At 24.9% G+C, this 72,089-nt stretch overlaps 2 protein-coding genes across 2 annotated transcripts; one reads left to right on the top strand and one right to left on the bottom strand.

Annotated features, from left to right (window-relative positions):
- Nucleotides 1–21,594: 21,594 nt before the first annotated feature.
- Nucleotides 21,595–23,013, bottom strand: HO173_012927 (uncharacterized protein; the record flags this gene model as incomplete). The annotated part of the gene is made up of 1 exon (XM_037314757.1): nt 21,595–23,013. The coding sequence occupies one exon, from the start codon at nt 23,011–23,013 to the stop codon at nt 21,595–21,597; it is 1,419 nt and encodes a 472-aa protein (XP_037158353.1).
- An 11,306-nt stretch (nt 23,014–34,319) lies between these two features.
- On the top strand, nt 34,320–36,002 carry HO173_012926 (uncharacterized protein; the record flags this gene model as incomplete). Its single annotated transcript, XM_037314756.1, has 1 exon — nt 34,320–36,002. The coding sequence occupies one exon, from the start codon at nt 34,320–34,322 to the stop codon at nt 36,000–36,002; it is 1,683 nt and encodes a 560-aa protein (XP_037158352.1).
- Between the last annotated feature and the right edge of the window lie 36,087 nt (nt 36,003–72,089).

Here is a 72,089-nt window from a genome sequence, read left to right as displayed (position 1 = left end):
AAGTATAAATAGAATTTATTTAAAATATAGCGATTTTAGAATATTTTCTAATAAACTTTTAATAGAAGTTAGTAAATTCTAGAAATATATATATATCTTTAATATATTTAAATTTCTTTTATTAAGTAATAGTCTGAACTTTCTTTATATCTATCTCTACTTCTTTTATTACAATAATTAATTCTAAGTATTTAACTCTATTAATATAAAAATCGCGATTATTAATATTTAAATAGAGGTTAGCTTATTAAAGTTTTTTTAATATCTTTTCTATATATTAAATATATTTATCTTTAATATTACTATAAATAAGAATATTATCTAAATAAGTAATATAGAATATATTTAAGTATTCGCGTAGAATATCGTTAATAAATACTTAAAAAGTAATAAAGATATTATATAATTCGAAAGACATTATTATATCGAGTAAGAAATGCAATTTTTTCTTTATAACTTTTTTTACTCTAATTCCGTTAAAAGCGACTATAATATCGAATTTACTATATATCTTCGTCGTATATAATTTAACGAAAATCTCTTTAATTAATAAAGAAGTATTTCGATTAGAGATAGTTAGTATATTAAGAACTTTATAATTTATATAGGTGAAGTCTAAATACGGCCTGTAGGCTTCCCACAAAACAAACATCCCCACCAGTTTTGCAGGTAGCGGTAAACCTCGGTATTCAACCCGTAAATATAGTCTAAATTCTCTATTAAACTTCTTTACTATTAAAACGAGTATTATATAAGATAAAGTACTTAATCTAATATAATCTTTCTCTAGTATTTTATTAATATACTTCTTTATAACTAATATCTAACCTCTAAAAAGTTTATAAATTCTCTTCGATAGTAGTATAGTTTCTTTTTTAATATTTATTTCGTAATAAATAAAGCGATAAGAAGAAGGTTTATTAATTTTAATAGAATTTTAAATATTAAGCTATTAATAATTAGTATATATAAAAGATTAAAAAGAATAAAATAGAGCTAAATTAAAAACTCTTAAATTTATATATATAGCTAATTATAAATTCGGGTTTACTACGCTTTTTAGTTAGATACCACGAATAAATAAATTAGCGTTTATAATTATTAAAAATCTATATATAGAAGTCTTCCACTCTAAAATAATTAGCTCTCTAAGAATATTATTACTTTATAATTTCGTAAATTATAAAGCTTAGTTTACGCTTTCTAACGATATAAAAATAATAAAGTTTAATTTACTATTAATAGATTAAATAGATATTTAAGTATAATAATTATACTAGACGAGTTTGAAATTAGATAATAATTCTTTTATCTATTTATATAATTATTCTTCTTCTACTATTCTATTAATTCTATTAATTCTATTAATTCTATTAATTCTATTAATTCTATTAATTCTATTAATTCTATTAATTCTATTAATTCTATTAATTCTATTAATTCTATTAATTCTATTAATTCTATTAATTCTATTAATTCTATTAATTCTATTAATTCTATTAATTCTATTAATTCTATTAATTTCACTAATATAAATATATTTATTCTTAATACCCTCGCACTTAGTTAAATAAGAGAAGAATCTATAATAGGCGAATACGGAGAATACTACGGAGAATATTATAAAGATAATTATTAATAGTAGTAATATAATAGACTTACTCTCTACGATCTTATACTAATCTAATACTTAATAAGAGAAGAAATTATTATAGTAGATAAATACGGAGAATATTATAAAGATAGTTATCAGTAGTAGTAATATAATAGATCTACTTTTCACGATCTTATATTAATCTACTTAGTTAATATAAGAGAAGTTACTATAGTAAACGAATATAAAGAATACTATAAAGAAATTAAGTCGTAATAAGATCTCTAGTATTAAGTATAATTTTATATTAAATTATTACTTAGTAAGCGAAGAATATTACTATAATTTAGTTTATTATCTCTATTATATTAAGAAGTAAGAGAAGAAATTATAATAGATAAATGCGGAGAATACTATGAATATATGGAGAATACTACGGAGAAATTAATCGATAATAAGATTTCTAGTATTAAGAATACGACTTAGCTCTCCAAAATCCCATATTATATACTCTCTATAGTTCTATATTAAATTATTATTTAGTAAGCGGAGAATATTATTATAACTTAATCTATTATCTTTATTATATTAAGAAGTAAGAGAAGAAATTATAATAGATAAATGTGAAGAATACTGCGAAGAAACTAAGTGGTAATAAGATTATTATCGTTAAGAACATAGCTTAGCTCTTTAAGATCTTATCTTATATGCTCTCCACGATTTTATATTAAATTATTATTTTAGAATAATACATATTTGGATAAATTGAAATCGTCCGATGTCTTACTCTAACAGCTATTTTATTACTTAAAAGATTTTACTACGATAGAAGATAATATGAGATTTATATCACTAATTAATATGTTATCTTTATTTCTTTTCAATATTTCGATACTTCTTACTATAAGAATATAGTCTTTCTCTATTTTTTATAAGTACTTATTACGAATTAATTCTCTATACTCGATATACCTTTCTAATTAGATCTTAGCGCGCCTCTCTACGTATATATATATCTATATATAGATTAAAAAGGCATAGTAAGCGATTAGAGTTCGATTTAACTTAGAAAAATTCAACTTTATAAATTTAATTCATAGATCTTTACTTCTATATTATAAAGAGTTAATTCTATAACTAATTTATAGTTTAAGATTTTTTTCTTAGCTTATAAAATAACTTCTTATAATTCTCTATAATAATAATAACGACGTTAGTAATAAACTTCGTATTCTCCTTAAGAAAATTAAAAAATTATTTAAAATTTTAAAATTATATAATAATAACTTAATTCTCTAATTTTATAATTATCTTAATAAAAATATAGACGAAGATCTTTATTATATTCTTTTTTTTAAATATAATCTTTATTATATAATTTAAATCTTTTTTTAAAACTTATTATTACTCTAAATAATAACGAGTTTACTATATATAAATAATTATATATATAATAATCTAAATTAAATATAATAATTCTAGATCTAAAGAATATATAAGAATTATACTATTCTAGTTATAATATTTCTAATATAATTAAATATTAAAATTCTTCTATATAATCTTTTAAAGTAAGTTTTATTAAGATTATATATATAATATTTAAAATAAAGATAGATTTATTATCGATTAGTTATAATCTATAGAGTTATAATATTATTACTTTAAATAACTTATTTACTTTAATAAAAGATATATTTATAAAACTTAATACTAAAACTTCGATATTCGATAAATAATTAATCTTAATCTATTTTATTAAAATAATAATTTTTCTATAAGAGTTTAATTAATATTTATTTTATAAAGAGGCTTTAATAGCGATAGTATACGCGAATAAAGAGATGAAAGCGAGTATTCTTTCTATTTCTAACTCTTTAATTCTTATATATAAGACTTTTAAGTCTTTAATAACGATTTAATTAAAGATATTTAGTTTTCTAATTCTTATAATAATTTAATAAAGACGTTCTCCTCTATATCGACGATTTTTAAAACTATATCGATCTATTCTTTTATTAATAGATCTATATTTTTATATTAAACACTATTATCGCTAGAACGATATCTAGTTTTTAAATATTTAAAATATCTATCTTCTTTTCGAATTCTATTTATTAATAACTTAAGATACTTATATTTTTATATATAGAAATTTTCGATAATAATATTATTATTATTTTTAGTAAAGAAAGAATTACGCTAATTATTTAAGGGGGTAAAATTTCTATAATTATTATTAGTTTTATTAATCTCTTTTTTACTCTTTAAAGCTAACGTATTATTAATAGCTCGAAGATCTATATTTAATACTTATAGAAAAATAACTAATTCTCGAAAAATATTAAAAGACTATTTTAAAATTCGATATTTTAGACGTATAAAGATTAATCGTTTTAAGTTAAATATTTTATAAATATCGATAAATTTTAAGAAAGCGATAGCTGTAGAGAATCGTACGTAGAAATCCTCGAATAAACCCTAATCCTAAGCTTTTTATTAAGATCTTTAATTTATTATACTAAGATTTTAATAGCGCTTTTTACGAAATTCTATAAGTTAGCTATAAAGATAAAAATTATAATTAACTCTTCTTTAATAATATCCGTGAATTATACTTCGATATAACTTAAATTAAATTTAATAATATATCTTCTAAAGATAAAACGCTTTTTCTTATATCGTACGAATAATTTAGCTTTAGAGATATTTAAAATCTTCTTATCGAAGTTCTTAAGTTCTTCTAAATAATAATATATCTATAACTTATCTATAACGATTTAACTTTAAATATTATCTAGATTTAGAATTAAGAGTTTTATAGCTAATATTAAACTAATAAAATTATAAAGAAATTTTTATCTAGAGTTTATTTCTTTTAATATATTAAAGATATTTATTTTCTTTAAATTCTTATTTAATCTAATTAAATTAGCCTTTATATAAATAAAAGATTTTTTTTTAAATAATCTTTTAAGTAGTAAGCTCCTTTAGCTATAACTACTAACTTCTTAATAATATACTCTCTTCTTAGTTATATATTTAATATAACTAATAAATAAATCGCTATCGCTCTAGAAGAAAGATAGATAGTATTATATTAGAAACTTAATAGTATATATAATAACTCTATATTATAGTATAAAGAGAATATTATTTATATAAGATTATTATAAATATAAACTTTATAATAAGATCGAAAGATCGAAAGATCTTAGTACGCTAAGTCTAATTAGGTTATAATATAAGTAAGATTATTTAAATCGTAATAGTTATATTTATCGCTAAATACGATCTTCTTATAATATCTATTCTATCGATAACTATTTATTCTCTATATCTTTATTTACTATATAAAGATATACTCTATTACTTTAATCTTATTATAGCGTTTAGTTAATTAAGCATCGAATAGTTACTTTATTAATTATTATTAAAATCGCTAGTAACTCTTAAATCGTCTTTATAAGAATTATAGATTTAATTATATCGAAGTTTTCATTATCGAAGAGTAATTCTATACTACGTTTAAAGTCTCGAAAGTATATAATAGTGAAGTAAATCTTAAAAAGTAATTAAGAGAATTATGGAATATAATAAACGTATATTTTTAATTTTAACTAGATCTAGTTATTAGTTAATAAAAAAAAAATTTAAATTTTTAAATTTCGATAATTAATAAGATCTTTAACTATAAAGATTTATTATTTTAAATATAATTACGAGTTAGTCTAGTAATAATAAAACTATATCTAATCTAATATTAATAATTTAAATATTACGCTTTAAAGAAAAGCTAAAAAATTATAACGAAGATTTAAAAAGAAAGTTTAAGAGATTAAAAAAGATTTTAGAAAGTAATATCGCGATATAGTAAAGAATACTTGAATAGAGATTTATAATTTAGAGAATAGATTTAAATTAAATAAGAAAGCTTTATATAAGTAGTAATATATATTTAATTTTAATTTTAAAAATAAGAAACTCGTAGATCTCGATATATAGAACTATTTAAATAACTTCTATTCTATATATTTAAAATTCTCTTAGCTTTAAAATAAATTACTTAGATTTAACTTAATAAAGATAAAATTTATATTATATATTAATAAAAAAGAATAATATAAAGCTATTGAATAATATATAATCTATTAAAGATTATAAAGATCTTATATTTATTACTTAAGATAATACGTATTTTATATTAATAAAATATTATTAATAGCGAGAATATCTTTAACTTTATTATAATATTTCATAATATCTCGATTTAATAGCTCTTATTATATATATTATAATAGAATTATATAAGCTTAAAAAAGTTATATTATAATAAAGCGAAGCTATTATATAAAGTCGACTTTTATAAACTATAATTTATAACGATTACTATTAAATTCATTAATTTAAAATATTTATTACTTTTATAAAGTATATATTTTTAGAATTACTTTAATAGATAAATAAAGAACGATATTAATACTTTAATCTTTTTTTAATAATTAAGACTTTTAATTAGTATTATTATATATTATAATTATAAAGATTTCTAAGTATAAATTAAATAACAATATTAATCTATTTATTTTACTTATTATTATTTAAATATATAAAATTAGAATGAATTATTAAGAAATAAGAAAAAGTAGAAAAATAGCGATTTTTAAATTATCGTTAACGAGGTTATAATTAAAGCGATTTTTTTTATCTTATATAATTTTAGATAATTAATTATAGAATTAGTAATTAAAATAGAAAATAAAGTTTATATTAATAAATAGCTAAATTTAAAATATTAAAAACTATATTTTTAATATTTAAAAGTATTAAAGTATAAGATCTTTCTCTCGAGTTTAATATAAAACGCGGTTTTTTTATCTATTAAAATTATTAATTATCAAATTTTATTATTTATAAAAAGAACTTTTTAATTAATAATCTTAAAATCATTTTCTATTTTTTCTATTATCTTTTTTTATTATCTTTTTTTTTTATCTTTTTTTATTATCTTTTTTTAATATATAAAGTATAAAGTATTAATAAAGAAGAACTTTATAAATAAATACTAGCTTTAATAAGTAATTAGTATATATAAAAGAATAAGATAGAGCTAAACTAGAAAATCTTAAATTTATATATACAGTTAATTATAAATTCGAATTCTATACGCTTTTTAACTAGATTAGCTAAGTTATCGCGAATATTAGAGAGTATAATAAGTAAGTAAACTAATTAGATCGTATACTATATTCAAATATAATCTAGTTAGTCTACTTACTTATTACACCTTCTAGTACGAGTAAAAAAATTAGCGTTCGCAATTATCAAAATCTCGCCCTTTTATATCTTCTTATTAAAAATTAGATATACGTTATTAATATATAAAAAAACTTTTTTATTTTTTATTAAAATTTTAATATCTTTTCTTTAAATTATAGAACGAAATGTGGGCTTTAAGGTAAAAAAAGAATTTCTAAATTTAGTCTTATAATTATCAAAGCGCAAGGAATTTAAATATCGCTTATCAAACTTTACTCGACAGTCGAACAGCCCTAATCAGGTACACATTATTTAATTTTAGAATAACTTTTTTATTTTCTATCAAAATTTTGAGATTTTGTTCTTCAATTATAGAATAAAATGTGGGCTTTCAGATAAAAAAATAATTATTAAATTTAGTCTTATAGATATCTAAAAGCAAGGAATTTAGATATTGCTTATCAAAGATCGCTTATTAAAATTTACTCGATAGCCCTAATAAAAAAAAATGGTTATGAATTTAATTTATAAGTCTTTACTCGTTATTATATAATATAAATATAATCTTTTTAAATTAATTTTAAAAGTTTTTATAGTATTATTATATAAATTAATAAAGAGTATAGATTTTTTAAATATAATTTTTACTTCTTTAAATTTAACTTTTAGATTTAAAAGATAATCGCGTTACTTTAATTTAAATTTAAATTTATATAAATATCTAAATTTATTACTATACTCGTTTAAAAAAGAAATTAAAAAATTAAAAACTTATTAAAAGTATTAAAATTAATAAGATTAAGCTCGTCTTCGCTTATTATTATAAGTTATTTAAATTAAGAAGTAAAAAGAAGTTCTATTAAAAAAAAAACCTTTAAATTAAAAAGAAAGCGAGAATTATAAAGAAGAAAGTAAACTTAAGAATCTCTTTATAAATATATAGATATTAAATTATAATAATAAATATAAATAAATTTATTAATTAGTTTTAATTATAGATATATATATATAGTTAAGATATTTAGAATTTTAATAAAGTTTTAAATAAATAGAGTATTAAGAAACTATTTATTAAGTGTATATAATTCATTAAATTTAATAAGAGCTTCTTTAAATAATAACTTATTTAAAATTTAAGTAATTATTTTATTTTATATTTTAAATTAATTAAAAGATTAAATTATAGTTAAAAAGAGAAATTATTATAATTATATTCTTACTTTAATTAAAATAATATCAATATTCTTTTTAAACTCTCTTAATAAGTTAATATTCTTTTTATTATTATTTTAACTAATTATCCCTTATTTAAATTATCTTTTATTATTTAATTTAAACTTAAAAATATAATAAGATAGCTATCTATTTTTATAAGAATTTAATCTTATATTTAACTTAAAATCTAATTATAATATTATAAGTAAAATCTTCTTTTTCTTTTATACTATTTTTTAGAATAACTTACTATAAGAAAGTAAAGATAATTTTAATATAAAGATAATTATTCTATAAAAGATAATATTAAATATTAAATAAATAGTAAATATATAATTATTTAAATTAAAGATTAAATTATATATTAAAGTAAATAGAAATAAAAGAAAAGAAAATTCGTTAATCTATTTAAATAGCTAAGATAAAGAGAAGAATAAAATCTATAGATAATAATAGTTATAATAGTATTTAAGTAAGTAGATTATTTAAAATAATAATAAAGTAAGATTAAATTTATTTAAATATATTATTTATAATAATAGATAATATTAAATATTTAATAGAGTAAAATTTAATTTACTTAACTATATTTCTTATAATAACTAATAATATTAAAATATTTAATTATTAAGAAATTATTATAATTTAACTTATATTAGTATATATAAAAGAATAAGATAGAGCTAAATTAGAAAATCTTAAATTTATATATATAGCTAATTATAAATTCGTTAGATCTACGCTTTTTAATTAGATATCGCGGGTAAATAAATTAGCGATAAAGCTAAGCTAAAAATCTTAAATTTATATATATAGTTAATTAGAAATTTAGAGTTACTACGATTTTCAATTAGATACTATAGATAAATAAATTAGCGTTCGTAACTATTAAAATCTCTTATTCTACTTTTAACCCTTTAATAACTTTACTATTTTCTATTAAAATTTTTAGATTTTTTTTTAAATTATAGAGAAAAGATTACGAGTTTCAATAATTAAAAAACTTTAAAATCTACTCTTATAAATGTTAAACGATAAGAAGTTTAAATATTACTTACTAAAGTTCGCTCGATAGCTCTAATCGAAAAAATAAGTATATTATTTAAATTTAGAATAGCTTTTTTATTTTCTATTAAAATCTTTCATTTTTTTTTAAATTATAAAGCATAATTTATAGACTTTAAAATTCTAGAAATTCTAGAATTTAATCTAATAAGTATCTGTTAATAAAGGTTTTAAATATCGCTTATTAAGATTCGCTTATTAAATTTACTCGATAGTTCTATTTAAAAAAATAGATTATGAATTTAATTAATAAATTAAACTCGTATATTATAATATATTATTACTTAAATTTATAAAGATAGTAGACTAAATCGTAGTAGTATTCTTCGCTTATTAAATATTATTTTAGCGTGAAATTATAGAGAGCTAAGTTATATTCTTAATAATAGAGATTTAAATATCGCTTAATTTCTCTATAATATTCTCCATAGTCTTCTCTATAATATTCTTTATTTTATATTACTTTTTCTTTTACTTAATTAAATAATTAACTAAGTAACTAGCTAACTAAATCTAGATCGAGCTTTTAATTAAATTATCTTCTCGTTAAAATATAAAAGATTAAATACTTTAAGTACTTATAGATTCGTATAAGTTATATAAGATTTAGTTATTACTATTATCTAATTAAGTCTCGTAAATAGATTTAATTAATTAAAGATATCTAAAGTAATTTTAAAATTAATAGATTTATTAAAAGAATCGATTAAATAAGATATTAAAAGATACTCGATAATAGCGAGTATATTAGAGAATCGGCTTAAAGCGTTATATTATTAGATATTAATATAGACTTTATATTATTATAAAATTAAGTAAAATTAAATTTTAAAATACTACTACTATTTATTATAAAACTCTTACAATTTAACTTATATATATATATAATATAAAAGTTAAATCGACGATAAGATTTAATTATATATATTATCGACTATAAACTTATTATTATTAAGTATAATATAAAGATTATTATTATATTTAAAATATAATAGAGCTAAGAGATTTTAAAGAAGATATATTATAAAAGATCGCGTTTTACGTAATTAAAAACGATATAAAGTAAAATTATAATAATAATAGTAATAGTAATCTAGTAAATATTATTATAGAAATAATTATTATAGCGTATTTAAGTAAATTACGTATTTTAGAGATTTTAAATAATTTACAGATAAAAGATATATTAATCGTTAAATCTTATTTATTTAACTATAATAAAATACGCTAACTTAATATTATTAAAAAAAATTAAGTTTTATCTTCTCTTTTATAACTTTATTTTAAAAATATATAATAACGAGAAGTAATATTAAGTAATCTCGATTAAATTATATCTTATATTTCGAAGATAAAATTCTCTCTCTCTTTCTCGTTATATATATATATATCTTAACTTTAATAATAATAACTATTCTTTTATATCGTAATCGCTATTATCTTCTTATCGTAATCGCTATTATCTTTCTATTATAATCGCTATTTTCTTCTTATCGTAATCGCTATTATTTTATCTTCGCTAAATCTAGTAATTTTATTAAGAGATAGAGTAATTAAGTAATCTTTTTACTAACGCGTTATAGAAGTAAAGATAATACTAACGCTTTAGTTATAATATATATTTTTGAAAGTTTAAATTTTTTTATATAGTTATTAATTAAAAGCTAAAGTCGAGATTAAAAAAGCTACGCGTTTTATATCTCTAGAAATTTAAATCTTCTCTTATAATTATCTATTAAAGATTAATATTTCATTAACTCGATAAATTCTAAGTACCTCTAAGCGACCTCTAAGCGACTTCTCTAAATATTGATGTTATATAATAGAAATAGAATCGAATAGAGTATAGAATACGATATCGATATTCTTTCTTAGAGTATAAGATATAAATACTTAAAAAGATATTTAGAATATATGTGGAATTGTATTTATAAGATATTAAGGGGTATTATAAGAATATTATAGAGGTAATAACCTCGAGCTAATCTAATTAATAGGCTTTACGAAGTAATAAGATATCCCGTTATCTCGATAGAAAAACCCTACTCCGACCTCACTTTACTTCGTTAAAACCTCGACCCGGAGCGAGGTAATATTAAATACTTAAAACCTCGCTCTAGCTCGCTCCATTACGTAGCGTTTTAATATATTTAAAGAAATTAAATTAGAGTATTAAATAATATAATAATATTTACTCTCTTATAAAAATCGATATATATAATAACTTTTTATCGTTAAAGTATTTACTATTATCGAGAATTAAACTATTAATTATACTCTCTATAATTTAAGTTTTCTTTATATTTATTAAAATTAATATAGATGAGATATTAGTATAAGTAAGATAGATTAAGAATAATAAGACTATTAAACTATATGAATAAAAAGAAGATATAATATAATAGAGAATATCTTCTACTAAGGCTCGCTAGTTATAAAGCTAAGTAGTATATTAAAAATACGCTTATAATACTATCTCTCTTCTTTATAAAATTATATTCTATAATTAATAATTAGAAAGATAGAAAGATAAGTATATATATACGCTTAACGTCTTAAAAATAGAAAAAATAGTAAAGAAATAATTATATTCGGGAATTTCAACATCGTAATTTTCTTTATAATAACGAAGTTTTAATTTTTTATATATATTATAAATTAGCCTTTTATTCTTAAAACTATATTTAATATATTTAATAGAATTCTCATAGAATTTAAGAAATAATTAATTTTTTTAATTAATTTTATTATAAGTACGTCGATAGATTTATTTAAGAATAAATAAGAGTATCTTATATATATTAGTTAGATATTCTAGAAGATTATCGATTATAAAATATAAGCGATATTATTATCTAATAGATATATACTAATTAATCTTCTCTTTAAGTCTCGCTATAACGTAGATAATTTTAAAAATATTAATAAGAAGATAATTATTATTATAAATAAGCTTATCTCGAATTCTTATTTTTTAATTATCGAATAATATTAAATAAGTACTTATAAAGATAGATAAATCTAATAATCTTAAGCTAAGTAACTATCTAATTTACTATTAAATTAATTATAACGAAATTAATTAATATCGATTTACTCTAAATACTTCGAAATCTTATAGAGTGAGTAAAGATGGAAATAAGGGTGGAATAGAGATCTTAGACGAGTTTTAGTCTTACGTCTTTTATTATTATTCTAATATCTTCTCTTAATTAATATAAAATCGTTAAAAAAGACTCTTAATAGATAAAAAGCGCTATATATATAATATATAAAGTCGCAGCGAATTTAAAGGCGAATATCTTATATATAAATAATTATATATATAATAGAGATAGTCTTAATATATAGATAATCGACGATATAAAGAAAGATATTTTAATATTAATATAGATGGATTTAAGTAAGAATTTAAGAAACTTATAATATATTAAATATAGATAAAAACGAAGTAGAGAGATCTCTAGAATTTCGATATTATAAAGATAGTAATAACTCGAGAAATATAATAGATCTCTATATTAAGAGTATAATATCTAAAATAATATTATTTCTTTATAAGAATCTATAATACTCGTTTCTTAATTAATTAGATCGCTATAAATATAATAAATACTTTAAATAGTATTCTTTTAAATAATAGAAAGTTTATTAAGAGTTCGTTATTCGATAATAGACTTTTTACGAGAAATAGAGCGGAGAAGAATATCTTTACGAGGACGTAGTAAGACGAGTTCTTATTTATTCGAGATATAATAAAGAATATAGATATTATAAAGTATATTCTTTAAATTAATATAGATTACTTATTTATAGAGACTTCTATATAATAGAAATATCTAGCGTTTTCTTTATTAAACTCGATCGCTTACTCTAGATAAAAAGAAAAAAATACTTATTAACTCTCTTTATCGAAGGATATATAAAAGAGCTTTATTATAATACTAAAAAAAATATAAATACGATACTAGTATAAGTAAGATAGATTAATAATAATAAGGCTATTAAACTATATAGATGAAAAGGAGATATAGTATAGTAGAGAATATCTTCTATTAAGGCTCGCTAGTTATAGAGCTAAGAGATATATTAAAATTACGCTCGTAATAATATTAATTAAAATAAGATAGCTAAAATTAAAGATTTAAGAAAATATAAGATTTTTAAATATATATTTATACTTTATATTATTAATCTCTTAGCTAATCTCTATATTTATCAAAATAATTAAAGTAAAATAATTAAAGATAAAAAGATTTCTTAGCGAATATTAAAAGAAAAAAAGAAATTATAGAACTTTAATTATATAATAACTAATATTATAGTTATTAAAGTTCTTTAAAATTTTAAAAAAGCTTATTCGAAGTTTAAAATTAATAAAACTTTTAAAATTAAGATTATCTATTAAAGATATCTTATAATATTTAATATATCTTATTTATTTAAAAAAAGTTAGATTTAAAAAAGTATTCGAAGATTATAAATTAATATATTATTAAAGCTTTAATATAAATACTCGAGAGAAAAATATTTAAAGAAAGATTTAAATATATTTAAAAGATATAAATTAATCTTTATTATTATTATAAATATAATTAGAATATTAAAGACTTATAGCTTTAAAATCTTTTAAATAAGTATTTCTAGAAAGATAAGTATAATTAATACTTCCTATTACTATATTTAACTTCTTTTTTACTCTATTAAATTACGAGCTTAATACTTTAAAACTAATTTATATTAAAGCTAGTACGCGTAATTAATTAATTAAAATTACTCTTATTATTTTATTACTATTATTATTATTTATTTTAATCTACTCTTCTCTTACTATTATATAAAACTCTTATCGAATAATCTCTTTTTATATAAATCTTTATTAAGAGTAATATTATTTATTTAATATTATTTTATATATATATCTAATTATTTAAGATTTAGTTTCTAATTAATAGTAATTATTTAACTTAATTTAACTTATATTATTATTTAAAGTATTTAAATAATAGCTTTATTATAAATAAATATTAAATAATAGAAGATAATTATTAATTAACGTTATTAGCTAATTTTATAATAGTATAATATTAATAAGCTTAAGAATATAAAGCTTTTATTAATATATATAATAGAATAAGATAGAGCTACGCTAAAAAATCTTAAATCTATATATATAATTAATTATAAATATAGAGTTACTACGCTTTTTAATTAAATATCGAGAATAAATAAATTAGCGTTCGTAGTTATTAAAATCTCTTACTCTACTTTTAATTAATTAATAACTTTACTATTTTCTATTAAAATTTATTTATTTATTATTTCAATTATAGATCGTAATTTATACTTTTTAATAATAAAAAACTTATAAAAAATAAAAATAAAAGAATACTCGCTAGCTCTTAAATACGCTGCGTAGCGGAGTGGGGTTCGGGGCGGGGTTTGGCCCTCGAAGGAAACCCCGCCCCGCCCCGTTTCGGGGTTCACCGGCCTATTACGCAGCCTGTACGCTGCGTAACAGAGTGAGGTTCGGGGCGGGGTTTAACCCCTAAAGGAAACCCTACCCCGCCCCATTTCGGAGTCCCCCGTATCATTACGTAGCGTACTCTTAAATTTAGAAAAAGAATTAAAAATAGCTATTTAATATATAATAAATAAAGTTTATTAAGATTATAAAATATAGAGTAAAGAAAGATATAGATAATATAATAAATAGATAATAGACTTTAATAATTAATCTCGTATAGTATATAAGTTTATAATAGAGATCGAAGTATAAGATTTATGAATTTACGATCTCATCGATATAATTTATCGTAATATCGATTACGTAATTTCTTAAAGTTACTATCTATTATTACTAGAAAACGTAGTTTATTAGAAAATATAGTTTTTTAAAATCCGATAAATCCGGCGCAACACCAAAATGCCTACTTCCCACTAAAATATAACCTAGCCTATACTAACGCATTAAAATCTATATTCTAAAGAGTATAAACTGTAGGGGGTATTCTATAGTATAGTTCTGAATTTAAATAATATGAATTAATCTATTATTAGCTAAGTAATAATTAACGAAAGAATTTAGAATCATCTATTTTAATTATAGCCTACTTTCTAATTAGTAGTAATAACTTTATAGTAATTATAGAAGCTTTATACCTATAGGTATCGTAGTTGATATATACTACTATCTATTATTCGAGTTTAAGACTAAGCGGTTAATAGGGTGGTAGATTAGCTAGAAACGAAAAAGCTCGCTTAGCTATTAGCGAGTAAATATTATATTTAATACTAATACCCACTTTATAGTAGCTATAATAAATTTAACTTATAGAAGTAGCTGTGTACCTATATAGACCGTAAGATATATATTATTATTATGCCTAGTTACCATAGAAATTTGATAATAAATATTTTAATATTACGTCGAATTTATCGAATTTTAAAAAACTATATTTTCTAGTAAACTACGTTTTCTAGTAATAATAGATAGTATCGTAATCGTATAGAAATACGCTATACTTAGTATGGGCTACCTTAACGCTAAGACTATCTCAATATTAATTTTCTTAATTATTCTATCTACTAACTCATATATATATTTATTTAAAGCTACTATAATCTATTTTAATCTTTTTAATTACTTTAATCTTAATTAACTTTTTAATTCTTTATATAGTAGCCTTAAATCACTTAATATTCTTATTTCTAAATATATTATATACTCGAGACTCTTTAGTATTTACCTACTTTAAAGCTCTTAAAGTTTCTTTAATTTTTATTTTCTTATATATAATAATCTAAGACCGGGTCTAATAAGAATAATAATATCTCTCTTCTAAACCATCGTATTGGTTTTACTTTTCGAGTCATTCGAGCTATTATAGCTCGTTAAATAATATCTAATTCTCGCTTAATAAGTAGATCTAAAAAAAAATTGCAACTTTTATAAACATCGAACGATAATAAGATATTTTCGATCTATCGAGCCGTTATATATATTAATAAAGAATTTATTTTTTAGAATCTATAAGCGCGTAAGAGTGACTATCTTTAAGGAAAATCTTATTATAGCGATATAGAAGCTAATTATAAAGCACGTTAAATTAAGTAATTAATCGAGTAACTTTAGACTTTATTCCGAGAGTAATAGAGACTAAGATCTATTGAATATGTTCTTAAATAACGATATATAAGTTAGATATCGTTATGATTATAGTAGATAGATAAGAAATAAATAAATTAAGAAATTGAGAAAATTGATATTAAGGTAGCCTTAGCGTTAAGGTAGCCCATACTAAGTATAGCGTATTTCTATACGATTATAGATTTTAGACGTAATAATCTCGTAAGTTAGAGGCTCGGTTAGATATAAGCCTCTTAATCATAAATACGCAATCTATTATAGATTCAATTTATTCTTCTTACATATTACGTCTTTTATTAAGTATTCGTAATCTGATATTGTAATAGCTAGGTGCTCTTTTATTCTAGGTGCAGAGCTGCGAGGCTAAGTAACAGTAGACTACCCTATCATTGACTATCGTGAAAGGTAAAGACAATTAAAGCAAATGAATTATATTAGTCGATATCTAATAGGTCGCCAGCTAAAGGGAGATAACGGCAAAGATTGTATTGGATGACAAGGTGGGCTTGGTGTGATATGCAAGGATGCCCAAGGGTCCGTGCACACATTCTCTCAAGGACGATTAGTCGCCACAGCTGGACTAGGGGCTAGTGAGGGCACAGCACACTTATGGCAGAATAGCCGAGATTGCCATGTTGGAAGAGCCTTGAATAGGCGGTGTCCCCCCCGTTTCTTACTTCTCATTCTTGTTCCTCTCGTCGTAAGAAGAGGTTTTTTGGTCTTTTCCCACCCACCCGCGCCTTGTTTTTTAGCGTTTTCTTGTACTTAGACTCCAGGTCTTCTACCTTACGTAGAGGGAGTTTTCCTAGGGCTGAGCTGCATAGTGGACCGCTGTCTGCGTGCGGCTGGGCCTTAGGACCCAGCCAATCATCATTTAGAATCATTGTGCGTGTAGTTTTCATGGGACGTTACGCGAGACAGCACTAGTTATTCAAAAGCTTCGATAGGACCTCGTATGTTCCATGTGCAGCATACGCGCTAGACAGTAAGCAAGACGTTGATCTCTTTCCTGAGAGAGCACTAAACGACAACTGGCACAAAATCTTTTGGTGCATAAGTCCGTTACCTGGCATTTTCTGCGTGACAGTGTTGCGCTAGCAAAGCACCTTTATCAGCCTATTTGCCTCGAATTGCCTTACTCTACAGCCGCAATCTAGCTTGCGCAAACCTCTTCCTCGCCTTTTTTACTGCCCCTCTGACAACTTTAGTATTTTTTGATTCTGAAAATTCAAGACACTAGATCAAGTTCTAGTAGGAGGACAATGACGGCATGGTCCAGTCAAACCAAGATCACAGTCCCCATCAAGATACATCAATGGCAGGCTCTTCACCTAGCACCAACCCAGAGGAAGCTCCAAACCATCCGCTGACGACCTGTATACAAACAGGGAGCGAAGGCGCTTCAAGCGAGTGTGCAAATGCCGGCAGACTTCAGGAACTCTTAAGTTATGACGTATACTTGCATGACAATGTGCAGAGGGAATCAACTTTTCAATGGTTGAAGAGATTCTGTGATACAGCGAAGATTAGCGGCTGTAACAAGAGAATCTGTGTTGAAAACCGTGAGAAAATGGAAGAAGTTTCACCGCGATGCGATGAGTTACCCCTATACAGGGAATGGGTGATCCGATTGGTGTCGTGTCTAGCCACCTGCCATCCTGAGTCAAATTAAACTTCGTGGCAGAGCAATGATGCAGCGTTTCCATTTGTTCTGCTTGATAGACTCGAGTTCGTCGGCAGTGCAAGAGACCTTTTAAAGGAATTCCGTGTGACTGAACTGACCATCTGGATGCTGGAAATTTGTGATATGTTCCACCCGGCCGAATACCCATTCATGCCTCACCCTCTCCAGTTACAACACCCAGGGTACAGTCCTGGAATACTTGAGAGCCTCAAAAGGGCCAATGAGCTTGAAATATGTTCCTCCAGGCTCTGGAATCTTGCAGTGACCAGCAGATACGAAGGGTTTGACCTGTCATCGCTAGCATTTCTAGCATGCGAATCTATCAACAAAGCTCAATTTCGCCAAGTAGGCCACAACGACTGCACGAGCGAAGCCTGTCATTTCACAGACGATAATAGCACCTCGGTGGAACAGCTACATGTGTGTTATAACCAACAAGAATGCAGTACATTGAAATTTCCTTCCTTGGAGCTCGTTGAAAGTCATAAATACTCAGCGTGGCGTCTCCACAACGAGACTGGCGGAGCCGAAATATCAACAAGCATCTATAGAGGAAACGACTATGCAGCTATCTCGCACGTGTGGTCAGACGGTACAGGGATGGGTACTGGCAGACCAGGCGAGGTCAATGCATGCCTCGTCAACTACTTTCGCTTAGTCTCAGAAAGGCTTGAGTGCAATGGTATTTGGTGGGATATAATTTCGATTCCTACAGAACGGAGTGCTCGCACAAGGGCATTGAATTATATGCACAAAAACTTTCAAAACGCCAAATGCACCATTGTCCACGACAGATCTCTTTTACAATTTCCATGGGCTGATGACGGAAGTCCTTGCCTTGCGTTGTTGCTATCTCCATGGTTTACACGTGCTTGGACAGCACTTGAGTTGATAATGTCCAAATCTGTCAAGGTACTCTATAAAGACGGCGATAACGACGTTACACCTGTGATCAAGGACCTCGACAAAGATATTTTAGCCCAAGACAGATCTATAGCGCGTCAGGGACACTACGTGGCCTCCTCCATTCTCAGGCGATACCGAGAGACCAAGGTTGATACACTTGCAAATCTTTACAACGTTTTAGGAACACGAGCGACAACTTATGCTCGTGACCAAATGTTCATCGCAAAATTGCTTGCTGGCCTAGAAATATCACAAGATTCGACCTCGCAAGCACAGAGTACTCGTGATATACTAAGTAAGTTCAAGTATATCGATTTTACGTTTCTCTTACATGGTCATGCCACTCAGTCTGAAAGTGGCCCCTGGTCTTGGTGTCCGTCTACTCTTTTCTACGCTCAGACAGCCGAACATTCAGATGAGATCAAGACCGGATACACTGAAAGTCAGGTTTGCCAAGAAGGCTCTGTCTGTTGTATGGGTAGACTGCGAACTTTGAAGAAACAAGAGACTACGGTGATTCAGTCGTACGCATTTCATACATCCATCAGACAGAAAGTCCATGTCGCTTCGCAGCAGTGGGAAAGGTGCCTTCTTATGGAAGGGGAACAGGGTGGCGGGCGACTAGTACTCTTGATACAACCCTTCGCTATCTCAAACAGAGGGGATGACCAACCTATCCTAGACTGTACCTACATCGGTCCTGTCTATCGTCCTAAACTAATAGATCAGTGGAGTCAATATCTGAGTTACGTCAGATTTGGCTCCCAGCCGCAGGAACCCCATGGAACGGCGCAATGTTTGCTAGATTCTTTGATGGAAGCCGAAAAAGAATGGCAAAACGAGGCTTTTACCTCTTCTGGAACTCCACCACCACCACCTCAAAAGCCTCGGCAAGCCCCAGTCAACTCGCCTCGACATCTTGATGTTGAACCATCATCACTAAACGAGTCCACCCTAGACACAACCGGGGACGTAGAAATGGACAGCGACTCCAGTGGCTCCGATGACTTCAGCGGGTTTAGCGAGTGAAGCGACGAGGGATCACCCTAACATCACACTCTCGAGACCTCCAGGCAAGCTGAAAGCCTCATGTAGGTAAACATTGCCACCGTGATCCGTTTTCTGTCACGCTTTTCTTTTTCCGCAGCCGTGCCTTCCGTATCGCTGACATACTTCTGCATTTTAGTACCCATACCCACTGCTCAGTGTAGGAAATGGTATGAAGGACTGATTTTTTAGGTAGCTATGAGAGTGCTGAGCGAAGGCTACTTATACCCCTATTTGCCACCTGATTGCTACCATAAAGGGTAGCTACAACACAGGTCCTGCAGCAAATCTCAACACCCAGCCTGGCAGCCACTCATACAAGGCACATAAATCCACGTTGTCCATTCATCCATAGAAGCTGTGGCGCCTGGAGCGCACCTGTAACATTTTGTATCTAACTCTTTCTCGGTATCTTCTGTAGGAGGAGGATGATGATCTGAGAGGAATTGAGATGAACACGCGTATCGCAGGAGCTGAGTAGCTGAGGAGGAAGGGCGTCGTGAATAATGGGGGTGCACTTCGCAGTCGTCTCGGGGTTAGTCTTGTTGTTGTCGTAATGTCATTATCAACTGTATCTCGCCCTCGCCCGTGCAGCGATCATCCGTACGAGAAAGCCAACTGTATACATGTCCCGCGGATTATGCTGCCTGGCGATACGAATGCGGGCCATCATCCGTCGGCATACCAAGCCATAATAGCAGAGGCAATCAATCTATGCATTTTGAATTCCGTCACAGCCAGACTATCACTTCTGTTGAAATACCGAATTAATTGTCATATAAAAGACCACATCGTTATAAGGCCCCTTTGCATATAAAATATCGTTTAAAATGACGGTTTTCAGATGTAGGCCATAATTAGACTGTAAGATAGGGGCTTTAGTAGGCTGCCACGCGGGTTCCAGAACTCGTCGTACACCCTAGCGCCTAATTTTGACTAAGGTGTACGACGAATTCTGGAACCCGCGTGGTTACTAAGTAATAATACTTAATTATACTAGGCCCCGTGGTCCCCAGAGTCAAAATCAGAAGTACCCATTCAAGTCCATTGGGAATCTATTGAGTAAACCCTCACAGTAGCAAGGCAAGTAGAATAATGAGTAGTCGGAGTAGGTACAGGCCATTTACGGTACACTACGCCCCCAAATCAGGTATTATCCCCTTACGGGGGTATTTTCTGATCCACCAATCTAACAAGAGCGTCTCTCCGAGCTCTCTGATTGGCGACAGCGAGCTTAGTAAGGCCATGGACTAGCGCCTCGGCCCATACATACGATACCAGAGTGTTATAAGGCCCCTTTACATATAAAATACGGTTCTAAACGATGATCAGATGGACGCTTCGGCTATATGGTAGTATCTTATATGCCAGTTAATTCGGTACGTGCTCAGTTGCAAATATACTGTCGAGCTAGCACCTCAGAATATATAAGAAGTAACAGTGTAGAGCCAGTGAAGTCGTCTGACAATCAGTCTGGAAGCACCAAAAAACTCGCCAGCTCGTAGTCACTCAATCATGTTTCATCATAACACAAGTAATGGACCAGGTCGATGCTATAGGGGAGAGAGGGAAAAAGAAAGAAAGATCCAGAATGACATGGAGACCGTGTTTACTGGCTTGCCCAGCCTATAAATGCAATTGTGTGAAATCGCTCCCACATTGCGACAAACAATCCTATGACGCCGCTGCAACAGTTTTCATTCGTCCGGGTAATTTTGTGTCCTCTTTAATCTTCGCCGCCATGTAGATACCTTCTGGAATGAATTCGCTCCAGTATTCTTCCCTCCCTTGATGAATACAAGTAGTCTTCCATTCCGCGCTTAGAAAATTTCCTGATGTCATTTCCTCTGCTGAAAATCGTTCTGCCTCGTTCATTGCTTTTCGCGTTGCTTCTTCCCACCTACTGCGGCTAGGACCCGATTGTAGGATCGGGTCAATCCATTTCATGGCTCCTTCATAGAGATTCGTCCGGTCGTCTTGCTGTGTGTCTGCATCCCGGTAGATCGTGTCTGGGTTGAGCGCCATTATGGTGTTGAGCAAGGCTCTTCGCGAGCTGAGCTGAGTCTGATATCGCTCCAGCTGGATATGCGCGCAGGTTTTCATCCAGTCTTTTGCTTCAAGTCGTGGGGGAACCAAGTAAGCATGCGAAAAGATGCAAAATGCGATCCAAAAGGAAATAAAATATGCGTTCCAGTCTTTTGTCGACGCTGCCCCGAGTGCGAGGGCCCACTGACCCAGAATCGAGATCCTGAGGAACTTCCGTAGAAGACCAAAATACCCCCCAGGCATCTTTGGCCCTCGGAGTTCTAGTGCCCGATTGAGCAGCGAATTAACAATGGTGCTTTCTCCGTAGAAGACGATCCAATTCGTTGCGTTCAGGTGCTCGGCCGTGACAATCAAGCGATTATAAGGGCTGTTGTGCTCTATGAGTAGTCCCCTGGGTCTGCTTCCGTGGATTAAAAGGACGACACTACCAGTTAATGGGACAATCACGAGGAAAGCAAGTGCCAGGTAACACTGTAAAATGCAGCTCATGATGATTGTGCCAAGCAACGCAATCCATCCAAATACAGATACCGCCAAGTAACCGCGCGAATACATCCACCAAGGATCCAAGAAGAGGTGGTATAACCAGAACTCTGATGGTTCACGCGGCTTTTGTCCTTCCAGGCGGCAAACGTGGACAATCTCGAGGTTCTGAACTCTCAAATTCTTTCCAGCCATGTTTTTGTGGCTATTCTCGATAGTGCGAGGTCTTTTTGAGGAGAGGCAGAGGCGAATAGTCTCAGGGCTAATGACCGTATATTGATCTCCAAAGCGGCCGTCTAACCCAATCCAGCCCACGCTGCTGCCAAAAGCATCCAGACAGCAGCTTTGTTGCAGATGGTTGTTGGATAGTAGAAGGCGGCTGCCAGCCGGCGTTACCGGCCAGCTCCATAGTGGCACGGCACCGGAGAGCTCGAGGATATGGAGCTTCTGTGGTACGTCGATGAACTCAATCAGAGCAGACAAGGGAAGGATGCCCGCCAGCTCTCGAACCCAGGAAGTTCTTTCGAGGATAGCGGCGAGCCCTGAAACAGCTGCTTTAAACATGATGAACAAAGTCTATCGGGATTACAGGATACAAAGCGGAGGAAGATGCAGATGGTACGATAGATGGATGGTGGGCTTATAGCTCGGCCGAGGTGAGAACAAGTTCGGACGGGTTAAGTATATTCTGAACAGGTGTAACTCGCAGAGGTATACGTTTAGTTTTAAGTTCACTATTTTAGTACCTACGTGTCACGGTGTAAAGCCTCCGGAGCTTCCATGAGATTCTAGCCTAGCCGAGTATTAGCCGACAGTCACTTAAGGGCTATCGTACTATCTATTCTTCTTATCTTCTTATCTTTTATCTTATATCTAGTTAAGATTAAGTATATATAATATATTAAGTTTTATTTCTTAATATTATAAAAGATTTAATTATCGATTTAATACTTCTATATATTAAAAAATCTTATTTTAAAGAATATTAAAATTCTTTCTTTAGATTTTAAAATCTTTATAAAATTTCTATATATTAAAAGTCTTAGTCTTGATAATATAGTTAAAGATATTCTTATTTAGATATTATACGATAGAGCTAAGTAATATATTAGAAATATACTCGTAATATTATCTCTCTCTCTTAAATAGCTATAATCTCTATAATTAAAAAATCGAAGATATACGTTTATTAATTATAAGATATAATATACGTATACTCTCTTTTAATATATATATCTCTATTAAATTTAATTAGCTTTCGCGCGATTACTAGTAATATAAGATATAAATCTTATATATAACTTTTTAAGAAATATTACTAAGACTTTTAATAATAGTAAGATAAGTTTTTTTAAATCTCTTTTAATAAAGTTTAAAAGATTAAATAATTTTAAATTATTAGATAATAAGATTATTATAAAGACGTAGTTTGTTAGTACTTAGCTAGTAAATATAAACTATAAAAGACGTAGAGTTATTATAAAATTTAATAGTATATTTAATAATAGAATTAATCTCTAAGAAATATTAAAACTTCGAGATATATAAAGTAGACTTATATTCGCTAAGCCCTTAAATATATAAGATATATTATTAAAATTAAACTCTAAAAGAAACTCTAATATAAAATATATAATATCGACGCCTTAATATAAGTAGTACTAAGATCTATAATAGTATTAAATCTAATAATTATCTTCTCTTCTTAGCTCTAATTTCTAAACGTCTAAATAAATAAAATATTTATTAAAAAATCTTTAAATCTATTAAGAAAATAAGGGAAAAGAGTTAATCTATTACGATATCGTTTTAATAAGATAATAGAATTAATTATTATATATCGTAAACGCGTTATTAATATATTATATAATAATATTAATATTATCTTTAAGAATAATATCGCTTTTATAATATTAATTAATAATAATCTATAGTAAATTAATACGCTTAATATTAATATTTTTATAGCGCTAATTAATAGCTTCTATAGCGAATAAATATTTAATTTAGAAATTTATAATAAAATACTAAAATATTAATAAGTAAAAGAAGATAAAAGAGTTTTTTTATAGATTATATTATTTTTATAATATATTACGCTAATAGCGAAGTAACGTAGTAAACGATCTTTATTATAAGTATTTAAAGAAAGTAATTAATAGAGCGACGCGTTCGCGATAACGCTTTTAATTATTAATTAATAATAATAATAAAATAATAATAATAGTTAGATAACGCGATCTTATAGATAATAGCGAAACGCGTTATTAATATCTATATTATTAAATATTACTCGCTAATATTAGCGCTATAAAAAAAATAAACAAATCTTTTTAAATTATTTATTTTTATTCTTTATAACTTCTAATATCTCTCTTATAAGTACTTATTTTAATACTATAATATTAATATTAATACTAATATAAATATAGTATATCTCATTATACTAATAATCTACCTCTCTTTATTATAAATATCTTATTATTATTAATTATATTAATACGTAAATTAATAATTTTATAATATTCTTTTTTAATAATAATAATAACTTTAATAGTAAGTATATAATCGCTTTATAGACGCGATTACTAATTCTTAATTATTCTTATTATTATTACTTTATATATATAATTATTAATAAGTTCTAATATTTAATTTATTATATAAAACTTACTTTTATTAAAATAACGATTTATATATTTAAAATAAATCTTTTCTCTATAATAATTATAAGATCGAAAAATATAATATTAGCCGCTATATTAAAATCCTTTTATATCTTTAAAACAAATAAGTAAATTAATATAATATTATTATCGCGCTAGATAGTTTTAATAAATATTTTATTAACGAATTAAGTTTAATAAGAAGATTATTTAATAATATAAATTATAAAGATATATAATAATAATAGCTTTAATTGCTTTTATTATAATTATAAATTTTTTATATTAATTTATAATAATAAATAAGTATATAGCGAAGTTATAGAAAATAAATAAGTTATTAAAGAAAGAGTTTAAGAGTCTTTATTAATATATAGCGAATATTAATAAATATTAACTTAAAGACTATATTTTAACTATCTTTTTATTAGAGAATTAGATTAATAAATTTAATTTATAATCTAATATTAAAATAGCGAAGAATATTTAAATAATAATCTTTTTTTAATAATAGCGCTAATATAAGATTCTTAGATAATTCTTTAATAATTACTCTAAATAAAAATATATTTATATTAATAGTATATACTTTAATATAATAAACTTTCTTTATAATAGAATTTAATAAATAATTAAATAATATAATTATTTAATTAACTTATATTTTAATTACTCTACGTAACGAAGCGAGATAAGACGAAGTTTTAGATATCTAATATTATCTCGCTTCGAGTCGAGGTTTTAACGAAGTAGGGTCGGGTCGAGATAGAGTTTTTCTATCGGAGTAACGGGGATACCCCGTTATCTCGTTAAGCCTATTAATTAGATTAGCTCGAGACTATTATTTTTATAATATTCTCGTTATATCTTTATAAATATATATTCTAAGTATCTTTCTAAGTACTTATATCTTATACTCTAATTTAAACTACGATATCGTATTCTATACTCTATTTCATTCTATTTTTAATATATTTTATTAAAATTCAGAGGAGTCGCTTAGGGATATTTAAAGTTTATCGAGTCAACGGAGTATACTTCGAAACCCCGCTCCGAGTTGAGGCGAGGTCGAGGTTTTAAGGAAACTTAAAACCCCGACCCGAAACCTTACCGCGACCTCGACTCCACTCGAAACTTCATTAAAGTTTCTCGCTTTATTACGTAGCGTTATTTTAATAGTAATAAATATAAAGAAGTATATATATAATATGAGTAATATCTAGAAATATATCTAATTTAATCGATATTTATATCTTATTTTATCGTCTTTACTTACTTACTATTAACTTATATAATTTAATAAAAATTTTAATAATAAAAGACTTATTATTATTTATTATTTATTATTTATTATTTATTATTTATCTATTTATAAATTTAAATTAACTTATTAATATTAATAAATTTATTATTTAATAATTAATAATTATACTCTTTATCTTAATTTATTTATTTAAATTTATATTAAATATCTTTTTTATATTTAATCTTATTAATAATTTCTTAAATTTTCTAAAGTTTATTATTATTAATAAGCTTAAAAGCTTATATAAAAATATTCGCTATATTATTATAATCGCGATTATAATAAAATTTAAATAATAATATATAAAAAATATTATAAATTCTATATATTAAGAATAAAGTAGATAATATATTTACGCTTCTATCTTATCTATAATTTAAAATAATTTTATAATTTTATAAAATAAGTTCTTATTTAGATATTTTTACTTTAGATTCTTAATCGCTAATATTACTAAATTATTTATCTTATAATTTTAAAATTAATATATTTTATTATAATACTTAAATTAAATTATAATAGCGCTATAAAAATACTTTACTATCTTATTTCTTAATATTTATAACTTCTTTATTCTATTATTTATAGCGAATATCTCTCTTTTAATAAATTTTAGAATAATATTTATATATTAGAAGAAATAATATTTATATATTAGAAGAAATAATATTATTTCAATAGAGAAATACTAGTTATTTATATAAGCGAACTTTATTATTAATAATTATTTTATATAAATATTTTACTTAGTATTAGTAAATATATATAAAAAATAATTTAGTATCTAAATTTATCGCTTAATCTATTTATCGATTTATAAATAAAAGATAATTTCAAATATTACTTAATTTTAGAATAAAGATAAATAATAAATTAAAAGCTATTAAGAAATATAGAGCTTCTATTATTAGCAATATTATTTAATATATTATAGCTATATATTATTTTAAAATAAAATACTTTTACTAGCTAAGCGATATCGATTATAATAAATATAAAAATATATCTTATTATTTTTATAAATCGATTTATTATAATTACTGGCCGGAAAGGTATAATATAATATGGGATATTAATCTACCATATCATACTCTAATATAATATGGGTTATTAAGATTTGCATAATCCCATATCTGATATGATATGGGATCTTGACGGGATATCCCACGGTATGATATATCTGTGGGATTATATCATGGTATGGGATATGTATGGGATATCTCGACTGAGATTTCTATATTTAGAAGTATAAGTAGCTATTCTAGTTATTATTCTAGTCAACCATAACTACTACTATTATAGCTACCACTATCATAGCTACTACTATCATGGCCACCACTATCATACCTGTCACTATCATAGGTTAGGGTTAGATAGGTAGCTATGATAGGGGTAGCCATGGTAGGGGGTAGCCATGATAGGTAGCTATGGTAGTGGCAGCCATGGTAGGTAGCTATAGTAGTAATAGCCATGGTAGGTAGTCATGGTAGTGGCAGTTATGGTAGTGGCAGCCATGGTAGTGGTAGTCATAATAGTGGCAGCTATAATAGTGGCAGTTATAAGAGTGGTAGCTATGATAGTAGTAGCCATCGTTGGCCAGAATGATAACTAGAATAGCTACTTATACTTCTAAATATAGAAATCTTAACCGGGATATCCCATACATATATCATATCATGGTATGATCCCACAGATATATCATACCGTGGGATATCCCGCTAAGATCCCGAATTCATATTAGAAAAATGAAATAATATTCGACTCTATTTATATCATACCCGGGTATAATATAATATTACTTGATATAAAATATTTCATAGAATATATCATATCTTTTCGGTTAGTAATTATAATTAGAATATTATTATAAATAATATTCTTATATTAGTATATATAATAGAATAAGATAAGGCTAAACTAGAAAATCTTAAATTTATATATATAGCTAATTATTAATTTAAGATTATTACGTCTTTTAATTAAATTAATTAAATTAGTACTATTCAATTATTTAAAACTATCTAATCTTTTAAACTTTATTAGAAGAGATCTAGAAAGACTTACTTTACTATTATTAAGAGTCTCGATAATATTCCCTAGAAAGCTATACGGCTAGCGGCCGCGCGAAAGCTAATCGAATTTTAATGCGGGGGGAAATAAGTATATATATATTAAAAGAAAGTATATATATATTAAAAGGGGGTATATATATATTAAAAGAAGATATACGTATATTATATCTTTATTTAATAAGAAGATATAAAAGAATAAATAGATTAACTTAGTTAATCTAATTAAAGAGCGTAGCGAACTTAAATTTATAATTAGCTATATATATAAATTTAAGATTTTTAAATTTAACTCTATCTTATTCTTTTATATATATTAATAAGAATTAGATTTTAAAGATTATAAATTCTAATAGATTGCAAATTCTAGTAAATACGAGTATCTATATTGAATTTATCGGATTTAAGATCGTATAAATCGTAAAATTAATAAAAATTAAATAAATTAATATAAAAAAATTATAATAGATAAAAAAATTAATTTCTTATTAATTAAATCTAAGTTAATTTAAAATTAATTAACTTTTTAGAAACTTATTATTAATATAACTTTCTCTTTTTCTATTAAAGTTTTTTAATTATTTTTTAAAACTATAAAGCGTAATTTACGCTTTTAAATAAAAGTAATTTTTTTAAATTTAGTCTTATAATTATTTAAAGAGAAGAAATTTAAATATTACTTATTAAAAACTTATTTACTTTATTTAGAATATCTTTTAATATAAATTTAAATAATTAAGTAATAATAATTAAATATATTTTAAAACTATTTCGCTTTATTCTACGCTATATAAAAAGAAAAAGAAAGCGAGATTTTAGATATCTAATACTATTTCGCTTTAGAGCGAGATTTTAACGAAGTAAGATAAGATTAAAATAAGATTTTTTTATCGATATAACGAAGTATTTCTATTATTTTCGTTAAGTCTATTAATTAGATTAGCTTAAAATTATTATTTTTATAAAATTTATTAATTAAATTTAATTAAATTTATTATTTTATAATATTTCTATAATATTCTTTTAAATATAATTTTATATATCTTTTAAGTATCTTATTAAGTATCTATATCTTATACTCTAATTTAAATTATAATATTATATTCTATATTCTATTTAGAGATATTTAAAATTTATTAAATTTATTAAAATAAATTTTAAAATTATAATTCTAGATTAAGATAAAATCGAGATTTTAAAAAAACTTAAAATCTTAATTTAAAATCTTATCTCTATCTTAACCTCTTTTTAAAATCTTATTAAGATTTTTTATCTTATTATATAGCGTATTTTATTCTTAATTTAAATATATTAATCTCTCTCGCTAAAAAATTATAAAATTAATTAAAATTCTATAAATTTTAAAAATAAAAATGAAAATAATTAATTTAAATTAACTTTTTATTAATTAAATCTAAATTAATTTAAAGTTAATTAAATTTTTAAAAAACTTATTATTAATATAAATTTTCTTTTTTCTATTAAAATATTTTAATTTTCTTTTTAATTTTTAATTTATAATTTATATTTTTAAGTAATAAAAAAGTAAGCTTTTTAATTAGCGCTTATAAAGTCTTTAATTAAAGCGAAATCGATTTAAAAACTATACGTTTAAAAGCTAATTAAATCTAAATCTATTTAAATAAAATTTAAAACTCGAAAAAACGATTTAGCTAATTAATATTTAATACTATATTATTAAAAGTAAATAATATTTAAAGAAATATATAGCTTATCGCTTTTTCTATATTCTTCCTTTTTAATATTTTTTCTATTAATAATTACGAAGTATAATTATCTATTTATTCTTTAATTCTTTTTTAATTATTCTAGAATTCTATTATTATTAAAATCTCGATCTTATAAAAAAAAGCTAAATATCTAATTAACTAATTCTCTCTTCGCTATTTTATTAATTCTTTTATTCTATAACGAGTAAATCTATAAAATAAATTTATAATTTTTTTTTAAATTTAAGCTATCGAGTAAATTTAATAAGCGATTCTTAATAAATAATATTTAAATATCTTATTTTTAGAGAATTATAAGATTACATTTTAAGATTTTTTTATATTTAGAAAGTATAAACTGCGGTCTATATATTAGTAGTAGCCTTTACGAAGGCTCTACGATAGCCCTATAAAGCCCTATAGAGGCTCTGCGAGTAGATATTTAGATTCAAATAGAGGTATCTAACTATCAAGCGCAGACACTCTCGAAATCAGCTTTTTAGCTGAGTTACTAACACTATAATTTGAAAAAAAGATTATTAATAATACGAAGATTAGAAATAGAACGTACATCAAGTACGTTTGAAGGGATTTCGAAAAAATACGAATACGAAATATCAGCACCCGAACGTACATCAAGTACGTTTGAAGAGATTTCGAAAAAATACGAATACGAAATATCAGCACCCGAACGTACATCAAGTACGTTTGAAGAGATTTCGAAAAAATACGAATACGAAATATCAGTACCCGAACGTACATCAAGTACGTTTGAAGAGATTTCGAAAAAATACGAATACGAAATATTAGTACCCGAACGTACATTAAGTACGTTTGAAGAGATTTCGAAAAAATACGAATACGAAATATTAGAACTAGAACGTACATTAAGTATATTTAAAGAGATTTCGAAAAAAGAAAATTATTAATAATACGAATATTAGAATTAGAACGTATATTAAGTAGATTTAAAGAGATTTCGAAAAAAAAGTTCTATAATTATTAAAGTGTAAGGAATTTAAATATCGCTTACTAAAGTTCGCTTATTAAAGATTACTTATCTATTTACTCGATACTTCTAATTAAAAAAAAATATAAATTTAATTTATAAGTCTTTACTCGTTCTTTTATTAGTATATATAAAAGAATAAGATAGAGCTAAGCTTAAAAATCTTGAATTTATATATATAGTTAATTATTAATTTAAGTTCTATACGCTTTTTAATTAGATCGGCTAAGTTAGCCCGATAGCCCTTCCGCGTCTTTCTTATTAAAAATTTATATATAGAAGTTTTACACTTTAAAGTACTCAGCTTACGATATATATAGTTACTTTATAATTCCTTAAATTATAAAACTCGCTTTACGCTTTCTAACGCTATAAAAATAATAAAGTTTAATCTACTATTAGTAAATTAAATAAATATTTAAATATAATAATTATAATAGTTATATTAGACGCGTTCGAGATCGAATAATAATAATCCTTCCACCTATTTATATAACTATTCTTCTTTTATTATTCTATTAATTCTATTAATTTTATTAATATAAATATAATCGTTCTCGATACCCCTCGCGGAAAGGTTACTTAACGTCTTAGATATATATACTCCTTTTATCCGCCTCTTAAAGCCTCTACTAACGCCTCTAGATCATCTCTCGGCGAATCCGCTACTGCTGATAATCGCTACCTACTAACTTACTACTTATAAACGCGTTAGAAGACCCTTAAAAAGAGTCTAAACGAATACGTTCTCCCCTATATACTCCTCTTAAGTTAGCGATAGATGAGTTAAACTAATATTTAAATATTATAATTATACTAAACGCGTTCGATTTAAGTATATATACTCTCTTTATTCGCCTCTTAGAGCTTCTACTAACGTCTCTAGACTATCTCTTAACGAATTTATTATTACTAGTAATTGAGGTCGTAAGTAAGCTTAATAGCTATCTACTACTACTTATAAACGAATTAGAAAACTCTTAAAAAGAGTCTAAACGAATATATTCTTCTCTATATACTTCTCTTAAGTTAGCGATAGATAAATTAAATTAATATTTAAATATTATAGTTATATTAAACGCGTTCGAGATTAAATAATAATTCTTTCATCTATTTATATAACTATTCTTCTTCTATTATTCTATTAATTCTATTAATTTCATTAATATAAATATATTTACCCTCGATACCCTCGCACTTAGTTAAATAAGAGAAGAATCTATAATAGGCGAATACGGAGAATACTATAAAGAATATTACGGAGATAGTTATTAGTAGTAATAATATAATAGATCTACTCTCTACGATCTTATATTAATCTATTTAGCTAGTATAAGAGAAATTAATATAATAGACGAATACGGAGAATACTACGAAGAATATTACGAAGATAGTTATTAGCAGTAGTAATATAATAGACTTACTCTTTATAATCTTATATTAATCTACTTAGCTAGTATAAGAGAAGTTAATATAGTAAGCGAATACGGAGAATATTGCGGAGAATATTGCGGAGATAGTTATTAGCAGCAGTGATATAATAGGCCTACTCTCTATGGTCTTATATTAATCTACTTACTTAGTGTAAGAGAAGTCAATATAGTAGGCGAATGCGGAGAATATTGCGGAGAAACTAAGCGGCAACAAGGCTCTCAGCATTAAGAACACGGCTTAGCTCTCCAGGATCCCACGTTATATGCTCTCCACGGTTCCACATCAAATCATTACTCAGCAAGCGGAGAACACCACTACAACTTAGCCTGTCATCCCCACTACATTAAGAAGTAAGAGGAGGAACTATAATAGGCAAATGCGGAGAACACTGCGGAGAAACCAAGCGGCAATAAGGCCCCCAGCACCAAGAACACGGCTTAGCTCTCCAAGATCCCACGTTATATACTCTCCACGGTTCCACATCAAATCATCACTTAGTAAGCGGAGAATACTACTATAACTTAGCCTATTATTCCCACTATATTAAGAAGTAAGAGGAGGAACTATAATAGATAAATGCGGAGAATACTACGGAGAACACTATGGAGAATACTGCGGAGAAATCAAGCGGCAATAAGGCCCTCAGCACTAAGAACACAGCTCAGCTCTTCAAGATCCCACGTTATATACTCTTCACGGTTTCATATTAAATCATTACTCAGTAAGCGAAGAACACTACTATAATTTAGCCTATCATCTCTACTATATTAAGGAGTAAGAGAAGGAACTATAATAGGTAAATGCGGAGAATACTACGGAGAAATCAAGCGGTAATAAGGCTACCATCGTTAAGAACACGGCTTAGCTCTTCAAGATCCCACGTTATATGCTCTCCACGGTTTCACATTAAATCATCACTCCGGAACGATGTATATTTAAATGAATTGAAACCGTCCGATGTCTACAGCTATTTTATTATTCGAAAAATTTTACTGCGGTAGAAGATATTGTGGGATTCACACCACTAATTAGCACGTTGTCTCTATTTCTTTTCGATATTTCGATACTTCTTACTATAAGAATATAACCTTTCTCTATTTTTTATAGGCAATTATTATACCTTCCTAATTAGGCCTTAGCGCGCCTCTCTTCGTATATATATATCTATATACTATATAGATTAAATTAATTTTATAATAATGAAAGTAGATTAAAAACGTATAGTAAGCGATTAGAGTTCGATTTAACTTAGGGCTAGAGCTAAAATTCGATTTAACTTAGAAAAATCCAACTTCATAAATTTAATTTATAGGCCTTTACTGTTCTTTTATATATATTAATATACTAATAAGAATTAGATTTTAAAGATTACAAATTCTAGTAGATTGTAAATCCTAGTGAATACGAGTATCTATATCGAATTTATCGGATTTAAGATCGTGCAAATAGGGGTAACGTGTAAATGAGGGTGGAAACGAGTAGATACGATTAGCAGAGTGATTTAGTTTCCGCCAAGGAGAGATATCGTCCTTGGCAACTATTGGCGACAACTGCCAAGGAGAAACCTTCACCTTGGCAACAATTGCCCACTCACTCAACCAGAGGAATCCGCCCATCGTTACTTCGTTTCATGTTTCTTGCAACCGCCTTTCCATTATGGATGTGACTGACGGCAAAGCGAGAAAACGGTCCAATCAACATACCGCCACTTCGCATTGCCCGCAGTGTGGTGTAGGCCGCAACGAATTCCACAAATCCAACAGACCAGGTCAAGGCCTATTCTCTAAACACTGCAGTCTTTGCCTAGGCAATGACCTAACCGGCAAACCTCGACATTTTGGGGAGTGCCTCATTTGCCATAAAGACGTCTCTCAAAGTTCATCCGAGGCAGTGTATAAACACTATCAAGAGAAGCACAACCAACTTCTCACTCAAGATCGGACCATTCACCACCTCCACCGCGAAGTATGTCCTGAAGACTATCCCGACCTAGACTTCAATCAGCATTACGGCCTACTGCTCACGCGTCAAAATTGCTTTCGAGATAAGATCAATAAGCCACTCACGGAGTATTGGCGCACGTTCGTTGGGACTCCAACCCTGATCTATAACGAGCTGCGCGACATTCGCGACCATTACCGCGAGGCCTTCTCCAACTTCTTTGGCGCAGACCCCATCACTTTGCACGGCCATGTCAGTGACGCAGCCAATCCTCTTCTCATAACAAGCCTGATCCAACATCTGAAGAACAACATCTCTCCGGAAGACTCGGAGAAGTCGGCGTATGACGCTTTCAAGCTCAGAAAGGAACAAACCCGGAGTCCCAACCTTGCAATCATGGAAGGTTCCTATGGCACGGGCTTTGGGCCGTTGGCATACAATGCGCCATGCCCCTGGTCATCCACTGTAGCGTGTGGCACAAAGCCAGTTGTGGTTCGTATGGGCTCCGGAGAGATCGACCAGCAGGTCAAACGCGCCAAAGCCAAGCACTGTGTTGCATTGCTTGTCGAAATTGTTCGAGCAAGGGACGGGTGCGTCATGACCGCAGAGCAATGGGAGATGACCGTGCAAGCGTGTCGGAAGCATCGTATGATCCTTATAGTCGATGAGGCTATGACCGCCATCAGATGCGGTGCCCCGTTTGCGCATCAATTACCCGAATACGAACGACACGGACGCCCAGACTTCATATTATTTGGCAAAGGCATTCGCACGAACGGCATTGCGATTGATTGGAAAGGCGTCAACGTCGGCATATTGAGAAAAATCACTGCGGAAGAGCAAGTCGACGTGGTAGTCATGTGGCAGAAGCGTTTTACAGAAATAGCGCCTCCGGAAATCCTACTTCAATCTTGGGGTATCATTGCTTTGGCGCAACAGCAAGACTGGCCTCAACGTTCGATTCGTATCGGCCAAACGTTACGCACAATCCTCATGAGCTTTGGCTTAAAAGCGACATCGATCTGGGGACTTCACAGCCTTATCTGGTTACGTCGTGGCGAAAGTGCTGTAGATGATTCAGCGGTGATGTCCGCGAATGCAGGACCGCATTACACGCGCTGGCTTCCGGTAATGGATACCGTAATGATGTCGGAGGAAGAAATGAGGAATAAAGTCTTTGGTCTGGGTAGTCTGACCCATCGGAGGCAAGTCGTGGAATATTTCCTCAACAAGGGTTGGTGGCTAGGGTACTGCTCTAGGTGTGGAGACACGATGGAGACGGGGGAAGATAGAGAAGGGGTGAGAGATAGATGCATGGTTTGTTTCGCAAGACCCTGTGAAGTGTGCGAGTCAGGTCCTCATAAATGTTTCGCGGTCGGAGTGGAAAGGCGAGGTTAGTTATGTATCATGGCAAGATAACGAAAAGACTTTTCGCCACAGCTTGACTGGGGGCTAGTGAGGGCACAGCACACTTATGGCAGGATAGCCGAGATTGCCATGTTGGAAGAGCCTTGAATAGGCCGTGTCCCCCCGTTTCTTGCTCCTCATTCTTGTTCCTCTCGTCGCAAGAAGAGATTTTTTTGGACTTTTCTCCTTCCTGACATCAGACGAAAGCAATTTCTTATTTGGAAAACAGATTATTTTTCTACTTATACTATTGCTATTCAGCCACTATTAATAGCCCTTAAGCGTTCTCGTAAGTCTATCGTAAAAGCCATAGCTATATATTAAGCTATCGCTACTAGATTATCACCTTTATAAAAATCATCTATTAAATTTATAAGAGAGCCCTCTAATGAATTCTTACTCTTCTCTATTCTTACTATATCTTTTATTCGCTAGTTAAATTCTTTAATAGAATTACTTACCTTATTAAACTTAATCTCTAATTTTTATATCGCTTAATTATAATTAATTTATTAGAAACTTAAATGGGAATAAATCGATGAAAATAGTATACTTTAAGATCGAGATAAATTTATATATATATAGAATAAGGTTAATGAGATCTATACTCGTCGCTAGTCGATTATCTTTATTATATATTAATCTATACTCTAAGCTTCTATATTATTAATCTATTAGTTATTTCTCTTTACTCTATCTCTTTAATTATTATCTATATCTCTCTAGACTCTATAATTAACTTTAATTCTACTATAGTAGAGAACGCTAATACTATCTAAGACGAAAGTAATATTATATTACTTCTTTTTATATTAAGATAATAATTCTATAATAATCTCTCTTCTTCTTTATTTTAAAGTAATAAATTTAAAATATATTAAATAAATCTATTATAAGATATTTAATATTAAATATCTTAATAAGCTATTTAATAGCTTTATTAATCGTATCGCTAACGATAATAAAAAGACTAAGAAACTTAAGAAGCTTCTTCGATACTTCGAGGTTTATAATTAAATTATATATTTCTTTATCTATAAAATAATCGCTTTATCTTTTTAAAAAGTCCTATCGAATTATCGCTACTATATTTCTAATCTATTAACTATCTATATCTTTTAATTAATATACTATTTTTATAAGATCTTCGTCTATAATAGAATTTAGCTTTATTAAGATAATATCTATATATAGCGAATATTCGATAATTACTTAGAAAATCGAGTCTTAAAATAGCGACCTCTATCTATTTAACTAGAAGTTTACTTATTATATAATCTACGCCCGAGTTAGACTTTACCCCAGATATATTATAATATTACTTTTATATCTTCTTATTAAAATATCTAAAACTCTTAATCGTTTTATTATAATCGATTTAATTATAATAAATTCTATAATCCTCGAGACTATCGCTAATTATATTCTTCTATTAACTATATTAATAAAATCTTCGCTAATACTACTTCGCTAGATATAAGACTCTCTTTTATCTCTTAACTATAACTAATATCGAGGGGTTTTAAATTAATAGTCGAGTTATTTTTATATATACTTATCTCGCTAAGTAAGTCTATACTAAAAAGATATAATCTATTAAAGAAAGACGACTAAAAGAAATAACTTAAGAATTATCTCGATTAGATATTCGCTAATATCTTACTTATAATTATCGTCTACGACGTTAAAATAGACTATTAAGATCTTAGTTAATTATTATTAAATAAATTCTATTCTAATATTACTATAATACTCGAAATACTATTTAAAGATCTTTAAAAGTAGAAAGAGAATAATCGTCTAATACGATTAGATATAGAATTCTTAAAATACTTTATTTCGTTTTTATTAGATCTTATCCCGAAGTATAATAACGATTAAAGAAGAATTTATAATCTTTTCTTTTTACGATTATAATTCATTAATTATTATATTTACGAGATTTATAGAGTACTCGAGTATATTATATTAAATAATATTATCGATACTTTACTCGTCTAGAGTAAGAATATAATTATAATTAAGCGAGACCTCGTTAATATATTTAGATATATCTCTATAGTCGAATCGAACTTTTAGCTATTAGATTTCTTTTAAAATAGCTTCTATTATATCGATAGATTCTTATTATTTAACTTATATATCGTATTCTTTATTTTTAATCTATTCGCTAAGGTCCTTTATTAAATACTTATTATTATTCTATTCTAGAGTATCGTTTTCTACTATCTAGATAACTTCTTCGCTATTCTTTCGTCTAACGACGATATAAGTTAATTTAATAATAACTTTAATATTATCTATAATAATTATAATCTAAAGATAAATTATATTAAGAATAAGAAAGGTACTTTTATCGAATTTTTAGAAATTTAATTCGATAGTAAGAAGATAAAGATTAGGCTCTCTTTTAATAAGCTAGAATAAATAAGAAAGTCGATAAAAGCTCTTTTAAATAGGCGGAGTATTTTTTATAACAAGCTTAAGTTAGCGATAAATCTATTATCCTTCTTCGTTAAAGTAATAATTTCTAATAAAACTTTTCTAAGAAGGCTCTACTTTATACTATTTAAAAAATAAGAATATTACTATATTATTATTATAATTATAACGAATCTACGCTAGTAAAATATCTTTCTATCTAGATAAAATAAGATATAACTACTTTATCGTATAGTTATATATTACTACTATTTTATATAAATAAATACTTTTAATAAGTATAAAATAAGAGGGTATATTCTCGAGAATATCGTTATTTATTTTAAACTAGACGATACGTTTAATATATACTTCGCTACTCGCTATTATAAGAAGAATATCTAATTTAAAAAAATACTTATCGTTTTTATAATTATTTATAAATAACTATCTTATTTATATTAATTATATCTTATACTCTACTATAATAATAATATCGTTATTAAGAATATTAATAGTAATTCTATACGCGGGCCGGCTATAGTATCGCTTAGATAAATAGTTATACTATTCGCTCGATACGATATTATTTATAATATAATTTAAATTTCTATTAAGTAGAATACTTTAGTCGACTTATTCTCTCGCTTTAAATTTAATAAAATTACTAATTTATATTTATAGCTAAACGCTTTAAGTCTATATAGAAATTATTAAGTCGCGATTTATCTAAATTATAATATAAGAAGACTTCTCTAAATCGTAATATTGCGAGATATCTCTAGTAAAGTCTAATTAATAAAATTAAAAATAGCTATTAAATAGCGAAGACCTTCTATATTAAATTTTATATCTTATTAAAAACTATTATATTTCTTATTACTATTTAATTACTTATCGATTAAATAGTATATCTAATTAATTATTATATTTAGATTAAATCTATTAAGATCTATCTTATAGACGTTTATTTAGCCTACGTAGATATAGAATTCGAGAATCTCGAGATCTTTTACTATCTACTATTATAGCGAGTAATCGCCGATATTTATAAACTATATAACGAGATCGATATTAAAGAATATCGTCTAATTACGCGAGATTTACTACTTTATATTCTTATTTAATTTAATAAAACTTCTCTAAAGAAAGCTATCTTATATACTTTCTTTTATCTTATTAGTATATATAATAGAATAAGATAAAACTAAGCTTAAAAATCTTAAATTTATATATATAGTTAATTATAAATTCGAGTTCGCTATATCCTTTAATTAAATCGACTAAATAATTCTCTTAACTTTCTTATTAAAAATTTATATATAGAAGTTTTATACTTTAAAGTACTTAGCTTACGATATATATAGTTATTTTATAATTTCTTAAATTATAAAGCTCGCTTTACGCTTTCTAACGCTATAAAAATTATAAAGTTTAATCTACTATTAGTGAATTAAATAGATATTTAAATATAATAGTTATAGTAATTATACTAGACGCGTTCGAGATTAAATAGTTATCCTTTTATCTATTTATATAACTATTATTCTTTTATTAATCTATTAATTCTATTAATTCTATTAATATAAATATAATCGTTTTCGATACCCCTTATCTAAAGGTTACTTAATATTTTAAATATATATATCTCTTTTTTTCGCCTCTTAGAGTCTTTACTAACGCTCTTAAGTTATCTTTTAACGAATTCGCTATTACTAATAATCGAGATTATAAGCGAGTTTAATAGCTATTTACTACTACTTATAAATATATTAAAAGATTCTTAAAAAGAGCTCGAACGAATATATTCTTTTCTATATACTTCTTTTAAGCTAGCGATAAATAAATTAAATTAATATTTAAATATTATAGTTATATTAAACGCGTTCGAGATTAAATAATAATCCTTTTATCTATTTATATAATTATTCTTCTTTTATTATTCTATTAATTCTATTAATTCTACTAATTTCATTAATATAAATATATTTATTCTCGATATCCTCGTACTTAGTTAAATAAGAGAAGAATTTATAATAGACGAATACGAAGAATATTACGAAGAATATTACGAAGAATATTACGAAGATAGTTATTAATAGTAGTAATATAATAGATTTACTCTCTACGATCTTATATTAATCTACTTAATTGATATAAGAGAAGTTAATATAATAAGCGAATACGGAGAATATTACGAAGAAATTAAGCGGTAATAAGATTCTTAGTATTAAAAATACGACTTAGCTCTTTAAGATTCTACGTTATATACTCTTTACGATTTTATATTAAATTATTACTTAGTAAGCGAAGAATACTATTATAATTTAATTTATTATTTCTATTATATTAATATAGTATATTACTATAATAACGTTATAAGAGAAGAATTTATTATAACGATTATAGTTAATTAGGCCTCTATAGAAGAAATATCGAACGATATATATTTAAACGAATTAAAATCGTTCGATATTTTACTTTAATAGCTATTTTATTATTCGAAAGATTTTACTATAATAGAAGATAATGTAGAATTTATATTACTAATTAATATATTATCTTTATTTCTTTTCGATATTTCGATACTTCTTATTATAAGAATATAGTCTTTCTCTATTTTTTATAGATAATTATTATAAATTAATTTTCTATACTTAATATACCTTCCTAATTAGGCCTTAGCGCGTCTTTCTCTATATATATATATTTATATATAGGTTAAAAACGTATAGTAAGCGATTAGAGTTCGATTTAACTTAGAACTAGAGCTAAAATTCGATTTAACTTAAAAAAATCCAACTTCATAAATTTAATTCATGGGCCTTTACTTGTATTTACTATATTTCTTTATATAAGCGAATTTATATAGTTTTAAATTAAATTCGAGAATAGTAACTTCGAATAATAATATATTATAAGACGTTTAGTTACGCTATATAGCCACTATATAAAGCTATTACTATTATTCTTAAAGACGAATCTATTTAAAAGAGAGATTACGCTATTTATTACCGCTATAAATAATAACGCCTATTCTATTTATTCGCTATAAAACTTATTTACTCGCTTTTCTATTAGTAAATTATCGCCGCTATTTAATCTAGATAAAACCTTTATAAGATAATATATTATCGCTATATTACGTAATACTCTATATATATTTAATTACTCGAATTACTACTTAGAATACTTCTTTCGTAGAGAGATCGCTATCTTCGCGAGAGACGTTAATCTAATCGATAATAAGATTTAATTATTTAATCGTTAAAAGTTTAACTTATATCGCTTATATATCGAAATATACTCGATCTATATTCTCGCTATATTATATTATCTTTAACGTTTTTATATAGCTTAGAGTTAATAAATTTTTATTAGATATAAACTATCTATTTTAAAAGTTTTTCTAAAACTAAGCTATATAGTAAATCGCTATCTATATACTACTAAGTCTTAAAATCTAGCTAATTATTATTTAAAATCTATTTATATATATAGTTTTTATAGAATATTACGCGAGATAGTACTAGTCGCTATAGTTTAACTAGAAGCTAATAAGAGTATAGTATATACTTATATAAGCATTTTTTATTTAATATAATAACTTAGAAATATTAATAATAGAGATGTCTTTTAATTTTTTTAAGAACTTCTCTTAAGAAGTCTCTATTAAGATCTTTAATAATAATTCTTTATTAGACTTCTTACTATTAATATTATTTTATTTACTAAATTTATATAATATTATAGCTAGAGAGATAATATTTTTTTTTATATTATCTAAAAGTATAATAGTAAAATATATAGCGTTTTTAATATCTTTATTAAGATTATTATTTTTAAGAATTATATAATATCGATAATAAATATAATTATTATTCTTATTTTTAAATAAATCTCTTACTCGTTAGATAAGATTATTAAATTTAATACTTTATTTCTCTAAGCGATAAATAATACGAAAGTTAAATTCGAAAAGAAACTCTATCTATCTTATTTAGCGAAAATTAAATTATTTAAAAAATAAAAAATATTATAAATTCTTATAGTCTAAAATAATTTTAATAAAATCCTCGATAGAGATACTAGCTAGCTTAAGATATTATTTTTTAAAAACCTATATTATAGCTATAAGTTTCTTATTATAGATATTATAATTATACTCTATATAAGATATCTCTTTTAAAGAGAAATATTATAAATCTAAGTATTTTATCTTTATCTATTTATAATAGAATAATAATTATTATAAAACTAGATATATTTATTTTTAATTAAATCTTTTTATTTAAATTGAAATAAGTAAATATAGAAATAGTAGTAAAAGCTTTCTTAAATATTTTAGAAGTAAATTATTTAGAGTACTCTTAAGTCTATAAGTAAATAAAGTCTTTCTTCTATTAAGTATAAGTAAGATTTATTAGAAATATAACCATTTTAAAATATCTTATAATAAACTTTCTATAGAAATTAATAAATTTTAGAAATATTTATATATCTTTAATATATCTAGATTTCTTCTATTAAGTAATAATCTTAATTTTCTTTATATTTATTTCTACTCTTTTTATTATAATAATTAATTCTAGATATTAAACTCTAATAATATAAAAGTTATATTTATTAATATTACGATAGAGATTAATTTATTAAAATTTCTTTAATATCTTTTCTATATACTAAATATACTTATCTTTAATATTATTATAAATAAGAATATTATCTAAATAGATAATAGAAAATATATTTAAGTATTCGCGTAAAGTATTATTAATAAATATTTAAAAGGTGATAGAGATATTATATAATCTAAAAGATATTACTATATATTCGAATAGACAATTTAAAATAAGAAATATAGTTTTTTATTTATAATTCTTTTTTACTTTAATTTCGTTAAAGATAACTATAATATCGAATTTATTATATATTCTCGCCGCGTATAATTTAATAAGAGTCTTTTTAATTAATAAAAGAGTATTTCGATTAAAGATAGTAAGTATATTAAGAATTCTATAATTCACGTATAGTCTAAGTTCTCTATTAAGTTTCTTTACTATTAGAATAAATACTATATATAAAAAAATACTTAGTCTAATATAGCCTTTTTTTAATATCTTATTAATATATTTTTTTATAATTAATATCTAATCTTTAAAGAGTCTATAAACCCTTTTTAATTATTAAAATTAAACTTATTTTTTAAGATTTATTTTATAGTTAATAGAGTAATAAAAGAGAAGTTTATTAGTTTTAATAGAATTCTAAATATCTAATTATTTATAATATGTTATAAGAATTTATTCCCGTAGTTATTCTATAGTTAAGAGTTTCTTTTTTAATTTATAAAAGAATTTTTTATAATCTTCTATTATAATAGCGGCGATATTAATAATAAACTTTACTTTCTTATTAATAGAATTAGAAAGTTTTTTAAACTTCTAGAGCTATATAGTAATAACTTAATTCTCTAATTTTTCAAGTATCTTATTAAAAATATAAATAAAAATCTTTATTATATTCTTTTTTTTAAATATAATCTTTATTATATAATTTAAATTCTTTTTTAAAAATTTATTATTATTTTAAATAATAATAGATTTATTTTATAGTAAATAGTTAAATATATAATAATTTAATTTAAATTAAATATAATAATTCTAAATTTAAAGAATATATAAGAGTTATACTATTCTAGCTATAGTATATCTAGAATAATATTAAATCGTCTTAATAAGATAATTAAGTATTAAAATTCTTCTATATAATCTTTTAAGGCGAGTTTTATTAAGACTATATATATAATATTAAATATAAAAGTAGATTTATTATTAACTAATAATAATTTATAGAATTATATTAATACTACTTTAGATAGCTTATTTAATTTAATAAAAGATATATTTATTAAGTTTAATATTAAAGCTTCGATATTAAAAAGATAATTAATCTTAATCTAATCTCTTAGTATAATAATTTTTCTATAAAAATTTAATTAATATTAATTTTATAAAGAGACTTTAATAGCGATAGTATAAGTGAATAGAAAGATAAAAGTAAGTATTCTTTCTCTTTTTAACTCTTTAATTCTTATATATAAAGTTTTTAGATCTCTAATAACGACTTAATTAAGAATATTTAATTTTCTAATTTTTATAATAGTTCGACGAGAATGTTCTTCTCTACGTTAACGACTTTTAGAATTATATTAATTTATTCTTTTATTAATAAATTTATATTTTTATATAGAGTACTATTATTACTAGAATAATATTTAATCTTTAGATATTTAAAATATCTATCTTCTTTTTAAATTCTATTTATTAATAATTTAAGATACTTATATTCTTATATATAGAAATTTTGAATAGTAATATTATTATTTCTTCTAGTAAAGAAAGTATTATACTAATTATTTAAAGAAATAAAATCTTTTAACTCTAACTCTAAAAATAATTAATTATTAAAAAATATTATAAGACTATTCTAAAATTCGATATCTTAGATATATAAAGATTAATTATTTTAAATTAAATATTTTATAAATATTAGTAAATTCTAAGAAAGCGATAGCTATAGAGAATCGTGCGTAGAAATTCTTAAACGATTTCTTTTTATCTATTACTTCTATATCAAATTTAAATTTAAATATCTTAATATTTAATTTAATAATTTTATTATATATTTCGAATATATTATCTAATTTATCGATTATTTTTTATAGAATTTAATATAAATCTAAGTTATTTTTATTAAGTTTTATTTTAATAATATTATATATAGTAAATTTATAATAATCTTATATATAATTGATTTTTTTAATTTTAATAAAAAGGATTATAGCGCTTTATTTAATTTTTACTTTAAGATATTAATATTAGCTATTCTACTTATCTTAATTATTAATATTATAAAAATTCGAGATATTAAAATATTATTTATTTAATTCTATATCCTCTACGCGATTTATAATAAGAATATAATATAAGTTTTAATAGATATTATTAATAGAAATACTCGACTAATAAGATATAACCTCTATATTCTTTTTATCGAAGTTTTTCAAATTAACTAATATAAAAGATTATTACTTCTTTAACTATTACTCTTTACGTCTTAAATCTTACTTAAATTTTTTATTTTCTTTAATAAATTCTATAATATTAATGCGATATCTATTATATAAACCTCGAAATCTATTATTAATTTCTCGCTTATAAAATAATTAATTATTATTATTATTTAATTAGATAATAATTATTAATATCTTTATCTTAGCTTAAACGATATTATAATTAAGTTCTTTATTTTATTATTAAAGTATCTTAATATTATAACTAGAAGTTCGAAAGCTATTTATTAAACTCTTTAATTTATTATATTAAATATTAAAAGTTTTAATAGCGCTTTTTATAAAATTCTACGAGTTAATAATAGAGATAAAGATTATAATTAATTCTTCTTCGATAATATCTATAAATTATACTTCGATATAATTTAAATTAGATTTAATAATATATCTTTTAATAATAAAACGCTTTTTTTTACGTTATACGAATAATATAATAATATTTAAAACCTTCTTATCGAAGTTCTTAAGTTCTTCTAAATAATAATATATCTATAAGTTATCTATAACGATTTAATTTTATATATTATTTAAATTTAAGATTAAGAGTTTTATAGTTAATATTAAGCTAGTAAGAGTATAAAAGAGATTTAATTTAGAGTCTATTTCTTTTAATATATTAAAGATATTTATTTTCTTTAAATTCTTATTTAATCTAATTAGATTAGCCTTTATATAAATAAAAGATTTTCTTTTAAATAATATTTTAATTAGTAAGCTTCTTTAGCTATAGCTACTAACTTCTTAATAATATATTATTTTCTTAATTATATATTTAATATACTTAGTAAATATATTATTATCGCTTTAAAAGAAAGATAAATAATATTATATTAAAGACTTAATAATATATATAATAACTTTATATTCTAATATAAAGAGAATATTATCTATATAGAATTATTATAAATATAAATTTTATAATAAGATAGAAAGATTAAAAAGGCCTTAGTACGCTAAGTCTAATTAGGCTATAATATAGTAAGATTATTAAAATCGTAATAAAAGCTTTCTTAATACCCTTATTCTTAATTTAATTCACAAAACGACTATTAAATATTTATACTTTTATAAAGATAGCTTTAATCTTTATATTATTGCAAATATACTCTTTTTAAGTAATTTATTAAATTCTTTTAGTCGAGATATCTAGAAGTTTAATAAGAATACTATAGATTTAAATATATAAATAGTAATATTAGCTAAATTTGAAAAACGAGCGAGAATATATTAATATCGAGAAGGGTTATAACGTAATAAAGCGTTTTAAAAAATAATCTTAATTATCTTAATTATCGTTATTATCGTGCTAAGTATTATCTAACTCTAGAGATTTTTATCTAGAGAATTTAAAAGATTTAATTAAAATATCTATTTCTTTTAAATAGAGCTTAACGATAATAACTCGAAAATTAATAAAATTATTTAATAATTTAATAATATATATCTCTTAAGAAGTAGTTAGTAATTTATACGATTTAATTTACTTCTTTTAATATATTCTTTATATTAATATCGAGGAATTAATTAAAGTATTATATAATCTAAGAGTTATTTTACTAATATAAAACGTTATTAATCTATCTCTTAGCGTAAAGTTTTATAACTTTAATTATTTCTATATTAATAGTTTAACTCTCTTAATAAAAAAAAATTAAATATTATCGTTTATAATATAAGAGAAGATTTTAAAAACTAGTAATATAGAAATAATATTATTATATTCGACTATATTATTAATAGTCTTAATAGTTATTTAAAAATAAATCTTCTTTCTAATATCTTAATTCTTTAATTTCGTAGTAATTATTAAATAGACCTTATCTTAGTAAAGAAAAATATTATTTTACTAGATCGATAGAATTAGCGATCTTAACTAATACGTATTTTATTTAAATACTTAGAGTTCTAGCGTTTTATCTAAATTCGATATTATTAAAATTAATTCTAGCGTTATAAATATAATACTAAGAGATTTAATATATATATATATCTAATATAGTCTAAGTATATCTTATATATAGAAAGTAGTTATATTCGTTAACTATTAGACGATCTAAAATAAAGTTCTTTTATTAATAACTTCTAGAATTAAATTATAGTTAATATAGAGAATATTAATAATAATAATATAATTAAAATAGATATTATTCTTATTCTTAAATAAGAATTTAAAACGTTTTAAAAATTAAGAGTACTTTTAATAAAGTATATAGAATTCGATAATTTATTTAAGTATATAATAGTATTCGAAGTCGTTATAGCTAGCTTTCTTTAAGATTTAGATAAATCTATTAATTAAAAGATAATCGAATTAATAATATAATTAATATAACTCGATATCGATTAGATAATTAATTAATATAAGATCTTCTATTAAAAATAAATATTTATAAAAATGAATAATTAGAATTATAGATTTATTTCTTAAGATAATTTAATTCTTAAGATTCTTTATATAGATTTCTTATTTATTTATTAATATATATAATAGAATAAGATAGAGCTAAGTTTAAAAATCTTAAATTTATATATATAGTTAATTATAAATTCGAGTTCTCTACGCTTTTTAACTAGACTATCTAAGTTAGCCCGCTAGCCCTCTCGCGCTTTCTTATTAAAAATCTATATATAGAAGTTTTATAATTTATAATAACTAGCTCTCTAAAGATACTATTTCTTTATAATTTCGTAAATTATAGAATTTAGTATACGCTTTCTAACGATATAAAAATAATAAAGTTTAATTTACTATTAGTAAATTAAATTAGAATTTAAATATAATAATTATATTATACGCCTTCGAAATCGAATAATAATCCTTTCATCTATTTATGTAATTATTCTTCTTTTATTATTCTATTAATTTTATTTATTCTATTAATTTTATTAATTCTATTAATTTTATTAATATAAATATATTTACTCTTAATACTCTTATACTTAAATAAATAAGAGAAGAATCTAAAATAGACGAATATTATAAATATAGTTACGGAGATTGCCATCGAAAGTTCTAAACATGCGCTAAAACCCTTGGCATTCTTGGCAAATATCTTAAATATCTTAAATATCAATGCTTTGCATAGTAGCGACATTAATTGTTGAAACGACTCAACACTCGCTATCACTAGTACTTATTCGGTCTAGTTATGAATATATGAAGGCATTCTCTATATATAGATATTCTTCTTTCTTAGATATTATTAAGACTATTACATCTAATGATAGGTCTTATTATAGCAGTAACTGCATATCTAGATATTTATCAATACTGATTAGTGTACTTTAATACTAGTATATAGATTAGCAAGGCCATACTCTTAAAGGAAGTTCGCCTCGATATCGCCGCGATAGCTTTACACGGTTCTATAGTTACTTAATCAATTTAGCTCTCGAGTAATGTTAATTAAATAGAACTATAATTTCTATAATTTCTACGACTTCTATTTAGCAGAGAAAACACCTAGAAAATACCAAATACTACTAAGCTTTACATTATATTAATATATAATATATATTCAAAATGAATATTAAGAATAAGAAACCTAACTCTTTAGTCGAATCGCCTAATATTATAACTTTATATCAACTAGAGAATATGCTATTTAAAGAAGTCGAACTAATAGATACTAATAAGAGACTGAAATAATTCGTTCTTTGGAGAATATAAGAGTATAATGAAAATAAATGAAACGCTCTCTTTAATATCTTTACTAAGAAATTTTAATAATTCGCTAAGGAGGACTTTAAGATCCTTTTTAAAAAGACTCTCTATGGCTTACGAAACAGCCTACGAGCTAATAAAGTCTATGTTAAGAAAGGACGAGAGGTTATAACGGCCGAATCATTGGCTAATATAGTCTAAGAAGACATCTCATAGCCACTGAACGACGAGGATCGTCCTTTACTAAAGTAGTAATAATATTACCCCCCTTAGCAGCAAACAATTCAGCCGCAATAACCGTATCGACCGGAGAATACTATTTCTCTCCCCCCGTAATCGGCTTATCATCAGCCTTATCGACCGGAGAATACTATTTCTCTCCCGCCGCAATAGCCTTATTAGTAGTCTTATCGACCGGAGAATACTATTCCTCTCCCCCCGTAACCGCCTTATCGACCGGAGAATCCTGCTTTAATTCTCTCTCTAATACTAGCCTACGGCCTAAATTATAGAGTTCTATATCTACTACCCACGCCTTATTAAGTTATTTAAGACTTCGGTACCAAATAAAACTATGGCCATAGTAAGGAACTTACTATATTGGCCAAATTATACACTATCGAGGAGAAGTATAGTAGAAGTCCTATCGAGAGTCTCAGCTACAAATTCATGATTTTTATAAATCTTTATAAGAGAGCCGAGATCTTCTAATAGATCCTTTAAATAGTATTTCTAACTATGCTAAAATCTATGGTACTGGAGTACTACTACTCTGGTTATTAAGGAACTAGCCTTATTATTTAATAACTCTTCGATCGTTTTTAGAATCATTTCGAGGGAGAAGAATATCGTCGTCTTATGCTTCGTGAGTAGAATAGTATTAATCTAAGAGGCTTACTTCGAGCTAGTCCTAAAAAGAATAAGGGGACTATCTTTAATAAGATGATTTAATAACTTCGTTAAATCTAAAGAGGGCTGGATTACGAATTTCAGTTAGATATAGTACTTCGAAATAAGATAGTCACCTCTTATAGCAATATCCCTACGTGTAGTATTATAATTCTATAATAGACGACTATAATTACGAGGCTAATTAATAATATTTATACTATAATTGAGAATCACGAAGAAGCTATGAAGACTAAGAGATTCGAGCTACTCGGGCCTGTAATATACTTTACTAATCGGAAGTATTATACTAATCGACCTTCAAATTAGAGTAATTATAGCAGACCGTCCCCGCAGATAAATAGCTTTTAGAAAAAGCGGTGCTTTGTCTGTGGGAAGATAGGCTGCTAGTTAATTAAGTATATCGATAAGGAACGCTAGAAGTCTCGAAATAAGTTCGCTAAGCGGTTTATCGGCTTTATTGATAAGCGTTATGACTTCTATATTTAAGAGTTTAAAGGTTAGAAGGATGAGATCGAGGATCTTAAGGCCTTAACTCTCGATATTTAAGATAATAACTTGGAGGAGGCCGAAAATTTTATTATAATTACTTTTATAGTTACATCGAACTAAGCCTAAGCACGTTACTTGAAGCTTTTCAGCTATTCCACATATTATAATATTACTAAGTCTAGCAGCTTTCTCAGTATTAGCCGATATACCTTAAAGTAGTTCTATAATATTATGCTAGATATCGGAGCCGTATGTATGTTTACTGCTGGATACGGTTAAGTAGAAGTCTATATAAGGGAATTTGATATATAATTAAATATTACTGCTAATAGCATTATCGTCTAATTTGAAATTAGGATAGCAGTATTAATTAGAAAACTCATAGTGGATTCGCCTATTAACCGAGTCGATTTCCACGTGATATAGATTGATACTTTATTTCTACTGTGTATTTAAGATATGGATAGGCTAGGGATTTACTTGAATAATCTTAAGGACTAAGTTGTTTTGAGGAATGGATCTACGGTTTTAATTATCCGCTTTTACGAACATTCATTTTTAATATAAGATCTTATATTAGTTAATTATCTGATTGATATCGAGTTATATTAACTACATCGTCGATTCGGTTATCTCTTAGTTAATAGACTTATTCGAACTCTAGAGAAAGCTGGCTACGATGACTTCGAATACCGTTATATACTTAAATGAATTATCGAGTTCTATATACTCTATTAGAAGTACTCTCGGTTCTTAGACCGTTTTAAATTCTTATTTAAGGATAAGAATAATGTCTATTTTAACTATATAATTATTATCGACGTTCTTTATATTAACGATAACTTAGTTCTATAAGTTATTAATAAAAGAACTTTATTTTAGACCGCCCGATGGCTAACGAATATGACTATCTCTTATATATGGAATATGCTTAAACTATACTAGATAGATGTATATGTTAAACTATTAGATATTATTGTCTATAACGCTGAGATTAACTTTAATAATATCGAGTTTAGATAAAACGCCAGAACTCTAAGTATTTAAATGAAATACGTATTAGTTAAGGTCGCTAATTCTATCGGCCTAATAGAACGATATTATACTTTATTAAGATAAGTTTATTCGATAATTACTACGGAATTAAAGAACTAAGATATTAAAAAGAAGATTTATCTATAAATAGCTGTTAAGGCTATTAACGATATAGTCGAATATAATAGCCTCGTTCTCATATTGCTAGTTTTTAGAACCTTTCCCCGTATTACAAACGACGATATATCTACTTTATCTACTATCGAGAGGGTAAAAGCTATTAATATAGCAATAATCGAAGTTATAAAACTTCACGCTAAGAGATAGGTTAATAACGCCTTATATCAGCGAAACGGCCCCTAGACGATGAGAATATATGATACTTTAATTAATTCCCCGGTATTGGTCTAGAGAACGTATTAAAAGAAGTAGACTAGACCATATAAATTGCTAACTACTTCTCGAGAGATATATATCGTCGAATTACTAAATGGTTCTACTAATTTTCGAGTTACTATCGTTAAGTTATATTTAAAAGAAATAGATACCTTAATCGAGTCTCTTAAGTCCCTCGAATAAGAATCTTCATAGTTAAATGATACTTAATACGAAAATAACGATAATGAAGATTATTAAGACTCTTCTTAGGATACTCCACTACGTTATAACCCTCCTCGACGACGATATATTCCCGCCCGTTTTTGGAACTCTGCTAATATTATGGTTTATATATCTAAGTCTATACCACAGCCACCTTTATCGAACTTTCAGGTATCCCGGTAAAAAGAACTTAGTAGACTACTTGAAAAGGGTGTATTTGAGATTATGAAGACCGAAGATATTCCCGCAGAAGTACGAATATTTAGTAATCGTTTTATGAATTAAATTAAGAATGAGGGTATTAAGAAAGTCTTTAAGAAGTCGCGACTAGTAGTGTAAGTATTCAATAACTCGGAGAAGCATGGGATTCTTACTTAGGCCTTTATCATTTAACGAATAAGTTAGCGATTTATTATCGCTCTATTATTAGCTATCCTATAGCTATCTCTATATCTACGCGATATTACTTAGATATATACGTAATCTTAATCTGAATTGGCTAGAGATGTTTTTATTTTAGCCTTAGCTGAAATGGAATTATTATCGAGAACGATACTTCGTATTATTCTTCTTCTCTATGGAATTGCTAAGTTCGATACCCACTGGTTTTAGATATATTATAAATATTATATAAAGAAGCTGGGAATAACCCCGTCTATATTCGATACTTACTTATTATTTAATAACGATATAATAGTAATTATCGGCTTGTAAACTGATGACTCTCTTATTGCTGATATTACTGGGTTTATAGACCTAGAGTTATAAAAGCTATATATCGCTGGACTATTGACTAGATTATATAAGAAACTTACTTCGAAATAACCTCTAAAATTTAATGAATTTGTTATTACTCTCGGGGATAATATAAAAATTAGTCAATATAAGTAGGCAAAGAAGATTTAATTGCTTTTAAAGTTATTTATAAAAGAGTAATACGTCGTCTAGAGAGCTTGAGGAGCGTATATTGTAACGATATCGTAGCTATAAGCTGTATTTGCCTTATTATACGTCGCTTAGATTATGAATCTTATTTACGACGACGCTTAGTATCTAAATCGCTATCTTTTATGGTAAATGAAAGGAAGAGGTCTTATATTCGTTAAATTAGATATAATGTCTCTAAGAATCGTAGCTTTTACGAATTCGTTATTCGCTAATAATAAAGATTTCTCTTCTTAAATCGACTATATAATAGCTCTAGCTAACGCTTAGAATAAGATTAATATTATTTATTGGTAATCGATTAAATGCCGCCGAGTTACTAGAAGCGTATTGGCCTTCGAACTTTACGTATTATCTCTGGGATTCGACGTTGTAGTTACTATAAAATCTACTCTGGACTAAATCTTCTCTGATATTTCCTAGGGGAAGATACCTCTTTCTATGTATATAGACTCGAAATTTTTATATGAATGTCTTATTAAGCTAGGGATAATATAAGAGAAAAGATTAATAATAGATATTTTTTATCTGAGATAGTCGTATGAATGATGGAAGATCATCGAGATCCTATAGATTAGAGGAGATAAGAATTCAGCTGATTTAATAATAAAGGATAAGGGATGTAACGCACTATAACGTCTAATGGAAATGAATTATCTGAAATTGAATCTAGAAGGTTGGGTGGAAAGATAAGATATTAATATTGATTAATAGAAAGCCGTTTTAGCGTAGTGCTATTAGAAATACGCTTAGTATGATCGAATCTACGTCTACTGCAGTAGAGGGAGTAATTGCGGTTATAGGGGTTACGGAGAAGGAATATAATATGTAAATAGCCTTATTTTCTATTTTTTGCTAGTATTAGAATGACTTAATACTCGCTATTACTAGTACTTATTCGGTCTAGTTATAGATATATGAAGGCATTCTCTATATATAGATATCCTTCTTTCTTAGATATTATTAAGACTATTATATCTAATAATAAGTCTTATTATAGTAGTAACTATATACCTAGATATTTACTAACATTAATACTTATATAGAGTGCATATATATAAAGTATATAGTAGCGATATTACTATATGTATATGAGATATATAATTGCGATATTACTATGTGTATAGTAGCGATAGTAGCGTAATGCTATATATACTTACGCTAATAAGAGTATTATAAGAAATAGAAATAGGGGGAGAATATAAAGCTTTTTAGTATATATTTAGTATATATTTAGTATAGTAAGTAGATATCTTTTTACTACTCTTTAATCTTAAATAATATCTAATACTTAGAGTATTAATTATAACGATAGAATTAGATTATAAATACTCGCTTTAGCCGAAGCTAAAATTATAAATAAAATCGTTATTATAATTACTAAAATATCTCGTTATATAGTTAAACGTCTTTAGAATTAAGCCCGTATTAGAGAATATAATTTTAATAAATCTAAAAAATTAAAGCTATTATACGTTATCGATATCTCTAGATCTAAACGATTTATCATTATTATATCTGAACTTAAGAGTACTATTCTTATCGCTATATAAAAGAATCGCTATAGTTGTAAAAAGACTTTATTTATAATAACCGCGGAATAAGAAATCTTATTAATAATAGTCTTACGAGTACTTAGATATAATAACTTTCGATCGTATAAAATTATTAAAAAATCGTCTCTTACGAAGACTATAATAAAAGCTCGATATTAATTCGCTTTACGATATAAGAACTAGATTATAGAAGACTAAAAAAGAGTAATCTGAACCGATAAAACGAGTGTGATTTTAAATTCTCGGCGGGGGAAAGTACGTATCTAGCGTTAACCTGGTGAAATCTTTATTAAGTTCGTTGTACGACGTCGTTTTATAGAGGTTATAAAGTTCATGTTTTAGAGGTGTTTTTCCTACGATAAAAAAGGTCCGTATCATATTTGGAAGCCTGAAACTGATTAAAATTAACGAGGCCTTAAAGCCTAAGTGTAAAGTGGCTTGGGAACTTAAGATTAATATATAACGTATAGAACTACGTAACCTTTCTAGTAAGAAGCCTATATAGAAATTTACTATAAAAACTAAAAAAGTTATTATTAAAGAAAAGAAAGAGAGAATTAATTAATATCGCTATTAGAAGAAGATATATATCTCTAACTTTCTTATATATCTCTTACTAATTAGATATAAATTCTTATTTTAAAGCTTATAAAATTTGCTTAGAAGTATAAATATAAGCGATTTAATATAGAGATTATAGAGAATAAGACTTCGATATACGTATATAAATACTAGAAAGCGATTTATATATTATTTAATATTATTCGAATAATTTAATATAATAACTCTTTAGATCTTAATATAATTAAGTTATATTAGATTTAAATAAAGCGATATATAACTTAAAACGATATATTTAAGACTCGAAAGGAGGTCGAAAAGTGATAGACTTATTACTAGAAGTATAAATTATTATAGAAGAGAATTTAGAAGTGAATAGAGCGTATGCCTAGATATATTGCCGAAGTTATTCGTTTACGAGGCGATAACAAGTATCGAAAGGGCTGTAAAGGAGGGGATAAGCGGCTCTATAATTCAGCTGATCGAGCAAATCAGTATATACGTAATTATATGAAACATCGTATGTAGATTATGAAGCTATTTAAGAAATTTACTAAAATGCTAGAAATGCCAAGAATGCCAAGGGTTTTAGCGCATGTTTAGGACTTTCGATGGCAACCTCCGTATTAGTAATAGTAATATAATAAATCTACTCTCTATAATCTTATAATCTTATATTAATTTACTTAATTAGTATAAGAGAAGTTATTATAGTAAGTAAATACGAAGAATACTATAAAGAAATTAAGTAATAATAAAGCTTTTAGTATTAAGAATACGACTTAGCTCTTTAAAATCTTACTTTATATACTCTTTATAATTCTATATTAAATTATTACTTAGTAAGCGAAGAATATTACTATAACTTAATTTATTATTCTTATTATATTAAGAAGTAAGAGAAGAAATTATAATAGACGAGTAAAGGCCTATAAATTAAATTTATAATTTTTTTTTTAATTAGGGCTATCGAGTAAGTAGATAAGCGATCTTTGATAAGCGAACTTTAATAAGCGATATTTGAACTCCTTGCACTTTAATAATTATAGAGCTGAATTTAATAACTTTTTTTTTCTAAAAGCTTATATTTCATTCTACAATTTAAAAAAAAATCTTAAAATTTTAATAGAAAACAAAAAGGTTATTCTAAAATCAAATAATGTGTACCTGATTAGGGCTGTCCGACTGTCGAGCGAACTTTGATAAGCGATATTGAAATTCCTTGCGCTTTAATAACTCTAAGACTAAATTTCAGAATTCTTAAGAATTCGGAAAGCATAAACGACGCTTCAAAATTTAAAAAAAAACTCAAAATACTAATAGAAAACAAAAAAGTTATTTCATATGTTAATAATATACACCTATTTTTTTGATGAGGGAGGCGCGCACTGCGCGGGAGGGCGAGATTTTGATGGTTGCGGACGCTAATTTATTTACCCGCGATAAGTCAGCCGATCTAGTCAAAAAGCGTATAGGACCCGAATTTATGATTGGCTGCACATACAAATTTAAGATTTTCAAGCTTAACTCTATCTTATTCTTTTATATATACTAATAAATACGAAGAATATTACGAAGAATATTATTAAGAATACTATAAAGAAATTAAGCGATAATAAGACTATTATTATTAAGAATACGACTTAGCTCTTTAAAATCCCACGTTATATACTCTTAACGATTTCATATTAAATTATTATTTAATAAGCGAAGAATATTATTATAATTTAATTTATTATCTCTATTATATTAATATAGTATATTACTATAATAACGTTATAAGAGAAGAATCTATTACGACGATTATAGCTAATTAAATCTCTATAAAAGAAATATTAAACGATATATATTTAAATAAATTGAAATTATTCGATATTTATAGCTATTTTATTATTCGAAAAATTTACTATAATAGAAGATATTATAGAATTTATACTACTAATTAATAGATTATCTTTATATCTTTCTAATATTTTAATACTTCTTACTATAAGAATATAGTCTTTCTCTATTTTTTATAGATAATTATTATAAATTAATTCTTTATACTCGATATATCTTTCTAATTAAGTCTTAGCGCGTCTCTCTTTATATATATATATCTATAGATTATATAAATTAATAAAATAACTTTATATTATATTAATATTATATAATATTAAGAACTATTTCTTAATAATAATTCTAATTATAATTTTTTTTTAATTAATTTTACTTTATAGGTCTAAATCTATATCTTAAATTTATAAGAGAAATAGAGTATTAATCTATATTATATAAAAGCCGACTTAACTTATAAACGAATCTACTATAATTTTTTTAATTTATACTACTATCTTAATTCTAAATTAAATAATAATACTATTAATAGAAATAATATTTAATTATATATCGAATTCTCTTATATAAGCTTTTACTTAATTATATTTAGTAATAAATATATATACGACTTTAAGAACTAATATAATATTATAGAGTTATTTTAAGATATAGCGACTAATATTAAGAAAGCTATTAGACTTAATAATATTATAGTATATAAAATAATTAAATTTCTTTAAATAATATATTTAAGCTTAGTTCGATATAATTATGAAAGTAATTATAATAAAGTTTTTAATTTTCTTTAAATTAGTCTTTTAAATATTAAGAGTTTAGATTTTAAAATTCTCGATCTTAATCTTCTAGCCTTTAAACTCTTAAATATAAAAGTTATATCGCTTATTAATAAAGCTAATAAATCGCTTAACGAACTTATTTTATAACTTCTAGCGTTTCTTATTAATATACTTAATTAATTAGTAGTCTATCTTCTTATAAATAAAATACTACTTTTTCTAAAGATTATTTATTTATAGAGATAATCTACTATAATAACTCTAATTATAAAACTAATTTAAAAGTTAATTAATATAATACTTTCGATTAATAAAGTATATTATAAGTCTAAATAAATTAGATTCTTTTAGCCTTTATAACTTCTTCGTAATTCTCGATTATAATATAGATATTATTAATTAACCTCGTAATTGTAGTCATCTATTATAAGATTATAATATTATAAATAGAGTTATTACTATAAGAAATAATTATCTTATTTTAAAGTACTATATCTAATTAAAATTCGTAATTTAATTCTCTTTAAATCTAACGAAGTTATTAAATTATCTTATTAAAAATAATTTCTTTATACTCTTTAAAACTAGCTCGAAATAAGCCTCTTAGATTAATACTATTTTATTTATAAAGTATAAGATAATAATATTCTTCTCTCTCGAAATAGCTCTAAAATCGATTAAAGAGTTATTAAATAGTAAGGTTAATTTCTTAATAATTGAAGTAATAATATTTTAATATTATAGATCTTAGTATAGTTAAATATACTATTTAAAGAATATATTAAGAAATCTTAGCTTTTATATAAAGATTTATAAATATATTAAATTTATAATTAAGATTCTCGATAGAATTTTTATTATATTTCTTTTGATTAGTATATAATTTAATTAATATAATTAATTTCTTAATATATTTATAATTATATTTATTCTCGAAGTTTTAAATAACTTAATAAGGCGAAGATAATAAGTATAAAACTTAATAATTTAGATTATAGTTTAAGATTAGAAAGAGAATAAAAGTAATATTCTCTAATTAATAGAATAGTTATAAGAAGAGAAAAATAATATTTTCTAATCGATAAAGTTATTAATAAGACGGTTGCGAGAGAAAAGAAATAATATTCTTCGATTAATAAGATTACTAATAAGACGATTATAAGAAAATAAAAATAGTATTCTTTAATCGATAAAGTTAATAAGATTACTACGATTAAATTAATTATTACTAAAAAAAAAAATTATTACTACTTTAATAAAAAATAATTCTTATTATTTAATAATTATAGAGTTTCTTTTTAAATTATATTCGCTAATAATTTATTTATTAAAATCTCTTATTCTTTTTAATATAGATATTATTAATTTATAAATAGTTTTATAAGCTATACTACTAATTTTTAAAAAAATCTTAAAATTCTTTTTAATAAATTATCGAAATTTCTTAATTAAGATATTAGAGAAAAACTTTTATTTATTTTTATTATAATTTTATATTCTTTAATAAATAAATTATTAAATTCTCTTTTTAATATCTATTAGTTTAATTTCTTTAGATAATATATTCTCTAATTAATATAGAGTTATAATAATAGATAATTTATCTAAAAATAAAGAATTAACTTCTTAATCTTAGAGTTTATTTTAAATATATATTAGTATATATAATAAAATAAAATAAAACTAAATTAGAAAATCTTAAATTTATATATATAATTAATTATAAATTTAAGTTCGCTACGCTCTTTAATTAGATTAATTAATTTATTATAAATAAATTAATTAATATTTATAATTATTAATTTTTTTTTTTCTACTTTTAATTCTTTAATAACTTTACTATTTTCTATTAAAATTTTAAGATTTTTTTTTTAAATTATAGCTCGAAACTTACGCTTTTTAATAATAAAAAATTTCTAAAATATAATCTTATAATTATTAAAGCGTAAGAAATTTAAATATTACTTATTAAAGTTCGCTCGATAGCTCTAATTAAAAAATAAATATATATTATTTAATTTTAGAATAACTTTTTTATTTTTTATTAAAATTTTAAGATTTTTTATTTAAATTATAGAATATAATATAAGCTTTTAGATAAAAAAAGAATTATTAAATTTAATCTTATAAATATTTAAAGATAAGAAATTTAAATATTATTTATTAAAAATTACTTATTAAAATTTACTCGATAATTTTAATTAAAAAAAAGTTATAGATTTAGTTTATAGATTTTTATTTATTACATATTAATATAATATAAAATTTAATAAAATTTAATATTTTCTAAGTATTTTCTTTATTTAATAAAAGTTATAGAAATTATAGAATTTATAATTCTATTCGATTATATTATTAAGTAAATAAAATTAATTAAGTAATTATAGAATTATATAAAGCTATTATAATAATATTAAGATAATTTTTTTTTAAAAATATAGTTTTATTAATTTATATATTAATATTAAAGTATATTAATTAATATTAATAAATATTTAAATATATAATTATTATTATAAAATTTATTATTAATTATAATATTTCTATATAATATCTAAAAAAGAAGAAAATCTTTATATAGCGAATATCTTTATATATTAATAATTAGATTAAATAAATACTAATAATAGCGAGTATTAAGTTATTTTAATAATAATTATAATCTTAATAAAGTAAATAATTTTATATCGATTTTAAACTAAATTTTATATAAATAATTTCGAATTTTAAACTTATAAAAATAATTACTTTAATAAAAACTCTTAAAGAATAGAGAAGTTTAGAGAATTTTTTTTAATAGAATTAATATTATATAATTTTTTTTTTTAATTTTCTTAATCTTTTTAATCTTTTTAATCTTTTTATATTTTTAATAAAATTTTTACTTTTAAATAATCTCGCGCTTTAATAAATATTTTTATTTAATTCTTTTATATTATATAATTAGTATATATAACAGAATAAGATAGGGCTGAACTAGAAAACCTTGAATTTGTATATGCAGCCAATCATCAATTCGTCAGGTCTACGCTTTTTGGTTAGACACCGCGGGTAAACAAATTAGCGTCCGCAACCATCAAAAATCTACAAAAATCTATGTGCAGAAGTCTTATCCTCTGAAATAACCAGCTCCCTACGGATGCTATTTCTTTATAATTTCGTAAATTATAGAGCTCAGTATGCGCTTTCTAACGCTGTAAAAATAATGAAGTTTGGCCTACTATTGATAAATAAAATAAACATTCAAATATGGTAGTTATGGTAGCCACACCAGACGCGTCCAGGATCGGATAATAATCCTTCCACCTGTTTATGTAACCATTCTTCTTTCTTTCATCATTCTATTAATTCTATTAATTCCATCAATATAAATATAATCGTCTTCGGTACCCCTCGTCTAAAGGTTACTCAACATTTCAGGCACATACACCTCTGTTACCCGTCTCTTAGAGCCCCTACTAACGCCCTCAGGCCATCTCTCGGCGAATTCGCTACTGCTGGCAATCGAGGCCGTAAGCGAGCTCAATAGCTACCTACTACTGCTCATAAACGCGTTAGAAGGCCCTTAAAAAGAGCCCGAACGGATACGTCCTCCCCTATATACTCCTCCCAAGCCAGCGATAGGTGGGTTAAACTGACATTCAAATATTGTAGCCACACTAAACGCGTCCGGTTCAGGCACGTATCCCTTCCGCCCGTCTTTTGAACCCCCTACTAACGCCCCCAGGCCACCTCTCGGCGAATCCGCTACTGCTGGCAATCGAGGCCGCAAGCGAGCTTAACAGCTATCTACTACTGCTTATAAACGCGTTGGAAAGCCCTCAAAAAGAGCCCGAACGGATACGTTCTCCCCTATATACTTCTTCTAAGCCAGCGGTAGGTGGGTTAAACTAACATTCAAATATTGTAGTCATACCAAACGCGTCCGGGATCGGCTAATAATCCTTCCACCTATTTGTGTAATTATTCTTCTTCCACCATTCTACCAATTCTACCAATTCCACCAATATGAACACATTTACCCTCGGTACCCTCGCAGTTAGTTGAGAGGATCTACAACAGGCGCATGCGGAGAACACTGCGGAGAATATTGCTGAGATAGTCATCAGCAGCAGTAATATAACAGGCCTACTCTCCACGGTCTTACACCAATTCACTCAGCTAGTGCAAGAGAAGTCAATACAGTAGGCGAATGCGGAGAATACTGCGGAGAAACTAAGCGGCAACCGCGACCCCAGCACTAAGAACACGGCTCAGCTCTCCAAGATCTTACGGAGAATACCACTGCAACTTAGCCTATTATCCCCACTGCATTAAGGAGTAAGAGGAGGAACTATAATAGGCAAATGCGGAGAACACTACGGAGAACACTATGGAGAACACTACGGAGAAACTAAGCGGTAACAAGGCCACCATCGTCAGGAACACGGCTTAGCTCTCTAAGATCCCACGTTATATGCTCTCCACGGTTCCACATCAAATCATCACTCAGCAAGCGGAGAACATCACTACAACTTGGCCTATCATCCCTACTATATTAATATAATACATTACTACAATAACGTTATAAGAGGAGGATCTACTGCGACGATTATAGTCAATTAGGCCTCTACAGGAGGAACATCGTAAGAGGAGGAACTATAATAGGCAAATGCGGAGAACACTGCGGAGAAACCAAGTGGCAACAGGGCCCCCAGCACCAAGAACACGGCTCAGCTCTCCAAGATCTCACGGAGAACACCACTGCAACTTAGCCTGTTATCCCCACTGCATTAAGAAGTAAGAGGAGGAACTACAACAGGCAAATGCGGAGAACACTGCGGAGAACACTACGGAGAACACTGCGGAGAAACCAAGCGGCAACAAGGCCACCATCGTCAAGAACACGGCTCAGCTCTCCAAGATCCCACGTCATATGCTCTCCACGGTTCCACATCAAATCATCACTCAGCAAGCGGAGAACACCACTGCAACTTGGCCTGTCATCCCCACTGTATTGATATGGTATATCACTGCAATGACGTCACAAGAGGAGGATCTACTGCGACGATCACAGCCAATTAGGCATTGAAACCGTCCGATGTCTTGCTCTGACAGCTATTTCATTATTCGAAAGATTTCACTGCGGCAGGAGATAATGTGGGATTCACACCACTAATTGGCATGTTGTCTCCATTTCTTTCCGGTATTTCGATACTTCTTGCCATAAGGATATGGCCTTTCTCTGTTTTTTGTGGGCAATTATTACGGATCAATCCTTCACACTCGATATACCTTCCTAATTAGGCCTTAGCGCGCCCCTCTCCGCACATATGTGCCTGTATGTAGGTCAAAAACGCACAGCAAGCGATCAGAGTTCGATTTGACTTAGGGCTAGGGCTAAAATTCCATTTGACTTGGAAAAATCCAACTCCATTTGACTTAGAAAAATCCAACTCCATGAATTTAATTCATGGGCCTTTACTTGTAAATAATAATAAAATAAATTTATAAAGTTATAAAGTTAATTATACGCTTTTAAATAATATAGAAAAAATGAAATTTAATAAAGTATTTATAAAGATATATTAAAAATTAAGATTTATCGAGCTCGCGAGAAGAGTCTCTTCGATAGAAGCTCTCGAAGAGCTCTTAAAGAGCTTTTAAAGAGTTAAAAGAGTTTTAAAAAATCTCTTTTTAAGTATATTAAATAAATTATAATATCTCTCTTAATTTTTAATAAAATATAATATCTCTCTCTAATATCTCTCTCTAATATCTCTCTTAATTCTTTACATTAAATCTTTTAAAATTTCTTAAACTCTTTAAAGCTTTTTAAAAAAAATTTAAGAGTTTTTATCGAGAAGCTATTAAAGTAAATTTAAAATTAATTAAATTTTATTAAAATAATTAAATTTTAAGTTTACTTTAATAATTTTTTAATAAAAGCTTTTAAAGAGCTTTTAAAAAGCTCTTAAAGAATTTAAGAAATTTTAGAAGATCTTTCTAAAAATTAAAAGAAGTTAAAAATTAATACTTAATAAGCTTTTTACTATTAAAAAAAAATCTTAATATATATTATTAATATTATTAATAATACTATATAGAATTATGATATTAATTTTAATAATTTATAACTATTAATTATAATATAGCTAAGAATTATAATTATATAATTATTAACGCTAATATTAATTCTAATAATTTTTAATTTTTAATTATTATTTATTTAATAATTACTTAATTATAATAAATTTAATTTTTTATACTATAATATATTATAATACTTTATTACTCTATTATAACATATTAAAAAAATATTATATCTACTTTTTAAACTCTATTATAATCTTTTTACTATCAAATTATTTTATATAATTCTCTTTATAATATAAAAAGATATTATATATCATATAATTATCTTTAATTTTTTAAAAATATTCTCTATTTCTACTTATTTCTTTATTAAAATTTCTATTCTTAATATCTATATAATATTATATATATATTCTATTATCTTTTATATCTTACTAATTATAATTATCTTATAATAACTTAGAAAGAGTAGTAATTATAAATGAAGATGAAATCTTTCGACTAGATACTTTATTCTTTATTAAATTTATTATTACTTAATCTAGAAAACTTTAATACTTCTAACGCTTCTTTTTTATAAATTTATAGAGTTTAAAAATATTAAAAAGACTTTTATTAAGATATTAAGTAAATAGAGATATTTAAGTTTAATTATAAGCTCGCTAAGAAGTATATATAATTATTAATATATTAAATCGATTAATCTTCTTTATATATAAGTTATAATAGAAGAATATTCTCGAAATACTAAAATTCTTTTATTAGACGTTATTTTTATTCTTTTTAAAAGTAGATAAAATAAAATAATTATTAGTATTTATTCTATTAATACGCTTTCTCTTTTTAATAATAATATTATTAATCTCTTTAATACTATAGATAATATTAAAGACTAAAATAAGATTATTACTCTATTAAGCTATTATAAGAATATTATTCTAAATTACTATAGTAAAAACCTTATTTAAATATTCTTAATAAAAATCTATTTTATCTATATAAGTAAATTTAAAAGATCTATTTAATTTAGCTATATAGTCTTTTATATAATAATTCTTAAGATCTTTAGCTTTTTAATAAGCTTTAATTTAATAAAATAGTTATTTATAAAGAGAATAGAGTTAGAGAATAATATATTAGTAGTTAATTTAAATATTATAACTAATATTTCTTCGAGATCTTTAACTTTTAATCTATTTTTAAGATTTTTTATAAATAAATATTATATATAATTATAGAGATAATTCTTATTATTAATTATAAAAAGCTTATATTTCTTTTTAATTAACTTATCTAGAGCTATAGTAAAATAATAAATATATCTTATCTTCTTAACTATATATCTATCGATTATATAATAGAAACTTAAAGTACGTAATTTCTTTTAATTACTTCGTATCTTATCGACGAATAAAAGAAGCTTTCTATATTATATAGACTTCTTATATCTATTCTTTTTAATAGTAAAACTATTCTCTATATCGAAATTTAAGTAATATATATATTTATAAAGAAGAATATAGTAATTTTAAGCTATTTATTTAATAATAATCGAAGTTATTAAAGTAATATTATTATTTCTCTAATAACTATAAATAATAGAAAAGTAATAGATTTTCATATAGATAGTAATAGCGATAAAGATTTTTAGCTTTAAAATTTTAAGAGGTTATTAAATAAAACTAAGGGTACTCTATTAATAGATATATAAATTAATATTATTATAAAGTATTTCTTATATAGTAGTAACTCATATAAGAGAAAATATTAAATATAAAGTAACTTTTAAACCTTTCGAAAGATAATTAACGACTTTACGATATAGAATTTTTATTAATTAATACTCTAATAGTTTAGATATATCTTCGAAAGACTTATTACGTTTCTCGAGCTTATTCTTTCTTATCTTATTTTAAATTTCTCTTTTCTAATACTTTAAGATCTAAATTACGTTAATCTTATTAGAAGTAGATAAAGTAATAATTTTAGTTATAATAAATATAGTATAGTAAAATTATTAAGAAGAATAGAAAAGAGACGCGTTATTAATATACGAAGAATTCTCAACTAATTTATTATCTCGATCTAGGCGATTATCGAATAGCTATATAATTATTAACTATAATTATATAATTATAACTATAATATATTAAACTAGTTAATTCATTTAATATATATATAAAATTAAGATATTTAAAAAATTAAGATATAACTTTCGAAGTAATTCGATTTATTATAAATTATAAAACTAAATCGAATAATTTTAAAGAATAAATCTTTAGTAATTTAATAAGCGACTTTTTATATTTATATTAGATCTATACTTACTTATATAAAATTCTTTTCTAATATTCTATTTAATATATATACGCGATTTATTATATAGTATTTATATATAGCTTTAATCTTAATTATATTAAATATAATCTATTATATTATTAATATATTATAAGCTTAGATAGCTATTAATCGAGATTTTAATCTTTCGCTATATCTATTTATTATTACTATAATCTCTTTAAATATTAAAGAATATAATTATTTTAAAAAATTTATTAAAGAATATTTAAAAGTAAAACTATAGTAAGCTAGAGAATAAGATTATTTATTTATTAAATAAACAAGTAAAGGCCTATGAATTAAATTCATGGAGTTGGATTTTTCATTTTTCTAAGTCAAATGAAGTTAGATTTTTCTAAGTTGAATCGAATTTTAGCCCTAGCCCTAAGTTAAATCGAACTCTAATCGCTTACTATACGTTTTTAACCTACTTTTATTACTATAAAATTAATTTAATCTATATAATATATAAGTATATATATATAAAGAGAGGCGCGTTAAGATTTAATTAGAAAGGTATATTAAGTATAAATAATTAATCTATAATAATTACTTATAAAAAATAGAGAAAGATTATATTCTTATAATAAGAAGTATTAAAATATCGAAAAGAAATAAAGATAATCTATTAATTAGTAATATAAATTTTATAATATCTTCTATCGTAGTAAAATCTTTCGAATAATAAAATAGCTATAGATATCGAATAGTTTTAATTCGTCTAAATATATATTATTCGATATTTCTTTTATAGAGATCTAATTAGCTATAGTTATCGTAGTAGATTCTTCTCTTATAACGTTATTAATATACTATATAAATATAGTAAGAATAATAGACTAAGTTATAGTAATATTCTTCGCTTATTAAGTAATAATTTAATATAAAACCGTAGAGAGTATATAATATGGAATCTTAAAGAGCTAAGCCGTATTCTTAATGCTAAGAATCTTATTACCGCTTAATTTCTTCGTAATATTCTTCGTATTCGCTTACTATCGTAACTTCTCTTATTCTAGCTAAATAAATTAATATAAGATTATAAAGAGTAGATCTATTATATTATTACTGCTAATAACTATCTTCGTAGTATTCTCCGTAATATTCTTCGTATTCGATTACTATCGTGATTTCTCTTATTTTAGCTAAGTAAATTAATATAGAATCTTAAAGAGCTAAGCCGTGTTTTTAACGATAATGGCCTTATTACCGCTTAGTTTCTTCGTAATATTCTCCGTATTTATCTATTATAATTTCTTCTCTTACTTCTCCTCTTATAGAATAATTAGATTAAGTAGCTAGCTAAGTAGTTAATTAAGTAAATAACTAATATAACGTAGAATCTTAAAGAGTTAAGCCGTATTCTTAATAATAATAATCTTATTACCGCTTAATTTCTCCGTAGTATTCTTCGCATTTATCTATTATAATTTCTTCTCTTACTTCTTCTTTTATAAAATATTAAATTAAGTAACTAGCTAAGTAGCTAACTAAGTAAATAACTAAGTAACTAACTAACGATTTAACTAAGTAAATTACTAAGCTAATAGAATAGATAATATTAATTAAGCGACTAGTCGAGTATCGCTAGCTTAAGAGAAGTATATAAAAGAGAATAATAACTATAAATTCGTTCGGGCTCTTTTTAAGAGTCTTTTAACGCGTTTATAAGTAGATAATATATAAGTAACGCGCGATATAGCTAGATAAGCTAAGGGCGTTAATAGAGACTTTAAGAGACGAATAAAAGAAATATATATCTAAAGCGTTTAGTAACGTTTTCGCGAGGGGTATCGAGAACGATTATATTTATATTAATAAAATTAATAGATTAATAGAGTAGTAAAAGAATAATAGTTATATAAATAAATGAAAGGATTATTAATTAATCCCGAACGCGTTTAATATAACTACGATATTTAAATATTAGTTTAATCTATTAATAGTAAACTAAACTTTATTATTTTTATAGCGTTAGAAAGCGTAAAGCGAGCTTTATAATTTAAGAAATTATAAAGTAACTATATTTATCGTAAGCTAAGTATCTTAAAGTATAAGACTTCTATATATAAATTTTTAATAAGAAAACGCGAAAGGGCTATCGGGCTAATTTAGCCGGTCTAACTAAAGAGCGTAGTAATTCTAAATTAATAATTAACTATATATATAAATTTAAGATTTTCTAGTTTAGCTCTATCTTATTCTATTATATATACTAATAGCACTTTTATCTAAAAAAAAAGAAAAAAGAGAGAAAGATGAATATTTTATTCGATTTAAATAATTTACTATTAATTAATTTATTAGATAAATTAAATAAGAAACTTATTAATAAAGTATACGTTAAAATAGAAATTTTAAAGAACTTAAACTCTTATCTATAAATCTAGAATTATTAATAATTTCTTAAAAAATAAAATATTTTAATATAGTATTAGAGAATTTATTAATAATTCGATAGAGAGTTAATTAAATAATAAACTATTTTAAATAAATAAATCGCTATATTAATAAGATATAACGTTAATCGAAATTAAAAGAGTTATATTATCTATATTATTACTTTATAGAATTTATAGAATAAGTAATAAAGAATATCTTTTAATTATATTATAGAAGTTTCTTAAATATATTAAATTAATAGATTAGATAATAAGTTAAATAGTAATAGAATTATAAAATCTATAGAATAAAGTTACGAACTTAAATCTAGTTTATATATTATATATTCTTATTATAGCGATAATATTTATAAACGATTATTAGAGAAGTAAATTTAATATAGTTAAATATAATTTAAAAATTAGTAAGAATCTTATTATTAAAATAGTTATAAAATAGTTATAAACTATAAAATAAGATAGATATATTAAGAATAAAAATCTATTAGTATATATAATAGAATAAGATAGAGCTAAGCTTAAAAATCTTGAATTTATATATATAGTTAATTATAAATTTAGATTCGCTACGCTCTTTAATTAAACCGATTAAATTAGTTCGATAATCCTTTCGAGCTCTCTTATTAAAAGTTAATATATAGAAGTTTTATACTTTAGAGTACTCAGCTTACGATATATATAGTTACTTTATAATTTCTTAAATTATAAAGCTCGCTTTATATTTTCTAACGTTATAAAAATTATAAGGTTTAATCTACTATTAATAAATTAAATAAATATTTTAATATAATAGTTATAATAGTTATTAGAAATAATATAAATATAATATTAATATAGATATATTAAATAAGATAACTAAGATATCGAACTATATAGATAAAAAGAAGATATAATATAATAGGGGATATCTCCGCTAAGGCCCGCTAGCTATAGAACTAAGGGGTATATTAAGAATACGCTTATAATACTACTTCTCCCCTTTATTAAATTATATCTTATAATTAGTAAGTGAAAAGATAGAAAAATAGATATATATATACGCTTAACGTCTGAAAAATGATAAAAGTAGTAAAGAAATAATCGTATCTAAAATCTTCTTATATAATATCTTTCTTTAAGGGTGATATTAATAATGATAATAGCTCTTCTTAGTTATACTATAGCGACGTCGTTAGCCGTAGTTTAGGCGTATATAGAGAGTCTAGCCGAGAGAAAATTAATATAATATAGCGAAAATAATATCTATAGACGTAGGGGTAATTAGTAGTAATTTTCGAATTTATATCTAAGCGGGTGAAATATCGGTGAAATAATACGACGTAATTAATTAAGGGCTTCTAAATCGAATCGAGCCGTAGACGCTAAAAACTCTAATTTAATATTAAGTAAGCTTCTCCGTAGAATGTCATATAATCGATATCGATAAAGGCTATTAACGGCGATAATAAGGTTTATAGATAATATATTATAGCTTCGAAAGATACTTAGATATTAGTTAGCAAGGGGATCTTACGCGGAAGATTATATATAATATAATTTCTAATCGATATAGGTCTGGAGGATCGATTCTCGGCCCTGAAAAAATAAGGCTATTATAAAGATATCGGACGGTTTTAATTTAATTAAAAACGGGGTGTTTAAGATAGTTTCGAAATCTTATTAGTTAATCTTTTATAGGTGAGACTCTTCGAGATATCGCTTATAAAAGTCGTCTATTAGATTCTAACAATTTTCGAACTCACCGCTATCCGTATTATATTAGATAAGATTATTATCGAGATCTTCTTACTTAACTTTATACTTAAGATAATTATAAATTAATTTAAAGATAAGTATTTCTTTAATAATCTATTCGATTCGATTATTAATAATAATATACTTCGATAAAGAATTTATCTATTCTAATAAGAGATTATTTATCGCGAGACTTAAGAGATTAAAGTAAAAGATATCGTAGATTCTTATACTTAATAGAAGTTCTAGACGATATAAGATTTTTATAAGATCTATAATCTTAAATAAATTAAGTCTCTTATAATCTAATTTACGAAAGAGATAATTAAAGATAATATTCTTATTATTTAAAAAGACCTTATCGCCTATTTAAAAAGTAATCTTTTATTAATATTTATTAACTTATATAACTATAGCCTTCTAAACGCGATCTATATTACTTTAAATATACTTAAGAACTTATTTTATATAGTTTATAATATTCTTCGTCTAAATAGTATTAAGACGTTTATATATAATCTCGTAGTCGATAATATTTAAGCTAAAAGTTATTTAAGAATAAAATCTCTTATTCGCGAGAAAAGGTAGAATATTAATAATCGATAAGATAGTATTATTATTAGCGAACTCGATAATAGATAACTATTTTACTTAGTCGTTTTATATATAATTATAATATATTTAAAGATAATACTTTATATTCTAATTCGCTTATTTAATTTATTTATTAATTTTAGAGTAAAAGATTATTAATAGCTTAACTATAATACTTAATCTCTTATAAAAAGACTTTTATATAATAATTATAAATTAGAAGCTTTAATCTAATATTATTAAGATCGATAGATTATATAGACGAAATACTTTCTTAAGTAATAAGTTAATTATCTTCTTAGCGATAATATCTTTATTAATATCGAAATAGATTACGTAATAATATTTCTTAATAAATCGATTAATCGCTATTTAAATAGTATTATAATCGTCGAATATAAATAAATCTATAACGAAGTTAATTAATATATCTTATTATCGCTTTTATAGAATTAATAGAGACTATAATAAACTATACTCTTAATCGCGAGGCGCTTTAGCCCTCTAATAGATATAGTAATTCTAAATATAGATAATTATTATCGCCCTTATTTCTTACTAATAATACTCTCTTTTAAGTAGCTTATAAATATATACTATTCTAAGATATTCGTAGAATAATTAATTATATACCTCTCGAATAATATCGATATATATATTATCGAATATTTATAAACGGTTTTAATAATAAAGTATTTTATTCTATATGAAGCATTTATTAAGAGTAATCTCTTAAAACTTATTCTTATCTTCGACTATAGCGTTATAGACTTCTATATAATAGTTATTTTTCTTATTAATCTCTACTATCTTATAGTAAATAAGATTATTAATTATATATATATTAATACTTTTATTATTTAACTTTAATCGATTAAGAGTAAGAACTATTTGATGCTATTAGCGTAATTATTCGTTTTTAAAATCGATTAATTTACACCTAGTTATTCGTATAAGTACATTAACCTTAATATTTTAAGATTCTAATCGATAGATA

The sequence above is a fragment of the Letharia columbiana genome (assembly GCF_014066305.1).
Source record: "Letharia columbiana isolate WasteWater2 chromosome Unknown xfSc0000004_s0, whole genome shotgun sequence".
Lineage (NCBI taxonomy): Eukaryota > Fungi > Ascomycota > Lecanoromycetes > Lecanorales > Parmeliaceae > Letharia > Letharia columbiana.
This window is presented reverse-complemented; position numbering and strand designations above follow the sequence as displayed.